The sequence below is a fragment of the Stenella coeruleoalba genome, assembly GCF_951394435.1.
Source record: "Stenella coeruleoalba genome assembly, chromosome: X".
NCBI lineage: Eukaryota > Metazoa > Chordata > Mammalia > Artiodactyla > Delphinidae > Stenella > Stenella coeruleoalba.
Genome location: NC_137152.1, coordinates 48731856 through 48803944, shown reverse-complemented (window position 1 = coordinate 48803944; position 72089 = coordinate 48731856). Strand labels below are relative to the sequence as shown.

Genomic DNA, 72089 nt, shown 5'->3' with positions numbered 1-72089 from the left:
ACATGTATACACTGATGTGTATAAAATTGATGACTAATAAGAACCTTCAGTATAAAAAAACAAACGAAAAAATACAACTAATACTAAACTTTCTTTGGGTTATTTTTATGGAAATATGTTAATATAAATGTTTCAGACATTACATGAAATTTCTAAAAATCTTATATGTTCTGGTATAATGTTATAAGTCATAATTCTAGTTATTACTTTAAAATGTATATCTCAGAAATAACTAAATTTCCTTGTCAATTGCATTATTATTAAACTTTCCTCAAATCTTTAACCATGGTCATTTTTAAGTCTTTTGTCATTTACAGACAGTTCTGGGTGTACTCTGATGCTTTTGCAAAAATGTTCCTATAGAAGGTTTTCATCTTCAAGGAATTTATGGAAAAGACTCTGACAAGTACAGGTTTCTGGTAACTGACTATACTGCTGAACTGAGTGAATAAGCATTTTCAGAACTCTAATTGAAAACTGATGAATTCATAAAAGTGCTAACAAAAGATCAAGATAAAAAAATTAATTACATGGGACTGAGTGAACTGATGAGGATGATTATAATTTTTGTGACTTTCTGTTTGAATAAAAAATAAACCCACAGGGACTCAGAGACAAAAAATATACAAATCAGTTTTCACTGCAAAGTAAAGGAGCTGTTACAATGGAGGATTACTGGACTGAATGTCAATATTATGACAGAGTATGAGTGTGTCTTGTGTTTGGTAATTGCAATCATTGTTGCTTTTGTTGTGGTCATCCATTTACAATGCTTATTTATCTCTTATAAAAATAAAATACAGTGTGTGTGTGTGTGTGTGTGTGTGTGAAAAAAATAAAAAAATAAAATAAAATATATTTTAAAAAAAGAGAAGAAAAATGCTCAGGGATGACTAAGGTTGCCTATATTTACCTGGAGAAAAACATATATGGTTGCCCATGAATGTCTGATGAGTACTTAAGAAATATGATCTGAGTTCACTTTTGCAATAGATGCTCAACAAATTGGTTTGGGGTCAGATGAGTGTTTACCAAACAGTAAGAAAAATAAAAAGGATTGGCTGCTCAAAAAAAAAAAAAAAGTTCCTGAGAAACGTAGGCATCAAGTCATGAAAAGAGTGTATCAGGGCTTCCCTGGTGGTGCAGTGGTTGGGAGTCCGCCTGCCGATGCGGGGAGCGCGAGTTCGTGCCCTGGTCCGGGAGGATCCCGTGTGCCACGGAGCGGCTGGGCCCGTGGGCCATGGCCATTGGGCCTGCGCGTCCGGAGCCTGTGCTCTGTGGTAGGAGAGGCCACAACAGTGAGAGGCCCACATACCGCAAAACAAAACAAAAACAAAGAAACAAAAAAAGAGTGTATCAGCTTAAAAGTTAGACTCCAGTTCAAAACATGACTCTACCATTTACTTATGGTGTGACCTTGAATAGTTAATGAATCTCAGTGTCTTATCTGTAACATTGGGGTAATTCTTACTTCATAAAGCTACTGTAAAAATTCAAGGCATTTGTAAAGCATTCTGTACATCATCTATGCTCCATGAATGGTAATTTCTTTAGGTGACTCTGTTAAGTCACACAGCTGGTTGATAGTAAACAAGGAAATTGGGCCTCCTCATGTCCAGTTTTCTAGTTGTTTCCTTTTATTTAGACATCTAATGTGTTTAATTCCCACGAGCATTTAAGAAAACTTTTACATCATAAACTTATTATTCCTTTTTATATGTCTTTCAAAATAAAAATAATTGATTACAGGAAAAATCATACTACTATACTTGGTTCTAACAGTTGTTATTTGATCTATACACACTTAAATATGCAGTGATATTATAACTAAAATCTGTGTTTCATTAGACATTGTGTGTTTTATGCCATAAATGTCTTATCATTGTATATCCCTCACAAATACTTGCCTACTGTGTAATCTTATCCTTTTGCCTTCAATATGCAGTAGGACCAAGTTTTATGATTATATAATTTTTAATCCAGATGTTAAATGTTCATGTACATGTTCTTTTCAAAGATTTTTGAAAACTATAATAAACAAACAAACAAAAAAATAAAAGAACAGATATGTGTACCCAGTTGTGTCATATTTTGGCACAGATTAGTTTCCCTCAAGAAGAGGACGTCTGTAATAAGGCTGCTGGATGTGCCAAGATTATTTTCTCAGGCTTGACAATGCTGACAATATTTATTTCCAGTTGAAGGTGGTTCTGCTGGGAATATGTTTCTGGTGGAGCAAGCCTGTTGTCAACACTCACTCCCAGTTTTATGCAGTAGGAACTAGAAGAAACTACACTGTTCTTATTTGTGGAAAGAACATATGCTTTGGAATCAGTCAGGGTTTTAAACCCTGGCTTAGCCGTTTCCTAGATGTGTGACCTTGGATGTAACCTACCCTCTGTGAGTCTGTTTCCTCAACTGTAACATTTGAATAAAAAGAGTGCATATGTAAAAATAAATAATAATAATAAATAAACATATGTCGAAGTGAAATATTGGATCAAGAAGAAATCATTTCTTGAATTCCTTTGTTCCTTGAATTCCTTTTCCCCGCAAGAAACCCAAATCATGCAAATCATTCCCCAATTGAGATATCTAAATTTTAAGAAAGCAAAATTATTTTAATTAAATGTTTAAATAGTGTTCAACAGAGCTAATATATTAATTTGTATCTGATTTATGATATAGTTGTGATATATTTTTATGTGCAAATGTGCTATATTTAGGATTTATATGAAATTAATTAATATGAATAGTAGATCAAGTAATCAATGTGTATAGTAAAATTATGACAATTTTATAGGAATGGGAATATTATTTTCCCATATCTAAATAATACCAAGGTTTAAATTTTTTGTATCCTGAATTTTATGACAGATTGGTGACCATATCAACAGCACACTTAATTGGTATTTCCATTCCTAAGCAGATAAGCACAATTTTTTCTTTTAATTCTTAAGTTTTAGAAGATACTGGAACCTGCCTGGTGGGGAGCGCTAGGCTGCTAATAGTGGAAAACAAGGAGGTGACAAGAAATTTTATTGAAGAATATCCATCTTAATAATAATAGCAAGTATTTCTATAGTGCTTATTATGCCAGGAACTGGATCTAATTTTAAGCTAGCTCCAAATATTAACTCAATCTAATTCTCATTGCAACCCTAAGAGGTAATTATAATTATCATCATCTCCATTTTCCAGATGAGAAGACTAAAACTCAGAGAAAGGACATGATTTGTCCATCTGTCAAACCGCTAAAAATATCAGATCCCAGACATGAACCCAGGCAGCTTGACTGCAGAGTCTGGGTGCCTCGCTATTCTGCATACTTCCACCAGTTGTAAGAAACGAAGGAATATCTGGGGCAGCCAAGCTAGGCAATTATATGGAGTCTATGCAAGGGGATTTTGAAGGCTCAGGGAATGGACATTTGCCTTCCCACTCACCTCTCTAACTATTTACTTGCTGATTCCTGATGTTTCATTTATTGTGATTCATTTATTTGACTTAAGATTTGGCCCACTGTTTATAATGCAACCAACCCCTAGGTGAGGTAACACCAAGAACTAGGAGTTATTTTTATTTTCCCAGTCTGTTTTCATTTTTATTTTATGAATGTCACTTTTCATTGTACAGGTTTGATCTTTATATATTTGAATCTCTCCATATTTTCCATACGTCACTGTGGCTTTACAACTTATCATCCCTCTAAACCTTTTCTATAATTAAAGCTGTTTTTGCCCTGGACTGAGGGGAGACAAACTCCAACCTTCACATCATAAGTTGCAATGTCCACTCTGAGATATCTAAATAAAATCTCTATCATTGTCTTCTTGAGCATAAATCAAAACAACTTATAATTTTTCATGCTCTGATGCTGTTTCTGTTCATTGAATTCTTTCCAAATTTGGGGGCACAAAATGACTGAGAATTAGGGGGAGTGGAGAGTAAGGTGAAAGGTATTAACATGAATTCCTACTATATTTCAGCCATTGTGCTAAGTGCTTTTTCACGCGTTATCTCTTTTCATCTAATACTTAAACATCTCTATGAGGGGGAGTAGGGACCTATAGGTGGTTTCAGGGTGTTCCAGACTGGGAAAGGTATGAGGGGACCCTGGCAAGATTTAGCCCTCCTGGAAGCCCAGATGCATACCCAGTCCTGGCAATATAAAGAAAGCAGTTAAAATGAGGTTCTGAAGGTTATTGGAAGCAAGACATACAGTTGGGTCATCCTCAAAGAGGTAAGAGTTGAAGGATGATGGAAGGGGTACTGTCAGTTCCCTGAGGGAGAAAGCAGAAGGAAAAAAGATTTGATGTCAGTATCTTGGTGATTACTTCTATTTTGAAGTCAGGAGAAAGAAAAGGAACTGAAGAAGGAAAAGCGCACTCAGAGAAGAAGGCGATAAGGGCAGTGCTGTGGCTAGATAGTCAAGGGAAGAAACCCCATTTCAGCATGACATCACTCTGGGAACATGGCTGTGACCATCTCCTCTGGCAACAATACAGACAGAGCCCAGAAGCTAGCCTGCTGCTCTGCTACCATAGATGCCAATGAGAACTAGGACAGATTGCAACAAAAATGAAACACAGATGAAAGCATTTGGTGAACAGTAAACATACTCACACACAGGTGAACACATGTCTTGGCAAATCCTTCTGACCATTACCAGCTTATTTTTTGGTGGAAGGGAATTATCCAAGGAGTCAGAAAAATTACAAAGATAATTAACCAGCTCCTTTTGCTGCCCAGCAGTCCTAAAGGATACTATTTACAGCATCATAGAATCCCAAAATGACTGAGCTAGAGTACCAGACCACCTAGTCCAATCTCTTTGTGTTAGAAATGTGGGAACAAAAGCCCAGAGAAAGGAACAGACCTGCACAAGGCCACACAGGGAGTTAATGGCAAAGCTGGACAGAGAATCCAGGTCTCCTGCCTCCTCTTCCTCCCATTTGAGTGATTCTGAGTAAATGAGAAATGAATGAGGAAAGGATTGATGACAAATGTTTCCAGTAAGTTGATGAATTTTTAAAAGCATATCTGGTAAAAAATAGAATCTCAAGAATGTCAGCATTACAGAAGTCCCTAGAGTTCATCATCTAGTATTATGTTATTTTATAAATGAGGAAACAGAGAAGGCTTAGCTGTTTAGTGGTGCAGCCAGTCCCTCAACATAACTCTCCTGCTTTCTTAGTCTACCTCTTCATGGAAGCTGATCAGCATAGATTTAGAAAACCTGCATAAATTTATTTAATAAAAAAATACAGCAAAAGTAATTGTTCACATGATTTCTCACCTCTCCTGATCAGAATGCAAGTGCTATGGGGACAAAAATTTCAAGGAAATGAGAGAATGACTACATCATTTAGAAGAGGATAAATAAGAAAGGACAAGGGTAGATGGGCTAAATGACTCACATCTACTGGGGGTTGGGAGGTTGGATGACACAGTGAAATAAACCAGAGAGGGCCTTAGGCTTACATCTTGCTGGGCTTAGAAAATGAGGCTTTAAGCATGTATCCTCTGTTAGGTATTTTATTTTAAGTTCCAGGGGACATTAGAGAGTTCTATCCTATTGTAAAGATGGTAAGACTAAGGCAGTGTCAGAGCTGGGATGTGAATCCAAGGTCCTGGACTTTGTAGCCAGTGTTTCTTCTCCTCCCTTGCATTCTGGATGAAGCTGGTAATGTTTATTAAGAAAATTCAGTAGAGGTATACTAGGCTACTTTTCTAATAGGGTTTTTCACAATAAGGTTTACAGACTTGGAGTGGGGCTCCCCTACTCTACCAGCTCTTCTTTATACCTTGCACTTTACAAGTGGAGGATCTAGGTCAGTGACTTTGGGTAGTTGAGAAAGGATAGAGAAGTGAGAAAGTTCAGTGACACAAAGCCATCAAAAATAGCAAAAATCTCAGCTGAAACATTGCCTGAAAATACCTAGCACAATCCATGTAGGCAGATGCAAATTATATGCTAATTATCCACAATTCCCATTTACTAGGGGAATCTTGGTTAAGGCTTCAATCACTCCCCCACCCCATTATATGAATTAATAGGCCAGAGTAATTGAAGGAATGAAGGACGTGCAAGTTTCGGGAAGAGTGAAAATGGGATTACCCATCTCTGCCCCTAACTCACTGGTTGGACCGAGGCAGGTCAATTAAAATTTCTGCTCTTCGGTTTTTCCATGTGCCACATGTGGGGTCCCTCCAATTCTAACATCCTATGGTTACCTTCCAGTCTTTCCTGTCTCAGTGAATGGCACTACCCTATTACCCAAGCTAAACATCCAGAAGTCATTTTAGATGCCTCTATCTTTCTCTCCGTACATTCGTGAGCTAATCATATCAGTTATGCATCCAATAATCTGTTTCCAATCAATATATTTTTCTTTATATTCACTGTTATAATCCAATCCAAGTCACCATCATCTATTTCCTGGATAACTGCAATAATCTCCTGGCTGGTTTTCCTGCTGCCATTACTGTCCCAATACAATCTATTTTCAGAGTAGTCACAGTGATCTTTAAAAACTAGATGATGTTACTCCCTTACTTAAAACACTCAATGGCTGCCTACTGTAAAGAGAATAAAATCCAAACTCCTCACCATGATTTACAAGATACTGTTTGTCTCTGCCTTCCTCAGTCTACTACTGTTCCCCTCAATCAGTCAGAGACGTGCCTACTTTTTTTGTTTTTTGTATCATCTTTATTTTTTTATTATTATTACTTTAACACCTTTATTGGGGTATAATTGCTTTACAATGGTGTATTAGTTTCTGCTTTATAACAAAGTGAATCAGTTATATATATACATATGTTCCCATATATTTTCCCACTTGTGTCTCCCTTCCTCCCACCCTCCCTATCCCACCTCTCTAGGTGGTCAAAAAGCACCGTCCTGATCTCCCTGTGCTATGCGGCTGCTTCCCACTAGCTATCTACCTTATGTTTGGCAGTGTATATATGTCCATGCCTCTCTCTCGCTTTGTCACAGCTCACCCTTCTCCCTCCCCATGTCCTCAAGTCTGTTCACTAGTAGGTTTGTGTCTTTATACCTGTCTTACCCCTAGGTTCTTCATGACATTTTTTTTCTTAAATTCCATATATTTGTGTTAGCATACGGTATTTGTCTTTCTCTTTCTGACTTACCTCACTCTGTATGACAGACTCTAGGTCTATCCACCTCATTACAAATAGCTCAATTTCGTTTCTTTTTATGGCTGAGTAATATTCCATTGTATATATGTGTCACATCTTCTTTATCCATTCATCCGATGACGGACACTTAGGTTGTTTCCATCTCTGGGCTATTGTAAATAGAGCTGCAATGAACATTTTGCTACATGACTCTTTTTGAATTATGGTTTACTCAGGGTATAGGCCCAGTAGTGGGATTGCTGGGTCATATGGTAGTTCTATTTGTAGTTTTCTAGGGAACATCCATACTGTTCTCCATAGTGGCTGTACCAATTCACATTCCCCCCAGCAGTGCAACAGTGTTCTCTTTTCTCCACACCCTCTCCAGCATTTATTGTTTCTAGATGTTTTGATGATGGCCATTCTGACGGGTGTGAGATGATATCTCATTGTAGTTTTGATTTGCATTTCTCTAATTATTAATGATGTTGAGCATTCTTTCATGTGTTTGTTGGCAGTCTGTATATCTTCTTTGGAGAAATGTCTATTTAGGTCTTCTGCCCATTTTTGGATTGGGTTGTCTGTTTTTCTGTTATTGAGCTGCATGAGCTGCTTATAAATTTTGGAAATTAATCCTTGTCAGTTGCTTCATTTGCAAATATTTTCTCCCACTCTGAGGGTTGTCTTTTGGACTTGTTTATGGTTTCCTTTGCTGTGCAAAAGCTTTGAAGTTTCATTAGGTCCCATTTGTTTATTTTTGTTTTCATTTCCATTTCTCTAGGAGGTGGGTCAGAAAGGATCTTGCTGTGATTTATGTCATAGAGTGTTCTGCCTATGTTTTCCTCTACGAGTTTGATAGTTTCTGTCCTTACATTTAGGTCTTTAATCCATTTTGTGCTTATTTTTGTCTATGGTGTTAGGAAGTGATATAATCTCATACTCTTACATGTACCTGTCCAGTTTTCCCAGCACCACTTATTGAAGAGGCTGTCCTTTCTCCACTGTACATTCCTGCCTCCTTTATCAAAGATAAGGTGACCATATGTGCGTAGGTCTATCTCTGGGCTTTCTATCCTGTTCCATTGATCTATCTTTCTGTTTTTGTGCCAGTACCATACTGTCTTGATTACTGTAGCTTTGTAGTATAGTCTGAAGTCAGGGAGCCTGATTCCTCCAGCTCCGTTTTGGGTTCTCAAGATTGCTTTGGCTATTCGGGGTCTTTTGTGTTTCCATATAAATTGTGAAATATTTTATTCTAGTTCTGTGAAAAATGCCAGTGGTAGATTGATAGGGATTGCATTGAATCTGTAGATTGCTTTAGGCAGTAGAGTCATTTTCACAATGTTGATTCTTCCAATCCAAGTACATGGTATATCTCTCCGTCTATTTGTATCATCTTTAATTTCTTTCATCAGTGTCTTATAATTTTCTGCATACAGGTCTTTTGTCTCCTTAGGTAGGTTTATTCCTAGGTATTTTATTCTTTTTGTTGCAATGGTAAATGGGAGTGTTTTCTTGCTTTCACTTTCAGATTTTTCATCATTAGTGTATAGGAATGCCAGAGATTTCTGTGCATTAATTTTGTATCCTGCTACTTTACCAAATTCACTGATTAGCTCTAGTAGTTTTCTGCTAGCACCTTTAGGATTCTCTGTGTATAATATCATGTCATCTGCAAACAGTGACAGCTTTACTTATTCTTTTCCGATTTGGATTCCTTTTATTTCCTTTTCTTCTCTGATTGCTGTGGCTGAAACTTCCAAAATTATGTTGATTAAGAGTGGAGAGAGTGAGCAACCTTTTCTTGTTCCTCATCTTAGTGGAAATGCTTTCAGTTTTTCACCATTGAGGATGATGTTGACTGTGGGTTTGTCATATATGGTCTTTATTATATTGAGGAACGTTCCCTCTATGCCTACTTTCTCCAGGGTTTTTATCAAAAATGGGTGTTGAATTTTGTCTAAAGCTTTCTCTGCATCTATTGAAATGATCATATGGTTTTTCTCCTTCAATTAGTTAATATGGTTTATCACATTGATTGATTTGCGTATATTGAAGAATCCTTGCATTCCTGGAATGAACCCCACTTGATCATGGTATATGATCCTTTTAATGTGCTGTTGGATTCTGTTTGCTAGTATTTTGTTGAGGATTGTTGCATCTATGTTCATCATTGATATTGGCCTGTAGTTTTCTTACTTTGTGACATCCTTGTCTGGTTTCGGTATCAAGGTGATGGTGGCCTTGTAGAATGAATTTGGGAGTGTTCCTCCCTCTGCTATATTTTGGAAGAGTTTGAGAAGGATAGCTGTTACGTCTTCTCTAATTGTTTGACAGAATTCGCCTGTGAAGCCATCTGGTCCTGGGCTCTTGTTTGTTGGAAGATGTTTAATCACAGTTTCAATTTCAGTGCTTGTGATTGGTCTGCTTATATTTTCTATTTCTTCCTGATTCAGTCTTGGCAGTTGTGCATTTCTAAGAATTTGTCCAGTTCTTCCAGGTTGTCCATTTTATTGGCATAGAGTTGCTTGTAGTAATCTCTCATGATCTTTTGTATTTCTGCAGTGTCAGTTTTTATTTCTCCTTTTCATTTCTAATTCTATTGATTTGAGTGTTCTCCCTTTTTTTCTTGATGAGTCTGGCTAATGGTTTATCAATTTTGTTTATCTTCTCAAACAACCAGCTTTTACTTTTATTGATCTTTGCTGTCATTTCCTTCATTTCTTTTTCATTTATTTCTGATCTGATCTTTATGATTTCTTTCCTTCAGCTAACTTTGGGGTTTTTTTGTTCTTCTTTCTCTAATTGCTTTAGGTGCAAGGTTAGGTTGTTTATTCGAGATGTTTCCTGTTTCTTAAGGTGGGTTTGTATTGCTATAAACTTCCCTCTTAGAACTGCTTTTGCTGCATCCCATAGGTTTTGGGTTGTCGTGTCTCCATTGTCATTTGTTTCTAGGTATTTTTTGATTTCCTCTTTGATTTCTTCAGTGATCACTTCATTATTAAGTAGTGTATTGTTTAGCCTCCATGTGTTTGTATTTTTTACAGATCTTTTCCTGTTATCGATATCTAGTCTCATAGCATTGTGGTCAGAAAAGATACTTGATACAATTTCAATTTTCTTAAATTTACCAAGACTTGATTTATGACCCAAGATATGATCTATTCTGGAGAAAGTTCCATAAGCACTTGAGAAGAATGTGTATTCTGTTGTTTTTGATGGAGTGTCCTATAAATACCAGTTAAGTCCATCTTGTTTAATGTATCATTTAAAGCTTGTGTTTCTTTCTTTATTTTCATTTTGGATGATCTGTCCATTGGTGAAAGTGGGGTGTTAATGTCCCCTACTATGAATGTGTTACTGTTGATTTCCCCTTTTATGGTTGTTAGTATTTGCCTTATGTATTGAGGTGCTCCTATGTTGGGTGAATAAATATTTACAATTTTTATATCTTCTTCTTGGATCGATCCCTTGATCATTATGTAGTGTCCTTCTTTGTCTCTTGTATTAGTCTTTTTTTAAAGTCTATTTTGTCTGATATGAGAATTGCTACTCCAGCTTTCTTTTGGTTTCCATTTGCATGGAATATCTTCTTCCATCCCCTCACTTTCAGTCTGTATGTGTCTCTAGGTCTGAAGTGGGTCTCTTGTAGACAGCATATATATGGGTCTTGTTTTTGTATCCATTCAGCCAATCTGTGTCTTTTGGTGGGAGCATTTAGTCCATTTACATTTAAGGTAATTATCGATATGTATGTTCCTATTCCCATTTTCTAAATTGTTTTGGGTTCGTTATTGTAGATCTTTCCCTTCTCTTTTGTTTCTTGCCCAGAGAATTTCCTTTAGCATTTGTTGTAAGGCTGATTTGGTGGTGCTGAACTGTCTCAACTTTTGCTTGTCTTTAAAGGTTTTAATTTCTCCATCAAACCTGAATGTGATCCTTGCTGGGTAGAGTAATCTTGGTTGCAGGTTTTTCTCCTTCATCACTTTAAATATGTCCTGCCAGTCCATTCTGGTTTGCAGAGATTCTGCTGAAAGATCAGCTGTTAACCTTATGGGGATTTCCTTGTGTGTTATTTGTTGTTTTTCCGTTGTTGCTTTTAATATGCTTTCTTTGTATTTAATTTTTGACAGTTTGATTAATATGTGTTTTGGTGTATTTCTCCTTGGATTTTTCCTGTATGGGACTCTCTGTGCTTCCTGGACTTGATTAACTATTTCCTTTCCTGTATTAGGGAAGTTTTCAACTATAATCTCTTCAAATATTTTCTCAGTCCCTTTCTTTTTCTCTTCTTCGTCTGGAAACCCTATCATTCGTATGTTGGGGTGATTAATGTTGTCCCATAGGCCTCTGAGACTGTCCCTGGTTCTTTTCACTCTTTTTTCTTTATTCTGCTCTGCAGTAATTTGCACTATTTTACCTTCCAGCTCACTTATCCGTTCTTCTGTCTCAGTTATTCTGCTATTGATTGCATCTAGAGTATTTTTCAATTCATTTATTGTGTTTTTCATTGTTGTTTGTTTCTTCTTTGGTTCTTCTAGGTCCTTGTTATATGTTTCTTGCATTTTGTCTATTCTATTTCCAAGATTTTGGATTATCTTTACTATCATTATTCTGAATTCTTTTTCAGGTAGATTGCCTATTTCCTCTTCATTTGTTAGGTCTGGTGGGATTTTATCTTGCTCCTTCATCTGCTCTGTGTTTTTCTGCCTTCTCATTTTGCTTATCTTACTGTGTTTGGGGTCACCTTTTTGCATGCTGCAGGTTCGTAGTTCCCTTTATTTTTGCTGTCTTCCCCAGTGGCTAAGGTTGGTTCAGTGTGTTGTGTAGGATTCCTGGTGGAGGGGACTAGTGCCTGTGTTCTGGTGGATGAGGCTGGATCTTGTCTATCTGGTGGGCAGGTCCATGTCTGGTGATGTGTTTTGGGGTGTCTGTGGGCTTATTATGATTTTAGACAGCCTCTCTGCTATTGGGTGGTGTTGTGTTCCTGTTTTGCTAGTTGTTTGGCAAACTAGGGTGTCCAGCACTGTACCTTGCTCGTCGTTGAGTGAAGTTGAGTGCTGGCGTTGAGATGGAGATCTCTGGGAGATTTTCGCTGTTTGATATTATGTTGAGCTGGGAGGTCTCTTGTTGACCAGTGTGCTGAAGTTGGCTCTCCCACCTCAGAGGCACAGCACTGACTCCTGCCTGCAGCACCAAGAGCCTTTCATCCACACAGAAAAAGAGGAAAAGGGAAAAAAATTATAAATCTTGCTGTCAAAGTCCACCTCCTCAATTTGGGATGATTCGTTGTCTATTCATGTATTCCACAGATGCAGGGTACATCAGGTTGATTGTGGAGCTTTAATCTGCTGCTTCTGAACCCTGCCTACTTTCTTTCACAGGCCAAGCATGTTTCTGCTTTAGGACCATTGCACTGGCTAATCCCTCTGTCTGGAATACTCTTTCTCCAGATCATTGCATGGCTGACTCCTTCTCAGGTCTCTAATCCAATGTCATCCCTGAAGAAAATCCTTCTCTGACATCCTAACTTAAACATTTCTTCTTCTGCCACCACTCTATTCGATTATCTTCCTTTTTAAAATTTTATTTATTTTTAAAAATTATTTTGGGGTGTAATTCATTTACAGTGTTGTGTTAGTTTCAGGTGTACAGCAAAATGAATCTGTTATACAAATACATATATCCACTCTTTTTTAAATTCTTTTCCAATATAGGCCATTACAGAGTATTGAATAGAGTTCCCTGTGCTATACAGTAGATCCTTACTAGTTATCTATTTTATATATAGCAGTGTGTATGTGTCAATTCCAATCTTCCAATTTATCCCTCCCCCTTCCCTTGCCCCCTGGTAACCATAAGTTTATTTTCTACATCTGCAACTCTATTTCGGCTTTGTAGATGAGTTCATTTGTAGCCTTCTTTTAGAGTCCATATATAAGTGATACCATATATTTGTCTTTCTGTGTCTGACTTACTTCACTTAGTATGAGAATCTCTAGGTCCATTCATGTTGCTGCTGGAGTAATATTCCACTGTATATATGTACCACATCTTCTTTATCCATTCCTCTGTTGATGGTCATGTGGTTTGTTTCCATGTCTTGGCTATTGTAAATAGTGCTGCAATGAACATTGGGGTGCACGTATCTTTTAAAATTACGGTTCCCTCTAGATATATGGCCACGAGTGCGATTGCAGGATCATATGGTAGCTCTATTTTCAGTTTTTTAAGGAACCTCCATACTGTTCTCCATAGTGGCTGTACCAGTTTGCATTCCCACCAACAGTGTAGGAGGGTGCCCTTGTCTCCATTATCTTCTTCTAGTTTTTTTATTGGCCTTATCTCTACCTAAATTTATCATATTTATTTGTTTGTTTTCTTTTCCATGATTATTGTCTCGCACCTCCCACTAGAAACTAAACTTCATGAGGGGAGCAATAGAACATAGTGGTTAAGAACATGGCTTCTGGAGTCGGACTGTCTAAATTCAAATCCCAGTTCTGCCACTTATTAGCTGAGTGACCCTGGGAAAGTTACTTAAATTCTCTATGTCTCAGCTTCCTCTTCTGTAACATGGGGACAGTAATAGTAATACTTCATAGGGTCGTTGCAAGGGTTAAACTGAATTAATACATGCAAAGCACTATATCCCTAGTGCCTAGAAGAGTGTCTGGCATGTAGCAGGTGCCTAAGAAGTATTTAATGGCTGATTGAATGAATGAATCCTGATGCCTCCTGCTCCTTCCCTCCTTTCCTGTCTAGTTTCCCCTCACGACTCTTCCTTCAGGAAGCTTTCCCTGACCGTTCTCTACTTTCTAGGACTAAGTTGGTTCTCCTATTTTGTGTGCTCACAGAACCCAGACTTCTTGCAATCCTTAATTGCTGCATATAGTTGTATATTTATGTGTGTGCGATCTTTTTAATAACTGGTCTCTTTAACTACAAGCTTGGTTAAGGAGGGGCCCATGTCTGTCATATCTACTATGGGATCTCTGCTGCCTAGCATAGTGCCTGACACAAAATGTACACAATAAATATTTCTTGGCTGAATGACTCAAAAACTTTGGCTCATTTTTCTCTTAGAAATGCTGATTAAGAAACATGACTTGAGAAATTCAGTATTTTGCAGCACTTTTAAAATTAATTTTTATCGGAGTATAGTTGTTTTACAACGTTGTCTTACTTTCTGCTGTTCTGCAAAGTGAATCAGTTATATATATATATATATATATATATATATATATATATATATATATATATATTCCCTCTTTTTTAGATTTCCTTCCTATTTAGGTCACGACAGAACATTGAGTAGAGTTCCTGTGCTGTACATTAGGTTCTCATTGCTTACCTATTTTATATATAATAATGTATATATGTCAATCCCGATCTCCAAATTCATCCCACCTCTCCCCTTACTGCTTGGTAACCATAAGTTTGTTCTCTACAACTGTGTTTCTATTTCTGCTTTGCAAATGAGTTCATCTGTACCATTTTTCTAGATTCTACATATAAGTGATATTATACGATATTTATTTTTCTCTTTCTGACTTACTTCACTTTGTGTGACAGTCTCTAGGTCCCTCCATGTCTCTGCAAATGGGACTATTTCATTCCTTTTTTATGGCTGAGTAAGATTCCATTGTATATATGTACCACATCTTCTTTATCCATTTCTCTGTTGATGGACATTTAGGTTGCTTCCATGTCCTGGCTATTGTAAATAGTACAGCAATGAATATTGGGGTGCATGTGTCTTTTTGAATTATGGTTTCCTCTGGGTATGTGCCAAGGAGTGGGATTGCTGGGTCATATGGTAGTTATATTTTTAGTTTTTTTTTTTTTACATCTTTATTGGAGTATAATTGCTTTACAAATGATGTGTTAGTTTCTGCTTTATAACAAAGTGAGTCAGTTATACATAAACATTTGTTCCCATATCTCTTCCCTCTTGCATCTCCTCCCTCCCACCCTCCCTATCCCACCCCTCCAGATGGTCACAAAGCACTGAGCTGATCTCTCTGTGCTATGCGGCTGCTTCCCACTAGCTATCTACCTTACATTTGGTAGTGTATATATGTCCATGTCTCTCTTTTGCTTTGTCACAGCTTACCCTTCCCCCTCCCCATATCCTCAAGTCCATTCTCTAGTAGGTCTGTGTCTTTATTCCTGTCTTACCCCTAGGTTCTTCATGACATTTTTTTGAGCTATTTGTAATGAGGTGGATAGACATAGAGTCTGTCATACAGAGTGAAGTAAGTCAGAAAGAGAAAGACAAATACCGTATGTTAACACATATATATGGAATTTAAGAAAAAATATTTTTAGTTTTTTGAAGAACTTCCATACTCTTCTCCATAGTGGCTGTATCAATTTACATTCCCACCAACAGTGCAAGCATGTTCCTTTTTCTCCACACCCTCTCCAGCATTTATTGTTTATAGATTGTTTGTTGATGGCCATTCTGACCGGTGTGAGGTGACACCTCATTGTAGTTTTGATTTGCATTTCTCCAATAATTAGTGATGTTGAGCATCTTTTCATGTATTTGTTGGCTATCAGTATGTCTTCCTTGGAAAAATGTTTATTTAGGTCTTCTGCCCATTTTTGGATTGTGTTGTTTGTTTTTTTGATATTGAGCCGAATAAACTGTTTGTATATTTTGGAGATTAATCCCTTGTCAGTTGCTTTGTTTGCAAATATTTTCTCCCATTCTGACTGTTGTCTTTTCCTTTTGTTTATGGTTTCCTTTGCTGTGCAAAAGCTTTTAAGTTTAATCAGGTCCCATTTGTTTATTTTTATTTTCATTACTCTAGGAAGTGGGTCAAAAAGGATCTTGTCATGATTTATGTCATAGAGTGGTGTGCCTATGTTTTCCTGTAAGAGTTGTATAGTATCCAGCCTTACATTTAGTTCTTTAATCCATTTTGAGTTTATTTTTGTGTATGCTGTTAGGGTGTATTCTGATTTCATTCCTTTACATGTAGCTGTCAAGTTTTCCCAGCACCACTTATTGAAGAGACGGTTCTTTCTCCATTGTATATTCTTGACTCCTTCGTCATAGGTTAGGTGACCATAGATGCGTGGGTTTATCTCTGGGCTTTCTATCCTGTTCCACTGAGCTATACTTCTGTTTTTTGCTAGTACCATACTGTCTTGATTACTGTAGCTTTGTAGTATAGTCTGAAGTCAGGGAGCCTGATTCTTCCTGCTCTGTTTTTCTTTCTCAAGGTTGCTTTGGCTATTCAGGGTCTTTTATGTTTCCATACAAATTGTAAATTTTCTTATTCTAATTCTGTGAAAAATGCCATTGGTAATTTGATAGGGATTGCATTGAATCTGTAGATTGCTTTGGGTAGTATAGTCATTTTCACAACATTGATTCTTCCAATCCAAGAACATGGTATATCTCTCTACCTGTTGGTATCATCTTTAATTTCTTTCATCAGTGTCTTATAATTTTCTGCATACAGGTCTTTTGTCTCCTTAGGTAGGTTTATTCCTAGGTATTTTATTCTTTTTGCTGTGATGGTAAATGGGATTGTTTCTTTAATTTTTTTTATATCTTTCATTGTTATTGTATAGGAATGCAAGAGATTTCTGTGTATTAATTTTGTGTCCTGCAAATTTACTAAGTTCATTGATTAGCTCTAGTAGTTTCCTGGAGGCATCTTTAGGATTTTCTATATATAGTATCATATCATCTGCAAACAGTGACAGTTTTACATCTTCTATTCCAATTTAGATTCCTTTTATTTCTTTTTCTTCTCTTATTGCCATGGCTAGGACTTCCAAAACTATGTTGAATAATAGTGGCAAGAGTTGCCATCCTTGTCTTGTTCCTGATCTTAGAGGAAATGGTTTCAGTTTTTCACCATTGAGAATGACATTTTCTATGGGTTTGTCATATATAGCCTTTATTATGTTGAGGTAGGTTTCCTCTATGCCCACTCCCTGGAGAGTTTTTTCATAAACGTGTGTGAATTTTTTTTGAAAGATTTTTCTGCATCTATCGAGATTTTCATATGGTTTTTATCCTTCAGTTTCTTAATATGGTGTATCACATTGATTGATTTGCGTACGTTGAAGAATCCTTGCATCTGTGAGATAAATCCCACTTGATCATGGTGTATTATTCTTTTAATGTGTTGTTGGATTCTGTTTGCTAGTATTTTGTTGGAGATTTTTGTGTCTATGTTTATCATTGATATTGGCCTGTAATTTTTTTTTTCTGTGACATCTTTGTCTGGTTTTGGTGTCAGGGTGATGGTGGCCTTATAAAATGAGCTTGGGAGTGTTCCTCCCTCTGTATTTTTTTTTCATCACATTTTGAAAGGCAATTCAGATTGAAAGCTATTGTTGCATCTCTGCCTCCTGTCTTAATTCAGTTCATTATTGAAACAGAGGGAAAGATGTATGAATTCAAACATTCTGGCCTCCACTCTTTAAATTTTGATCTGTTCCCTGAAAGTATCAAGAAGAAACTGGCTCACTTCCCCTTTGCTAACTCCTTACATTTTAATGGTATTCATCCCAATATATCCTGCCTCCTTACCTGTTTCTTAGTAATACGGAGAATATTGATCCTGATAGGACTAAGCTATTTTATTCCCACCACCTCAAATCAATGAACTTTTTCTAATAAAATAACACATTATAACTCAGTGCTAGCACAACTCCAAAATATTCTCTCATCTGTTACAGCCTTCTGATCAATCGAGAGTCACTGAACACCTCTTACTATATGACTACCAGCTTGGCTGGAAGATACTGTTTGAAGTACTGTTTCAGGAGCAAGAGCAGAAGGTATGGTTTCTTTCTATTCCCCTCTCTTTACCTGTAACATTTACCTTCCTCTCACTGCTAGCCTGATTTCTTACAACTCAGCAAGGTGCAGGTGAGACACCTGTTATTAAAGATGTCAAGAAGCCAAGACAAATCCATGAAAGCTACAAGGAATGGACCATTTTCTTAATTGGATACTTTAACTGTTACAAATAGCACAAAACTTACTCCAAGCTCCAGATGTTTCCAGGGCCCCTTCACCTAGATTAACTGTCATCTACCTTTAATGTCCTTGGATTGGGAGCATGGAACACACTTGGCCCTCTACAGGCTCCCTTTATTGGGTGTAATTTCTGGCCCAAGTAACAGAGGAGTTTGTATTCCATTGGGGTAGCAGCAGCTTGATACGGGTAATGTGGGGCTATGGGAAGAGCACAAGTCCCTGAGTACAGGGCTCTGTTTCTGCATCAGACAGTCTGGGTTTACCTTGGATAAGTCCATTGCCTCTCTTGGCCTTGTTCCTCATCTGTGAAATAGAGTTTTGGTGAGGCTTGTTAGACATTTGCCAAATTACTTTGAAAAATCGTATTGTAAACCTATTAACACATTTAACTGAAACAGATACAAAGCTATCTCTAGACCCTTACCAGACATGTGAACACAGCATGAGGTAAAGATTCTAAGAGGAAGTGGATGGCAGAAGAAGAGAAATTAGTTTTAAAACCTCAGAGGCCATTCCTAAATTTTTCCCTCCACATCCCCATGCACACCTTCCATTTCTCTTCAAACAAGAGTTAACTTATAAAGTGATATTTTGACATAAATGTATACATTTAAGATGCCATTTTACTTTTGTTCTTCATATTTTTTCATAGATATTCGCAAGTCCCTTGGTCCAACCTGAGCCCAGGCTCTAGCTTTGTAACTTACTTTGTGGCCTTGGCCAAGCCAGTTTTCCAGAGTCAGTTTTCTTCCTTGTAAAAACAGATAAATCTACTTATCCCCTTCACAGAGATTGAGAGAATGAAATGAGGGACTGTACATACAGCTCTCAGCACAGTAGCTGATACATACCAGGTACTTACATGGATCTGTTCCCTTCCCCCTCCTCTTATAGAACAGGGCTGCAGCAAATTCTTGGCTCTGGACTCTAAGGTAGAGTAGCTCAGACCCACAGTCTTTCTGACCAACCAACTCAATAGTCTTCAAATGCCTGCTAGTGACACTACAAAACAAGGATCTTCAAGATCACAAGGAAACTGTTAGGCTGGACACCATGGAGACTTTCCTGGTTGTGAAAGTTATTATGTCTGGGATCCAAAGAAGAGAAGGGCTTCAGCTCCTTCCCTAGAAGACTCTTAAAATCAGTGTGGATATCCAGAATGTCATGAGACTCATGTTCTACTATTGTCCCACTCCCCAAAATATCAAGCCCTGTATTTAGCACTATCTTGGAAAGATCTCACTGACTACTTACAATGGGCCTTTGAGGTGGGGCTAAGTAGGTCTATTTTTCAGATTAGGAAACTGAGGCCTAGAAAAAGAAAGGACAAGATCAATCAGAGAGAGCTCCAGCTTACTTTTAGTTGAGTGAGTCAAAGTCCTCTATGTGTCCAAAACCCAGCTCTCTGGGCCTCTCCATTCTCTCTGAGCAATTACCTCTTCTTACATGCTCTCATCTCCTCCCAGTCATTCTCCGCTTTGCCTCTAGAGTTACCTCCCTAAGACATCCTTCCAACCTTATCACTCCCGTGCTTTGAAACATAAAATAACTTGGCATTATTTAGCACACTTAATAAATGTGTATTGGATGAATGTGTGCCTATAGGATTAAATCCAAACTCTATTTTGGATTAAGTTAAAGGTCTTTCACATTCTGGTTCCAACCTAGCTTTTCTAGGTACATCTCCCATTTCTCTTTCCCACCTCCCCACTCCATATATGAACCTTATGTTCCAGACACCTTGGCTCACTTGTTCTTTCCTTTCTATATGTGTTGTGCCCTGTCCTGGAAAGTCAGTCCTCCCCAGTGGACTGGAAAATTCTCAGTTATATTTTGAAACCTATTTACATCTTCTCTGCTCAGATGACACTTTATCCATTTCTGTATTATGACAGCACAATGCACTGTAATTAATGGGTTACTTTTCTTTCTCTCCTGCTCCTCAAAGGCAAGGACTTGCTTTTATTTATCTTTGCTTCACCCAGTGCCTCCCCCAGTACTTCCTTCGTTGACTGACAAAATTTGAACTCAGTAACTAGAATGGATGGAGAGCTGGAAGGAACGTGGTCAACCTCTCCCCATCCTTCAGCCTTTGCAGCTGCTCCCTCCTCCCTTCCACCTCTTCTCCACCTCCATCTGAATGCCAAAGCCACGAGTTCCCAGACAGCTGCCAGAACACTCAACCTCTCGCTCGCACGGGCCAAACGAATATCACTATTCCCTTGTACTCCTCACGACCTTTGACACAATTATCTGTGACAAATTGACTTAAAGTGCAGCTGCAGGAAGAGAAACAGGAATGTCTCGCTTGGCCTTCTGGGAGTTGTAGTCCTGCAGACCCCCGGGCTGCCTGGCTGGTCCTGGAGCTGCGGACTACAGCTCCCAGGCCTTCTCCATGTCCCTACCGCACAGGCTCAGAGCCCCATGCCGGGAGGAGGTGGTTACATTGTGTCTATTGTATCCCTGGGCTTGTGTGTTTGTACATTTCTCAGGACGTGAAAGTGAGAGTGAAAAGCATGGCAGATGAACAAGAAATCATGTGCAAATTGGAAAGCATTAAAGAGATCAGGTAAGTGGAACTTTGCAGCGCCCTCCCAGTCCCCTCCGAAGCTACCTAAATCCCTGACTGCGGGAGAGGGCTGCTAGCTACGGAAAGTGTCTATTGTTGGGCTACTTGCGGAGGGGGACTGAAAAGGATCCCATTCACCACGGAATTCAAGGATGGGAATGAGGCAGGGGAGAATCGGAACTGAGACTATCAGAGAGAGAGAGAGAGGCAGACAGAGAAACAGACCTACCGAGAGGAATCTCTTGCCAGATGTGTCTGAGAAAGCCAGATGCAGACACACGGTGTAAGTGTGTTTGTGTTGGGGGGGGGGACGGGAGTGGGTGGGTGTTGGTCCAAAGACAGCTTTTTGCTTCTTGGGTGGGAGTTGGGGGAATGGCATTCTTGGACACATTATTTTTTAAAGTGTTTGTAAGATGCAAGGTGTATTTGGCTCCTTGCTCTTTAGGTGTCTAGATTTGTTTCTTTCAGTCTTCTGTTCAACTTCAGGACCTCGAGCTCCGGCGAGCCTTTTGAGAGCAGAGTCTAACACATTGGGGCTGGTGGCGGCTGCTGGGGGCTGCAGACTGGGGATGCGGAGGAATCCCTTGCAGGCCAGGACAGGGAGGACAGAGAGCACTCGCTCTTATGTATTTTTTGCTTTCACTTACCACTTTCTACCTCTCCTACCCGGTGCTTGGGAAGGGGGATGGGAGTGATGGAGACTGGGGAGGCAGTTGCCACCTGCAACAGTTGCTCTCAGGCCCCAGAGGTGATGGGCGAATGGGCGGGATGCAAAGTGCGTGTTGCCTGCGTCCCCTACCCCTTTTCTCCAGGAGTGGCATTGGCTAGGCAATGATGCTGTCCTTGCTCAGAGCACAATAACGCCAGTTGAGTGGACTGCCTGGGCCAATACCAGGCCTTCCTTCACCCACTCTTCTCTGCCAGAACCCCCTCCCCGCCACTGACCCGACTCTGCCTCGGCTTCCACCCTCCTTCTGAGGGTGCCCTGGGTTGGGCCGTTCCCTTTAGTGTTTTCCAGGAACCTGAAGAAAAATGAGGGAGGATATCAAGTGTGTCCCTTTAAGAAATAAGAGTTTGACCAAGAGATTTAACTCTTGGAGTGAATGCCTTGGGTGAGACTCACACAAGATGGTGGTGGTGGGGAAGCACCTTGGCTTTTTTGTCCTTTGCAGGGGTTATATTTCTACTTCTGCTGGAGAATAAAAGGAAGGGACTATTATTTATTGAGCCCCTAGTGTGCCAAGCCGCTTGACCTACTATTGCGCATTTGGCTATCTGAGAACTTCCTACACTTCCTTTACAACTGGGAAAATGGAGGCTCAGAAAATTTAAATAATTTCTCCAGAGCCAAACAGTTTGAAAATGCCAGATTTTGACAAGAACCCAGTCAATTTGTGTGCAGAGGCTCTGTTCTTCCCACTCTATCCCTTCAGGGCCTAGGAAAAGGTAGACAGGGTTTATATTGCAATTTTTTTTCTGCAAAAGAATCAGGATATAGGGAGTGAGACACCTTGGTGCAGGAAAATGTCAGCTGTCATAATAACAGTGCAGCTAATAAGAAACTTATGCCTGCAAGTGAAGAGCCTAGACTTATTTTTACCAGATTTTAAAGGAATCCCTACCCAACCCCAAGGGAAGGAACAGTTGGGAACAAGGAAAAGTGACCCCTTCTAGTATAGACCAAATGGGGGGCCATGGCTTCGACCCTCACCAGTGTTAAACCTGGCATTCCTACCACTACTAGCTGGGATGGGATCCTAAGAGGCCTAAGAGAGGCCAGAACTCTCACCCTCAACCAGCAATAACAAAGATCCTCTCCCCAACTTGGATGTCAATCAGAGACCCAGTGGAGAACCTGGACTTGTACTGCCCCTCTTCCCTGCAAAAGTAGCACATCAGAGGAGGCCTGCAAAGACAAAAGTGTTAAGAGAGATCCAGAGTGTCCAAATTTAATTGAAAAAAAATTACTTGCCATACCAAGATTATCAGTTTCAGTGGCAAGAGGAAGTAAACAGATGCCAGGGTTGAGAGGACACAGAGGTTGGAATTATCTGACAAGGATTTTAAAGCAGCCATCATAAAAATGCTTCAGGGAGCAATCACAACGCACTTGCAACAAATGATACAATATAAAATCTCAGCATTTAAATAGAAAGTCTCAAAAAGAAATATAAAACACAAGGAAGAACCAAGTGGAAGTTTGAAAACTGGAAAAAAATCTCTAAAAACTCAATGGATGGGATCAACAGCAAGATGGAGAAGACAGAGGAAAGAATCAGACAACTTAAACATAAAACAATAGAAATAACGCAGTGTAAAAACACAGAGGGAAATTAAATGAAAAAAGAAGAAAGAAAGAAAGAAAGAAAGAAAAGAAAAGAAAAGAAGGAATTGAGCAGAGCCAGATCCTCCAGACTTGTGAGACTATAACAAAAAATCTAACAGTCATGTCAACAGAATCTCAGAAAGAGAGGAGAAATAAGGCAGGACCAGAAGTACCTGAAGAAGTAGTGGCTTAAAACTTTCCAAACTGAGCAAAGGGCATAAATTTCTAGATCCAAGTAGCTAAGCAAACACCATCAAAAAGACCCAAAGAAATTCATACCAAGACACATCATAGTCAACCTTCTGAAATCAGAAGCAGAGAAAAGATGTAGGAAACAGCCAAAGAGGAAAAACATCTTACCTGTACCTTCAGGGAAAAGAAATAGAAAGTCAGCAGATTCCTCATCAGAAACTGATGAGGCCCTAGCAGGAAGTAGCACAACATTTTTCAAGTGCTGAAGGAAAAGAACCGTCAACCCAGAATCCTATGTGCAGTGGTAATATCCTTCAGGAATAAAGGGATAATCAAGACATTCTCAGATGAAAGGAAACAGGGAATTTATCAGTAGGAGGTCTACCCTATAAGAATGAAAAAAGTAAGTCTTAAAACAGAAAAGAAACAATAAAAGTAGGAACCTTGGAAGAAAGAGTACAGTTGGCAAAAACATGGGTACATACAACAGAATTTCTTTTCCTCTTGAGTTGTATGAATCCTGTTTGATGATTGGATCAAAATTTATTACATTGTCTCATGTGGTTCTGAATGTATGTAGAGGAAATAGTTAAGACATTTATGTTAAAGCAGGGAGTATAAAAGAATGTAAAAGGGAGGTAAATTTCCATCTTACTTATCCATTTATCTGTTGAAGGACACTAAGAATTCTTCCATATCTTGGCTATTGTAAATTATGCTGCTATGAACACTGGGGTGCATGTAACTTTTCGAATTAGTGTTTTCATTTTCTTTGGATTATATACACAGGAGTAGTATTACTGGATCATATGGTAGTTCTATTTTTAGTTTTTTGAGGAGATAAATTCTGTATGTTGTCATTTATATGTGGAATCTAAAAAATAAAACAAATGAATGAACATAGCAAAATACAGAAACAGACTCACAGATATAGAGAACAAACTAGTGGTTACCAGCAGGGAGAGGAAAGTGGGTGAGGGGCAAGATAAGGGGTAGGGGATTAAGAGAAACAAAATACTATATATAAAATAAATAAGATACAAGTATTGTAAAACACAGGGAAATAGTGCCAATATTTTATAATTTCAAATGGAGTATAATCTATAAAAATATTGAATCACTATGCTATACATTTGAACCTAATATAATATTGCATGTCAACTATGCTTTAGTTAAAAAAATTATAGATATATCAAAATGAAATTTGAAGAAAATGTTCAAGTCACCCACAGGAAGGCAGGGCAAAGAAAAGAGAAAAAACTAAATCAGAGAGAAAAAACAGGTAACAGAAAATAAAATGACAGACTTAGCCTTAACATATCAATAATTATGTTGAATATAAATGGTCTAAATACACCAATGAAATGACAGTCGATTTAAAAACATGACTGAACTATATGAGAAAGGGTCAATCCATGAAGAAGACATAATTCTAGATGTGTATGCACCAAAAGTGATTTAAATTAGCCTTCTTTTGATAATTTTACAGTAATATGCAAACGTTATATCACTTGGTTTAAGAACTGAAAATAGGAAAAGTATTACAAACACAACTCGATTTTCACACGTGGACCAGTAAAACATGTATGAGAGGTGGAGAGAAGGAAGGGGTAGAAGGAACTGGAGAAAGGAACTAACATTAGTTGAACACCTACTGATTTAAAAGCTCTTAGCTCATTTAGTGTTCAACTCTTGCTAATGGAAATCTGTGGTAGGAATTATTATCCCCATTTTACAGATAAGGATACTAAGGCTCAGGGAGGTTAGGTAACCTATCTATGGTCACACAGCTAGGAAAGGAAGAGAGAATGTATCCTCTTATTCACATGGCATATGCATTTCAACAAATGCTGATAATCTAATTAAGCATTATTCACAGTTCTTCAACTGCTCTAATCCTAAATCCCTCAAAGTTATAAACAAAGCAGCCTATTTCTGTTAAAAAAATAATTTTACTTCTGTACTGAAGTAGCAGTGATGAGGATAATATCACCCAAAAACCTGATTAAGTCAAGCTAAGAGTCAGACACACCCCCAGGCACAAGCACAGAAATATACACATTCATAGTGACACACATTCATGTACATACACACTGATGGCAGAATTTGAAGTGGAAAATGTCTCAGGAATGGATTCTTCCACCACAAATCATTCCCCACTTCTGACTCTGACCACATGCTCACAGCCCTGTCTTTCCTCCTAACCCCAACCACACTCCAACACTATGCTGCAGACCTTGGGCCCCAAGTCCCACACTGGTCTATTTTGCCCATCAATTTCTTGGGCTTCCAAGTGGTGATGAAGGAGCATGTGGATATGTGGAAAGGAGAAGGAAAGAATGGAACAAAAGAGGAGAGATGGAAAAGAGAGAAGGAAAGGAGAAGAAGCCATGAGGTAAAGAAAGTGAGTGTAGCCACTGCTAGAGCAACCAGAGGCCTTCACCAGCTCCCCAAATACATACTAATATTTCCTTAACATGCACATGCCATTCATACACACACATTGCACACATCCATGCCCTAGTGCACACATATCCATACACAATAAACTTTCCTCACTTAAGAAAGGAAAAACTCATTTTGGAAGTAAATATTGTAGCATTAAGTAGGTCCTCTTAAGTCTTTTCCTTAAGTCTTCTCTTTTTCTCTCTCTACACATTCTCCTGAGTTACCTCTTATACTCCTACAGCTTCAAATATTATCTTCATATCTCCAGTCTCTACCCTCTAACTTCCTTCCAAGCTTCAATCTGATATATCCCACAGTCTACTGGGCTTGTCCACCTGGTTGTTCCACAGACACAGCTGAAGTCAATCAACTCTTAAGACTTTGTCTCTTCCTGCCCCAATCCAGCTCCTCCCACTAAACCACTTGTTTAATGCCATCATTCTCTGCACAGTTACCTCAGATTGAAACCTGGATATTGATGCTGATTACCCTTGCTTTGTTATAACTCACATTTGATCAGTTAGCAAGTCCTACCTTCAACATCTGGCTCATATTCATGCCCCACTCTCAACCTCCACACTCACTGTCCTGTTTTAGGCCTTCATCATGACCAACCTGGATAATTATAATATTGTATCGCTTTCTACCTATAGAATTGCTTTCTTGTCTTCAGTCTGCCCCCTATTTTTAATTCCATCTACACTGCTATGAGAACTACCTTCCTAAAGCACTGGGGTTACTATGTTATTCCTCAAACACATTCACCGATTTCCCATTGCCTGTAGCAGTATTTTTCAAAACACAGATCATGAGCCATTAGTAGGTCATGAAATGAAGTAGCTGCTAGTTGGATTTGTAAAAAAAAAAAATTAAACAAAATAAGATAGAAAATATCAGCATACATTGCATAAGAAATGGTAGGTGTTCTCTGTGGGAACTTTTGTTTCAGTTTTCTATCTGTGTTTGTGTGTATTGGGTCACAATATAAGATTCATTTATCATTGTAAGTCATTTCCTACTGTATGTCCATAAACATTTGCCTATAATTGTTGCCATGGCATTCATGTCCCTCTCCCCCACAAGTCTGTCCCAGACCTACCTTTCCAATCTTATCTACTACCTCTGATTTTCATTCACCTTATTCTTTATCCACACAGAAGTTCCTCACTGTTTTATATATTTCCATTTTTCCATGCCTTTGCTAATGTCGGTCCTTCATTCTTTTTTTTAATTGGGGTATTTTTTTTTTAATTGGGGTATTTTTTAATTTAATTTTAATTTAATTTAATTTTAATTTAATTTAATTGGGGTATTGTTGCTTTACACTGTTGTGTCAGTTTCTGCTGTACAGCAAAGTGAATCAGCTATAAATATACATATATCCCCTCTTTTTTTGGTTTCCTTCCCATTTAGGTCACCACAGAGCATTGAGTAGAGTTCCTTGTGCTATACAATAGGTTCTCATTAGTTATCTATTTTATACATATTAGTGTATATGTCAATCCCTATCTCCCAATTCATCCCACATCCTCTTTCCCCCCTTGGTGTTCATACATTTGTTCTCCACGTCTGTGTCTCTACTGCTGCCTTGCAGACAGGTTCATCGGTACCATTTTTGTAGATTCCACATATATGCATTAGTATACGATATTTGTTTTTCTCTTTCTGACTTATTGGGTTGGCCAAAAAGTTCATTCAGGTTTTTCTGTAAGATGTTATGGAAAAATCCGAATGAACTTTTTGGCCAAAACAATACTTCACTCTGTATGGCAGTCTCTAGGTCCATCCACATCTCTACAAATGATCCCATTTCATTCCTTTTTATGTCTGCATAATATTCCATTGTATATATGTACCACATCTTCTTTATCCATTCATCTATCAATGGCCATTTAGGTTGCTTTCATGACCTGGCTATTGTAAATAGTGCTGCAATGAACATTGGGGTGCATGTGTCTTTTTGAATTATGATTTTCTCAGGGTATAAGCCCAGTAGTGGGATTGCTGTGTCATATGGTAATTCTATTTTTAGTTTTTTAAGGAACGTCCATACTGTTCTCCATAGTGGCTGTATCAATTTACGTTCCCACCAACAGTGCAACAGGGTTCCCTTTTCTCCACACCCTTTCCAGCATTTATTGTTTGTAGACTTTTTGATGATGGCCATTCTGACCAGCATGAGGTGATACCTCATTGTAGTTTTGATTTGCATTTCTTTAATAATTAGTGATGTTGAGCATCTTTTCATGTGCCTCTTGGCCATCTGTATGTATTCTTTGGAGAAATGCCTATTTAGGTCTTCCACCCATTTTTTGATTGGGTTGTTTGTTTTTCTGGTATTGAGCTCCATGAGCTGTTTGTATATTTGGGAGATTAATCCCTTGTCCATTGCTTCATTTGCAAATATTTTCTCCCATTCTGAGGGTTGTCTTTTCGTTAAGTTTATGGTTTCCTTTGCTGTGCAAAGGCTTTTAAGTTTCATTAGGTCCCATTTTAAAATTTTTGTTTTTATTTTCATTACTCTAGGAGGTGGACAAAAAAGATCTTGCTGTGATTTATGTCAGAAAGTGTTCTTCCCATGTTTTCCTCTAAGAATTTTATACTGTCAATTCTTATATTTAGGTCTTTAATCCATTTTGAGTTTATTTATCTGTATGGTGTTAGGGAGTGTTCTAATTTCATTCTTTTACATGTAGCTGGCAGATCCCTCTTTCTTAATGCCCTTCCCTTATTCCAAGCCTGTAAATCCTACTTATTCTCCAAGGAAGATCCAGAGCAAACACCATCTCTTTTTCAAAACCTCAAATTCTCTAGTCCAAATGAATCACTTACCCCTTTGGGCTCTCACAGGGAGATTTATTATAGCACTCAAGTTATTCTGCCTTATGGTAAAGTTTTTCTCTTTTTTTTTTTGCAGTACACGAGCCTCTCACTGTTGTGGCCTCTCCCGTTGTGGAGCACAGGCTCCGGACACGCAGGCTCAGCAGCCATGGCTCACGGGCCCAGCCGCTCTGCGGCATGTGGGATCTTCCCGGACCGGGGCACAAACCCATGTCCCCTGCATTGGCAGGCAGACTCTCAACCATTACGCCACCAGGGAAGCCCCCTATGGTAAAGTTCTGAATTGACATGAGTCTGTCTTCCTTCCTTCCTTCCTTCCTTCCTTCCTTCCTTCCTTCCCTCTGTCATTGTTGTGGCAGCTTCAGCAGGCTCCACTATCACCTCGCTTGAAAACTAAGTCAGCTTTGGCCCCAGTGCTCACTCAACAACAAGTCACAGAACAGCTGGCAACTCTGGGACTTAGGAATGGGCAAGTCAAGCCAATTCTGACTACAGGAGAGAGAATGCAAGGGAGTTGACATTTGGTGCTAAGCTATAAGAAAGTCTTCAAGGTGAACTTTTCAAAGAAAACTTCTTTTCCAACAGTAGCTGCTTTTCCAGATGCACAAATAGATATTAAATGGAAGAACACTTGGTACTTAGGCAATGTTCTCATCAGACTAGAGTAGGCAGGAAAAGCTGGCTCCTTTTTTTTCATTCAGTTACATTTACCAAGCACCTGTTCTAGGTCATACACAGGGCTGGGATATTCTCAGAGTCTAAGATGAATTAGACCTCTTCTCAAGGATCTTAGAATCAAGGTGAATAGCTCTGATCTCTCCCCTGAGTTCTGTACTGACATATCCAACTTCCCACTTAACCAACCCCACTGGATATATCACTGGCACCTTAAACAGACCCCAACAGAACTGTCAACTTTACCCGCATCCCCACCCCCACTCTCCTTTCCTAGTCTCCCCCATCACTAGTAAATGTCACCCCCATCCCCAAATCTGGAATCATTCTTCATTCTTCCCTCTATTACTCCATGTATCCAAAACACTAGCACAGTGGTTGTCAAACTTGGGCGTGCATTAGGCTCCACCTGGCGGGTGGTTGAAACCTAGATTGCTGGGTCCCATCTTCAGAGTCTCTTATTCGGAAGGCCTGAGAATTTGCATTTCTAACAAGTTCCCAGGCAATGCTGTTGCTGCTGGTCCAGGGAACACACTTGGAAAAACCACTGCATTAGTAAGACCTGGCGGATTATGCCTATATAATATATTCTGGATCTGTCCACTTTCCACCATTCCCTTAGCTCATCAACAAATCTGGGCAGTTTTCCATCCAACTCTGCTAGCCAGTGTCTTCACTTTGTCTGCCCATCCTCAAGTCCTACAGGTCCCAGCTTTCCTACTCTGCTTGTTGAGTGAGTGTTGGGGCTAAGTCACTCCTTAAGCTGGGTGACAGTTGAGCCCGCCAAGTTTGTCCCAGGAATAGATGATCCATTGCCCTAGAACCTCTCCTGCTCTCTATCCTTCCTTCTCCACATTAGTCAGCAAAGAGCCATTGGAAAGAAGTTAGCCAGCTGAATATTTTTGTCTTGGTCCAGGACTCTGTCTGGAGAGGCTGTGGCCTAGGGAGGTCAGGAATCTTCATTCAAGATTTAAGTAAGACTGTAGCCCCAGTGATTGTGGAAAACCCTAAGGAAGTATTCTGTGGATTTCCTGGGATTCCGTGGCCATACCAGCTGCGCCTTAGCCTCTTGGGAGGATTTCATTAGGACATTTTCCATATAAAATTGGGTCTTTAATGACTTGGATGCTTTCCTCACTTGTAGGGCCAAACATTCCACAGATTCCATCTCGTGGAGGCATCCAACAACTCTTTGCAGGGCTACACTGAGTCCTACTTCTCAGGTAGATAGAATTTCCAAGCTTCCAAGAGGTTCCATGATGTGCCCTATTTCACCCTTAAAATTGGTGACTGACTGATCCAGGACAAGATTCACCCCATTGGCTTGTTTTCCATGCCTTGAAATAAATCATATGAGGAAAGTTCCTTGGTATGGTGAAAAGGTCATCAGGTTCAGCACACTGGATTCTGCACTTCCTGGCTTTGTGATGTTGGGCAGGTCACTTTACTTCTCGCAGCCTCAAATTCTTCATCTGTAAAAATGAAGCTAAACACACCTAATTATGTGGTCATGATGAAGATTAAATTAGATAGCGTATCAAGTGCCCAGCACAGTTGCTGGAACATAGTAGACACCAAAAATAGATAGATAGATAGATAGATAGATAGATAGATATTTTTATTAAATAAATCCTTTCTTAACACCCAATTCCTTCCCAGTTTCTGGAACTTATACACTCTTAGTAAATGTTAACTGAATGAATTAAAGCCCCCCACCCATGGTAATATCTTTCTTTCTCTGAGACTACTGAGATTACAGTCAGTACCCTGGACTTACCACTTATTTGCATTCATTATTGTCACTCCAAATGTAATTGTTGAGCCAAAGCAGTGTGCTAGATGACATGGAGTTTACAGACAGAAATATGGCATGGTGTCAGTTTCTAGAAGGCTCTTATATATATAATTATCCAGATTTCAAATTGCTTCATTTGAAAGTCTGTACATGTAGAGGACTCAGAGGACCATAGCTGCATGCTCTTGGGCTAGTTCCTTTCCCATTCTGGACATTTGTTTCTTCATTTCTGAAATGAAGAGGATAGATTTTATTGGTGGCTTTGAAGTAATGTTCTGAGGAGCCCTGGGAGTTGCAGGGAGGTGTATCAAGGGCCACTCTGGTAGAGTCAGGCAGGGTTGGATTTGAGGAGAGAATAAAGACTCTGGGACCCACTTCCACTTGAACCATAATAGTTATGATTTGATCTATTTTCTATATTGGACCACAATCAATAATTTTACTTGAAGGAAGGGGTCTTCTCTTCAGTCACCCCCAGGATCCAGCACACTGTTGGGTAAGTGGCACTTGCTTAATACATTTTTTTTGTCTGCAAGATTGATAGAAAATGAAAAGAGAAGGAAGCTGTTATGTGTGTATGCATTTAAGCAGTGGCTGGCATAATGCCCACTCTGTAGATCTGTGAAAGAAACAACCTTTTACTTACATTTAATCTTAGCCCAAACTACCCAGTTGCTGGATAGAGCATGGAAGGCTGGGCATTAAATCCTAAGCCTGAACAGCATGGTGTAGACAATCAACCACAAGGGTAACAAGTCCCCATTTCTTTTTTTCATCACTAACCCACTTCCCATTCCTCCCGGGTACCTCATTTGTCCAAATCCATTTAAAATCTGTTTTATTTACACAAGACTTTTGACGAATCACTCATTTTCCTGGGAAAACAGGAGCAGAGGGGTACAAAGAGCTTAGAATTTGTGTGTTTAGATTTAATTCTGGGTACAGTAAGAAGACATTGGAGGATATATTTTTAACAGCTTTATTGAGTTGTGATTTACATACCATAGAAACCATCCATTTTTGGTATACAGTAAGTTCCCTACACGTTGTGAACTTTCAAAGATGCAAACCTGTGTTCACATGTCCAATCATGTAAATTAGTTCACGTGTCTGACGTGCATTGTTATGTGGGCGCATCTTCTACAAGTGGTTGTACTTTTGTGTACTTTACTGTACAGTACTGTATAGAGCACAGTAGTAAGTATCTTTATTTCAAGCCCAGGATGTCCAGAAGCGTAAAAGCAGCAGTGATGCAGCTGATACTGCTAAGAAGCACCAAACGTTGTACTGTACTACTGTACTTTTCAAGGTACTGTACTGTAAGATTAAAAATGTTTATTTTTTGTGTTTGTTTTCTATGTATTATTTGTGTGAACAGTATTATAAACCTATTACAGTACTTTTCTATATAGCCAATTGTGTTAGTTGGGTACCTAGGCTAACTTTGTTGGACTTACGAACAGATTGAACTTACAAACGTGCTCTTGAAATGGAACTTGTTCATATGTAGGGGACTTACTGTACAATTCAATGACTCTTAGTAAATGTACAGAGTTGTGCAACTATCACCACAATACAATTTTAGAACATCCCCAGCATCCCCAAAAGAGCCCTTATGCCCAGTATCAGTCCATCTCTCTTCCCACACACTGGCCTAGGCAACCAGTAATATATATTCTGTCTCTATAGATTTGCCTTTTCAGGACATTGCACATAATTTAGCATATTGTCTTTTAGGCTCATACACATTGTACCATATATCAGTATTTCTTTCCTTTTTATTGGCAAACAGTATTCCATTGTATGGATATACTGCATTTTGTTTATTCACTCACCACATGAACATTGGGGTTGTTTCCACCTTTTGGCTCTTATGAATGCTGCTCTGAACCTTTACATATAAGTCGTTGTGTGGAAATATGTTTTCATTTCTCCTGGTTAGATTCCTAGAGTGAAATTTCTGGGTCATATGACAAGCATGTGTATAACTTTTTAAAATAATGCAAAACTGTTCTCCAAGTTGGTTGTGCCAATTTCCATCCCCAGAAGCAGGGTATGAAGGTTCCAATTTCTAATCCTGTTGAACATCTTCTTCATGCATTTAGTTGCCATCCATCTGTCTTCTTTGGTGAAGTGTTTATTCAAACCTTTTGCTCATTTTTCAGTTGGGTTATATATTTACTTATTGTGAATTTTGAGTGTTCCTTATATATTCAGGATACAAGGCCTTCAACAGATACATGCTTTGCAAAGATGTTCTCCCAGTTTGCAACTTGTCTTTTCATTTTCTTAAGAGTGTCTTTTGAATTGCAGAAGTTTTTAATGTTGATAAAGAAGTCTTACTCATCAGTATTCTTTTTTTATGGATTGTGATTTTTATATCACATAAAGAAAAACCTTGCCTAAGCCAAAGTCACAAAGATTTTCTTCCAGAAATTTTAAGTTTTACATGTAGGCCTATAATCCATTTTCACTTAATTTCTGTATATGATGCAAAGTATAGGTTGAAGCCTTTTGCTTGTTTTTGCATGTAGATATCCAGTTGTTTCAGGACCATTTGGTGAAAAAGCCATTCTTTCTCCACAGCATTGCCTTTGTATCACTGTAAAAAAAATCAGCTTTCCATATTTGTGGGTTTATTACAGGACTCTCTGTTCTGCTCCATAGGTCTATTTGTGTATCTTTATGCCTATACTTCACTGTTTTGATTACTACAGCTTTAAAATAATTATTTAAACAGGGATTGTAAGTTCTCCAACTTTGCAATTCTTCTTGAGAGTTGTTTTGGCTACTCTAGGCCCTTTGCATTTCTATGTGAATTTTAGGTTTCACTTATCAATTTCTACAAAAATGCCTGCTGAGATTTTGATAGGATTTCCAAGGTACCACACTGCATTTAGACAGCTTTCTTTTGAATAGTGTTAGCATAGTGTATCTTTTCACCTTTACTTGTTCCCTTATATTTAAAGTGGGATTCTTATAGGCAGTCCGCAGTTTGGTTTGTTTGTTTGTTTGCTTGTTTTTTCCAATCTGGCAATCTGCTTTTTAATTGAGGGTGTTTAGACTATTTATATTTAATATGCTTGTTGATATGGTTAGGTTGAGATCTACCACCTTTTTGTTTTCCATTTATCTCATCTGTTTTTTGTTCCCATTCCCCTCCCTTTATGCCTTCTTTTGGATTAAGTATATTTTATGGTCCCATTTGATCTGTTTTTCTGACTTATTAGATATTATTCTGGTTTTTATTATTTTAGTAGTTGCTTTAGAGTCTATAATATACATCTTTACTTGTCACAGTTTATCTTCAAGTGATCTCATACTACTGCAGATATAGTATAAGAAACTTACAGCACTGTAGTTTTATTTCTCCCTTTCTGCCCTCTGTGCTATGACATTGATGCACTTCTTGGTTTAAACTGTTGGTTATCTTTTTAATGAATTTAAATAATAAGAAAAAGAGTCATTATATTTTTCCGTGTTTGATGCTCTGTATTCCTCTGCTACTATTTTCTTTCTGCGTGAAGAGCATACTGTAACATTTATCATAGAGCAGGTTTGCTGGTGATGTAGCATCCCAACTTTTCTATGTCTCAGAAAGTCTTTATTTCACCTTTGTTTTTAAAAGTTATTTTCAATGTGTAAAGAATTCTATATTGGCAGAGGTTTTTTCTTTTTTTTTTCCCAGTACTTTAAAAATAATATGCCACTGTCATCTTGCTTCGATCCTACTTCTTTCCTCTTGGGTAGCATGCCTTTTTTCCTTGGGCTGCTGTTAAGATTTTCTCTTTATCTTTGGTTTTGAGCAATTTCATTGTGATATGACTTGGTGTAGTTTTCTTCCTGCTTCCCATGCTTGAGACTTGTTGAACATTTTGGATCAGTGCATGTATAGTTTTCATCAAATTTGAAACATTTTCAGTTATTAATTTTTCAAATATTTTTCTTTTCTTCCTCCTTCTTCATCTCCAGTTACATGTACTTTTAGCCACTTGAAGTTGTCCCACAGTTTGCTGATGCTGTTTATTTTTTTGACCATTTTTATCTATATATTTCATTTGGGAAACTTTCTATTGGTATGTCTTCATGTTCATTAATCTTTTCTCCTTTATTGTCTAAATTGACTAATGTAGTTTTCACCTCAGACATTGTAGTTTTCATCTCTAGATATTTTATTTGGGTATTTTTCATCTCTCCCACAACTTTACTTAATGTGGCCAGTATTTCCTCAAGCTTTCTGAACATATGAAATGCATTTATAATAACTACTTGTATCCTTGGCTACTAGTTCTATCAACCATGTCATTTCTTGGTTAGTTTTGATTTTTATTCTCAACATTGTGGATTGCATTTTTCCTGCTTCAAATTGCACACCTGGCAAGGTTTGGTTGGATGCCAGACATTTTCAAATTTACCTTGTTGACTGCATATTTTTGCATTCCTATAAATATTCTTGAGCTTCCTTATGGCATGCCATTAAGACACTTGGAATCTGTTTTATCCTTCTGGGCCTTGCTTTTCAGCTTAGTTAAGTGGGACCATATCAGCATTTAGTGTAGAGCTCATTTTCCTCATTACTGAGGCAGAACTTGTCTTTGTACTCTAATGCTATACAAATTGTGAATATTTTCTACCTTTGTTGTTTGGAACAGTCACTATACTCAGCCCTTTGTGGACTCTGATCACTGTTTCCTCTAATCCTTTGAGGTCTTTCTTTCCTTGGCTTCAGGTAGTTACTTTCCTTACACACATGTGCTGATCAATAATTCAGTGAGTACTTGAGGGGGAGCCTCTGAAAATTGTAAGCATTCTATCTCTACACAGGTCTCCCCTCTCCAAAACTCTTTCCTGTGAACTCGAGTTTCCTTGGATTCTCCAGACTCATATCTCCATTTCCTCAATTGAGGGAGATGGCCAGGCTCTGTCTGAGTTCCCCATCCCTGTCTTGCAGTCTAGAATATTTCTCTAGGCAGTAGGATGGGGCAATCTTCAGGCTCATCTGAGCTTTTCCATCTCTCAGAGATCACTGACCTTACTTGCCTGATATCCAATGACTTGAGCACCACTTTTTTTTCATATATTTTGTCTTGGTGTTTTTGTTTGTTTTGCTTTTAGTTATTTTGCATAGGTGGGTAAATCTGGTCCCTGTTACTCTATCTTGACTAGAGTGGAAGTGAAAGTTATTCCCCAAATTTGGTTTTAAAGGACCAGATTTCACCATTTAATACACACATATTTTATATTTTAAAAATCTAAAGTCAGGATGTGTCTTAAATACAATTCTACCTTACAACTGCCATTGGCCAAGAGGGAATTGTGTTATTGTTCATGCATTGGCACATGCGAACTTGGCCATGGCTGTTCATATTATCATCCCTTCAATTGAATTATGTGCATGATTATCACTGTATGTGTTGAGTTTAATTGACATTTAAAGTATCTTCAAAACGAGTTCATCATGGTTTTCCCTTGAAATAAAAAGTTATTGTGTATGAGAAATGACTCAGACTAGAAGAGTCTGATTAAAATAGTGTCTTAAGTCAGTCTACCAGAGCTCTTTCAAAAACTATTAAATGAACATTTAAATTAAAAGAAAACATTTTGTCATAATATAATAGGTAGCATTTTTCTCTTAGTAGTCCATAAGATAATGTGTACCCTATGTCCAATGGCATTTTAGATTCAATTAAATACAGTAGCCAATTAACTGGGATGTTTATTGGTAAAGCTAATCCAACTTGCTTCCAAATTAACAGTGGTTAAAACAAGACAGAAGTTCATTTCCCTCTCACATTATCAGTCTGGGAACAAGTGACCTGTGGTTTGTGTGGTTATTCCATGTTGGGGACTCAGGCCCTTTTTATATTGTTGCTTCACCATGTGCAGGGTGTAGCCTTCATCTACAGGGTTGAAGATGACTTGATGTTGTGTATACATGTTAGGCAGTGGGAAGAGGGCAAAGGAGAAGTGAATGGCACACTCCTTCCCTTTAGGGTCACAGCCTAGATGTTGCACATATCACATGTGTTTTCATCCCACTGGCCAGAACATTGTCACATGGCCACAAACAGCTGCAAAGGAGAGAGGGAAATACAGCCCTTAGTCAAGGTGTCACATGCCCAGATGAAAATCAGAGGTTCTATTATTATGGACGGGGGGAAAATGAATAAGGTGGGGGGGACAAGGAGCATCTGATCTGTGTTCTGTGTGACCCTAGGGTTTTCAAATTGTTGGAGCTGCCTATAGAAGGAATGGATTGTCTAGAGAAATAGTGAGAGCTCTGTGACTACGTTGTTCAAGGAAGGCCTAATTGAACACTTGGAAGTGATGTTATAGAAAGCACTTAAGCAGTGGTTGGCAAAGGGACGATAGATGCCTTTGAAGGTCCCTCCCAGCCTGGAGAGTCACATGTGCTCAGGTCCTACCCACATTGGTCTGTGAGTCCCACTGGCTGTATGTGAATCACTTGTCTGCCGTCTGTGCCAAGGGCTTGGCTTCACTGAAAATGCCCAAATACATACAGAGAGCTCCAGATAAAATTCTATTTAACCCCCAGAGATCAGGGATGGGGCATGGGGGTGGGCAGAGCAGCAATAACTAGTCAAAGCTCTTAATCAGATCTTGATGGTGGTAAGATAGAGCTGCTGGGTGAGTCAGGCAGAGGTTGTTTAAGAGAGAAATGAGACCAGCTCAGGGTGCATTCTGTTACAGGTCTCCAGTTGGGGCATCCCCTAAGCTTCCCCATTGTTCCTCCTTTCTGAGTACAAGCACAGATAACAGGTGCCCTCATGCACTACTGGTGGGAGTGTGAAATGGTGTAGCCATCTTGCACAGCAAATTGGCACTGCTTACATGAAATAAGAATACACGTTACCTGTGCGCCAGATTTCCCACTCCTGGGATATAGCCCCCTAAATTTACTCAGACAGGTACAAGAAAATTCATCAAAGTATTGTTTGTGGAGGGGGGATATAGAAACAAAGTGAGAGTTTATCCTTGGAAGGGTGGACAGGTAAAATGTGGTGGATGACCACACTTAGAAGCAAGGAATCCTGTATCTTAACATCAGAGTGCCATGTGAAAACTATATGTTATCATTAGTCTATACCGTGTGTGTGCGTGCGTGTGTGTGTGTGTGTGTGCACGCACGCGTGTGCCCAGGCACACGTGTATTAGTCAGCTTATTCTGCCACAAAGCAATAACACATTCTGGGTGGCTTAAATAGCAGACATTTATTTTCTCACAATTCTGGAGGCTAGAGATTCACGATATAGATACCAGAAATTTTGATTTCTGGTAAGGGCTCTCTTCCTGTCTTGTAGATGGCTGCTTCCTCCCCATGTCCTCATTTGGCCATTCCTCTGGTCTTGTGTGGAGACAGAAAGAGCTCATGCGTCCCTTCCTCTACTTATAAGGACGTCAATACAACCAGATTAAGGCTCTACTGTGATGACCTCATTTAACCTTACACCTCCCTAAAATTCTCTCTCCAAATATTTTGGAGATTAACCTTATACCTCCCTGAAAGTTCCCTCAAAGTACTTTGCGGGTTAGGGCTTGAACATATGTATATTAGGGGACTCAATGCATTCCATAACATTCCTCCCTATGCCTCCCACCAAATGCATGTCTTTCTCACATGCAAAATTCATTCATCCCTTCCCAACAGCCCCAAATGTCTTAATGTGCTCCAGAACCTATGTCCAGTCAAAAGTCTCATCTAAATATCACCTAATTTAGGTTTGGATGAGACGTGAGTTATGATTCATCCAAAGGGCGAAATTCCCCTCCAGCTGTGAAACCAGACAAATGATCTGCTTCCCAAGTATAGTAATAGGACAAGCATAGGATAGGCATTCCCTTTTGAAAAGGGAGAAACCAGAAAGAAGAGAGGGATGATAGATCCCAAGAAAGTGCAAAACTTAGCAAGGCAAATTTCATTAGATTTTTCAGACTGGAGAATAATCTTTGGCTGGATGCTTTGGGCAGTATCACCCCCACCCTCACAGCCCCTTGCTGTTGCCTTTCTCCTGAGGCAGTAGTCAGGGGAAGCCTGTCCTACTGAAACTGAGGAGGCAACAGCCTTGCCCCCAGGGCCTGTTAGGTCTAGACCCAATGGTGGGAATGGCAGCCCTGATGATCTCTTAATCACCTTTGGTGTCATTCTTTCCTTTACTTGAAGGATGAAGCATGTTTGCAGCTAAGTAACTCTATTGTCCTGCCTTGTAGATTCCAAAAACTTTCCTTTATTTCATCCTCCCTCTGCTCCCCTTGGTCCATGCTGACAGTGCCTGTGCTTGTATAATCCCATCTCTGTTCCTGACTTCTGCTGAGATACCTAATTAAAATAATGAGTAATCTCCTCAAGGAGTGGTTTTCTAGCCACATCCTTGGTGTTCTCTCCAGAAGATGCTTTATATTTTTTGCAATATGGATAGAACGAGAATTTTTCAAATCTTCAAGTTCTGGTTCACCTTGCTTAATGATTCTGCTGATTTCTCTCTCTCCTCTTGCATTTTACTATAAGCAGCTGAGCTTCACATTCACCACTTTGCGTAAAAATCTCCTCAGCTAGATATCTAATTTCATTGCTCACAGGCTCTACCTTCCACAGAAGACTAGAACAAAATTCAGCCAAATTCTTTGCCACTTTATAATAAGGATCACCTTTTCTCCAGTTTCTAATGACACGTTCCTCTTTTCTCTTTGAGACCTCACCAGGAGCATCGTTAATGTCCATGTTTCTACCAACAGTCACTTCAATGCAATATAGGCTTTTTCTAGCATGCGCCTGAAACCTCTCCCAGCCTCTACTCCTCATCTAGTTCCAAATACACTTCCACATTTTTAGGTTTTTATTAAAGTAGTACCCCACTTCATGGTACCAAAATCTGTGTTAATCTGCTCAGTCTTCCACAACAAAATACCACAGACTGGGTGGCTTAAACAACAGACATTTCTTTTCTCACAGTTCTGGAGGCTAGAAGTCCATGGTCAAAGTGCAAGAAAATTTGCTTTCTTGTGAGAGCTCTCTTCCTGGCTTATAGTCAGCTGCCTTCTTGCTATGTCTTCACATGGCCTTTCCTCTGTGCATGTAGAGACAGAGAGGAGGCAACCTCTGGTGTGTCTTCTTCTTCTTCAAAGGGCACCAGTCCAATTGGATTAGGGTCCCACATTTATGACCTCATTTAACCTTAATTACCTCTCTAAAGGCCCCGCTCTAAACACACTCACATTGGGGATTAGGGCTTCAACATATGAATTTTGGAGGGACACGATTCAGTCCATAACGCTCACACTCTCTAGATCTCTCTCTCTCTCTCTCTCTCACACACACACACACACACACACACACACTCTCTTTCCCTCTCCCTCTCCTCCTTCCTCTCCTTTTCTCTCCTTAATATACATCAATAATTTACCATTGAGAAGAGCACATGCAACACAATAAATAGGCATTAAGTAGTTTTGAATGGTTGCCTATGTGGGGCGTAAATGGTGTAGGAAATGGGGATAAAAGGGAAGGAAGGCATAAGGAAGGAAGGAAGAGGAATTACACAACAGAGAGGCCTTATCTACAGAGAAAAAAGAGGGTGAAATTTAAAAATATTTGAAATAATGGCTGAAGACTCTCCAGATTCGTCAAGAGATATACGCCAAGTGATTCAGAGAGGATAGACTCATAGAAATCCACACCAAGACACATCATGGTTAATGTCTGAAAACTAGGGACAAAGAATGCCTTAAACAAGTCAAAGAGAAATTACACCTTACCTATAGGTGAAAATAGTTTGAATGACAGTGAATTTCTCATCAGAAAATATAGAGGCCAGAAGGAAGTGGCACAAGATTTTTCAAGTCCTGAAAGAAGAGAACTATCAACCGCAAATACTACATGTAGCAAAAATATCCATCAAGAATGAGGAATAAATTAAGACATTCTCAGATGAAGAAAACTAAGGGAATCTGTCACCAGCAGATCTACCCTAAAATAATAATAGCTAAAGGAATCTTTCCTAAAAGAAGACAACATGGAATATCAGGAAGGAAGAAAAACCAAGAGAAAGAGTAAAAATATAATTAAAATACATTACATTTTCCTTCTCCTGTTTAGTTTTCTAAATCATTTCTGATGGTGGAAGCAGTAATATGGTTCTCTACAAACATAACTCTTATGTAGGAGAAATATTTCAGATAGTTATATTATAAATGGTGGAGGGTAAAGGGGGCAAAAAGGGAGGTAATGTTTCTACTCTTCACTCACCCTAATAAAAAGATGACACAGAAGACTATGATAAATTATGAAATATAATACCTAGAGCAACCACTGAAAAAACTATAGAAAGAGATACACTTAAAAACAGTATAGGTAAAATGTAATTCCAAAACACATTCAATTAAAGATAGGAAGGCAGCAAAAAGGAAACAGAGAATCGAATAAGAGAGAGATCAAATAGTAAACAAAAATTAAATGATACACTTAAGTTCTAACTTATCAATAAGTACACCGGATATAAATGGCCTAAATATTGCAATCCAAATACTGGTCAGCCAAGATGATTAAAAAATATGACCCGTCTATGTGCTGTCTACAAGAATCTCACTTCAAATATAAAGATATAGGTATGTTGAAATAATGAAAGAAGATATACCATGGAAACATTAATCCAAGGAAAGCAGGAATGGATATATTAATATCAGATAAAGTAGACTTCAGAGCAAAGAAAATTACTAGGTACAGAGAGGTACATTAGATAATGACAAAAGTGTCAGTCTGCCAAGAAGACCTAGCAGTCCTAAATGGGTATACACCAACAACAGAACTGTAAAATATGAGAGGCAAATCTGACAGAACCAAAGGAAGAAATAGACAAAGCCACAATTATAGCTGGGGTCTTTAACATACGTCTGTCATTTGATGGAACTAGACAGAAAATCAGCAAGGGTATAGAGCTCCACAACACCATCAATGACAGGATCTAATTAACATTTATAGAACATTCCACCCAACAACAGGATATACATACTTTTCAAGTGTCCATGGAACATATACCAATATAGATAGACCATATTCTGGGATACAAAAAAAAATTCTTAACAAATTTAAAAGACAGGGAATACAGTGTGTTCTCTGGCATTAATAAAGTCAAACTAGAAATCAAGAAGTCAGAAAAAATACCAGGAAAAAGGTAATAATAAAAAAAATCTAAAATAACGCATGTTTCAAAGATGAAGTCTCAAGTGAAATAAAAATACATTGAACTGAGTGAAAATGAAACATATCAAAATGAAAAATGAACATATCAAAATGGGATGATGCAGAAGCAGTGGTGAAAGGGAAATTTTTAGCACCAATGTTTACTTTAGAACAGAGGAAATGCCTCTAATTAATAATCTAAGCTCCTACCTCAAGAAACTAGAAAAGAAGAGCAAAATAACACCGAGGCAAGCAGAAAACAGGAAATAATACAGATAAGAGCAGATATTGATGATTAAAAACAGAAAGAAAAGTAGGGAAATCAATGAAACAGAAAGCTTAATGTTTGAAAAAATACATAAAATTGAAAAACCTCTAGCAACCCTAACCAAGAAAAAAGAGAGAAGACACAAATTACAGACATCAGGAATGAAACAGAAAATGTCACTACCAACCCCACAGACTTCAAAAGAATAGCAAAGGAATACTATGAACAATTCTACTCGTGTAAATTAAACAAGTTACATGAAATGGACCGATTCTCAAAAAACACTACCACAACTCACCTGATATAAAATAGATAATTTGAATAACCCTGAAACTATTTAGAAAATTAAATTTGTAAAGTAACAACCCCCAAAACCAGAACCTCCATGCCCATTTGGTTTCACTGGAGAATTCTAACAAATGGTTAAAGAGAATTAACCCTATTTCTTAACAGTCTCTCCAAAAAGCAGAAGTGGAAAGAACACATCTCCATTTATTTTATGAAGCCCTTAATACCCTGAAACAATTTCAGGCAAAGACAATACAAGAAAATTATAAATTAATATCCTTCATGATTGCAGATGTAAAAATCGTTATCAAAGTATTAGCAAATAGAATTCGGCAATATATTAAAAAAGAATTGACACCATGACCAAGAGGGGTTTATTCCAGAGATGCAAGGCTAGTTTGTTATTCAAAAATCAATCAATATTATTTATCATATCAAAAGGCTAAAGAAGAGAAATCGCATGACTATGTCAATTGATACAGATAAAGCACTTGACAAAAGTCGGCACATATTTATGATAAAATCTCTTTTAAAAACTAGGAATGGGGGTGGGGGGACTTTCTCAACTTGATAAAGTACATCTACAAATACCCTTCAGCTAGCTAACAATACACTTACTTGTCAAAGAATGAATGCTGTCCTACGTAGATCACGAGCAAGGCAAGGATGTCCACTCTCAGCACCGCTAGTCCATATAGCACTAGAGGTTTTAGGCAGGACAATTAGGCAGGAAAGTAAATAAAAGGCGTACAAGATGGAAAGGAAGAAATAAAACTGTTTTCGTTTGCAGATAACATGATTTGTCTATGTAGGGAATCCTGATAAGTCAAAAACAAAACAAAAAACCAAAAAACTCCTACATCTAATACGTGAGTCAGCAAGATTGCAGAATGTAAGATCAGCATTAAAAACAAATAGCAAATATGCATGTGGAAACTATAATTACAAAACATGAAACCACTTACAAGCACTCAGAAACATGAAATACCTAAGTGAAACAAAGATTTAACAAAAGATGCATAGGACTTTTATGCTGAAAACTACAAAATGCTAATAAAACAAATCAAAGGAGATCTAAATAGAGAGAGACACTGTATCCAGGGTTTGGAAGATGAGTCAATATAGTAAAGATGCCAATCCTCCCAAACTGACGTACAAATTTAATAAAATTCCCATCAAAATGCCAGAAAGATTTTTGGTAGATATAGACAAAATTATTCTAAAATTTATATGGCAAGGCAAAAGAACTAGAATGGCCAAAAGTATTTTGAGATATAAAAATAAATGGGAGAAATCACTCTTCCTGATTTCAAAGCTTATTATATAGCTACAGTGATTAAGATTGTGTGATACTGGGCTTCCCTGGTGGCGCAGTGGTTGAGAGTCCGCCTGCCGATGCAGGAGACACGGGTTCGTGCCTCGGTCCGGGAAGATCCCACATGCCGCGGAGCGACTAGGCCCGTGAGCCATGGCCGCTGAGCCTGCGCGTCCCGCAACGGGAGAGGCCACAACAGTGAGAGGCCCGCGTACCACAAAAAAAAAAAAAAAAAAAAAAAAAAAAAAGATTGTGTGATACTGACAAAGGGACAGACACATAGGTAATTGGAACAAAATTGAGAATCCAGAAATTGACCCACACAGTATGGCCAACTGATTTTTGACAGAGGTGCAAAAGTAATCCGACAAAGGAAGGACAGTCTTTATAGCAAACGGTACTGAAGCAATTGCATATCCATAAGCAAAAAAAAAAAAAAAAAAAAGAATCTCAACCTAAACCTCAAACTCTGTACCAAAGTTAACTCAGAGTGGATTGTAGACATAAATGTAACTATAAAACTTTCTGAAGATAACATAGGAGAAAATTTGCAGACCCTAGAGCTTAGTGAAGACTCTTAGACATGACACCAGAGCATTATCCATAATATATATATATATATATTATGAAGTCCTATATATATATATATATATAGGACTTCATCAAAAAAACAGTTTTAAGTGTTCTGCTAAGGACCTGGTTAAGAGGATGAAAAGGCAAGCTAATAAATGGGAGAAAATATTTGCAAACCTCATATCTGACAAAGCACTCATATCTAGGACACATAAAGAGTTCTCAATACTCAGCCCTGAGTAAACAAACAGTCCAATGGGCCAAAGACATGCACAGACATTTTTTGGAAAAGGACATACAGATGGCAAATAAGTACATGAGAAGATGTTCAGTATCACTAGCCACTAGGGAAATGCAAATTAAGATCACTTTGAGGTATCACCATATACCTTTTAAAACAGTTCAAGCAAAATGGCTGGCTGCATAGAGGAACTAGATCACTCATATATTGTTGGCGGGCATGTGAAACGGTACAGCCGCTCTGGGAAACAGTTTGGCAGTTTCTCAAAAAACTAAGCATGGGGCTTCCCTGGTGGCGCAGTAGTTGGGAGTCCGCCTGCCGATGCAGCGGACGCGGGTTCGTGCCCCGGTCCGGGAGGATCCCGCATGCCGCGGGGCGGCTGGGCCCGTGAGTCATGGCCACTGGGCCTGCGCGTCCGGAGCCTGTGCTCCGCGGCGGGAGAGGCCACAGCAGTGACAGGCCCGCGTACCGAAAAAAAAAAAAAAAAAAACCACTAAGCATGCAATTACCACACAAACCAGCAATTGCAGTCTTGGTCATTTATCCTAGAGAAATGAAAACTTACGGTCACACTAAAACTCGTAGTTGCATATTCATAGCAGCTTTATTCATAATCGCCAAAAAGTGGAATCAGTCCAGATGTCCTTCAGTGGACATTGTTTAGACTTGTCAGTGCATGGTGATAATAAAGAGCAGACCAACTTTAATTGGTTCTTTTTTTTTTTTATTTCTCTGCACACAATGCACCTCTTTATTTTCCGCACCTGAGGTGGACTGCTCTCACTGCCCGGCCCTTGGTAAACTACTGCTGAGAGGTAACAGTGGTACCGTCAAAGGCTGCAGTGACACCGCTGTCCCTCCACTAAAGCATGGGCCGGGCTCCCCGCCAGCCCCTGAGAAACTGACTTTAGAAATAGCAGTAAATAGAGGCTATTTCTGAACTCCATCTTCATAACCCTGCTTCTTTCTCATAACGAGGAGTCTTAGCCCTTCTGCCCCTTAGTCAGGGTCCCTAGTCCTTGCCATTTCTTGCCACAGTGGACAATAGGAAAAGGCTCCACCTGCTACTCCACCTGCTACCTACCTGCTACCCACCATCTACCTCCGACCCATTCTCCAGGTCTTAGCTTAGATGTCACATTCTCAGTTTCTCAGGGGAGCTTCCTGTGACAGCCCCCTTGACTACAGTGCCCCTCAGACTATGTTAGAACCCTTTGGTGTGTCCTTCCATTGCATTCTGCATTTCAACCATATTACTTATCACTTAGTTTTACATGTGTTCAGGGTCTATTTTCCTCATTAGATGAAGATTCCTGTCCACAGGCTGTCCTGTTCTCTGCTCTATCTCTAGCACCTAGTACAGTGGCTGGCACGTGATAAATGTTCCATAAGTATTTGTTGAATGAATGTATCTTCAAGCCTTCTATAATTGGTGCATAATCGGTGCTCAATGAATATAATTAAACTATAAATATAGTTGTTATTCTTATTGTCCAAGGGCAAATAGCTAGTCAGGGGCAGAACCAGGAATCATACCCACGTCTGAATCTAAAGCCCATGTTCCTTTCAAATTATGGCTCTGCCTGCAGAAATGGGTTCTAGGCCTAGCAGTGCCACAAACTGGCTGTATGAGTCAGGGTGAGACACTATATCACTCTGAATCTCAGTTTTCCCATCTGTAAATTGGGGTAGGGCTAGGTGAAGTTTAGACTGCACTGTATGCAATCTAGAGGAAGAGAATAGAAGTCTAGATGGGAGGGGGCTCTAAGTAGTGGATTAACTGACCAGTACAAATCACTATCATCCCTCTGCAAGGCAGTTGAACAGGTATACCGAGAACCCTCAATATGTTTACGCCCCTTAGTCTGGGTAACCCCAGTCAGGCAGTGTGGAGTAGTGGGTGGTGTTAGAGAGCCCTGGGTTCAAATCACAACATCCCATTTACTGCAACTTACCATCCTGAACTCCCAATTTCCTTCTTTACAGATGGGATAATAACACCCATCCTTTTAACCTTTTCTAAGGTAAAAGCAATATAATAACTTGAAAAGAAAATTTTGAATATTGAAAGAAAAATTTCGCCTGTCATCCTACCCACCTTACATAATTCTTTCTGTGGTTCTGTGCCATTGAGGGCCACCTCTTGAGGCAGGAGCCACAGGCAATGCTGAAGAAAGGAGAGAGAATGAACACAGAAGCAGGCTGAGGTCAGAGGCCGGAGGCCAGGGTGTGGAGCAAGAGTAACCATGGGATGGGCTGGGGCAGAGGAGAAAGCCAGCTACTGAGGCAGAATAAAGGAGATGCCTAATCTGAGTAATGGATGATGGCTAGACAGAACCTGAGAACCAGAGAGTAGAGAGTGAGTGGGAGGGCATCAGTGTGCCCTAGAGGGGCTTCCTTCCAAAGTTTTGTGGCTCTTTCACTTAGGCAGGCTTCAGTGGTCTCAAAGATCCTTGAAACTGTACTCTTGCCAATTCCTTTTGTTTAGTCACATGCACGTGTATTTTGAAATTGCAATCCTAGTGTATATACCTTTTCATGGAGTATCTTCAACATTTTCCATGTCACAAGTCTTCATAATGATGCCTTTTAGTGGCTGCCAAATATTCCAATTTTGCCCATAGACCAGAAAGCATATCCCTGTGTATTAACTTTTTGCTTCCTTGACTTATTTCCTTATAATAAATTGCTAGGTGTGGGATTACTGAGCCAGAGGGTATGCAATTGGGATTTAACAACCAGAAATAGGTTTTATGCTTTCTAGGAAAAGAAATGAGCTGCAGTTCTTCCCGTCTCCTGCCTCTTCTGGAACTGATGAGGGGACCCTATAGAGCTGTGTGGTCCAATATGAGAGCCATTATCCCCATGTGGCTGTTTAAACTTAATTTTAATCAACTGAGTAAAATTAAATAAAATTCAAAATTCAGTTCCTCGGTTGCACTAGCCATATTTTGAATGCTCAGTCGCTTCATGTGCCTAGTGGCTACTGTATTAGAAAGCATAGATACAGAAAATTTCCATCATTGTAGAAAATTTATTGGATAGTGCTGCTCTAGAGTTTCTCAAGAGGTCATGGTTGGCATCTTGGGTGGGAGTTATTTGTGATGTGGGACTTTCCTGTGCATTGAGAGGCTGTTTAGCATTTCTGGCCCATATCCACTAAATGCCAGTAGTGCTCTCCCTTGAATAAATCTAACAGCTAAAACCTGCCCCATGTTTTCAAATGCTCCATCAAGGAACAAAATCATCCCCATTCAAGACCCACTGAGCTTTTAGCTTAGAAGAAAGAATCTCCTGCCTTTGTGGGGACGGCTTCAGGCTGCCTCTGCCTGAAGAGAGGGAAGCTTAGAAAGATGGCTTAACAAGATAGCCCTGGCTCAGAGCCTAACTCTGTACTCCATTTCTCTAACTCTGTACTCCATTTCCCTAACTCTGTACTCCATTTCCCTTTTCCTGCCTTCTCCTGCTGGTCTGTTTCCTCCTTTGGGGGAATGGCAGGAACAAGACCCTGCAGATGGAAAAGATCAAGACCCGTTTGAAGGCTGAGTTTGAGGCCCTTGAATCAGAGGAGAGGCACCTGAAGGAATACAAGCAGGAGATGGACCTCCTGCTACAGGAGAAAATGGCCCATGTGGAGGAACTCCGACTGATCCACGCTGATATCAATGTGGTATGTGGCTGGCTGCCTGAAGCCTATTTCTGGGCCCTTTGAGGAGGAATAGGCAGTGGTGAGTGCTGTGGACTCTCCTTGAGATATGGCTGTGGCCGATTTGGGGGAGTAGGCATCAGGCTATGGTGAAATGGAAGAATCCAGGAGTTCTGAGATCCAGCCCTGGCTCTGTCACTGATCGACTGTATATCACTGGACAAGTTCCTTCTTCTCTCGGGGCCTCATTTTCCTTTTCTGTACCATGAGAGGAATTCAGTCACCTCTGAGGTCTCACTCAGCACTGATGTGCTCTCATTCTGGGAGTCTAGAAGTTGAGAGCTAGCCTTGGGGAAAAGCAGAGCAGGCAGGTGCCTTGGGGATCTAACTTAAATTTAGGGCTCCAAAGCTTCCAACTAAGCCAAACAAACCATCTCTGCCAGCCTACCCAACTGGGGCTCCCTCATTACAGTCTCTCTTTTGGAGACCCTTGGAATGTGGGGAATGAACTGCCTGCTATGGTGATAAGCCCCCCACTTTATAGAGTTATTAAAGCAGAGTCTGAATGATCACCTGTCTGGGCTGCAGTATTGGTGATTCCTTCACCAGGAGGGAGGTTGGAGGTGCTGACCTGTAAGGCCCTTTCCAACCCTTAGAGCCTATGATAATGAGAATTTTTTTTTTAAATCACGTTTGAAGGAGCTAAGTTTCTATTCTTGGGAGACTCATTTCTGTGGCAATATCTACTTCCTGTTATTGCCAGGCCTAGGGTCTTAAAGGAAATATGAATGCAATTTGGACAGTAGTTACCTGGGATTGTCTGTGTCACAAGATCACAGGATATCAGGGTCTCATGAGGAGTTGGCAGTTCTGCTGCCAGCTAACTAAGGATAGAGAAATAAACAAGGTATTAGTCACAGAGGGGCTGAAAATCTGGGCCAGTGGATCTCCAACTTGAACATGCCTCCTGAGTCACCTAGAGGGCCTGTTAAAACACAGATTGTTGGACTTCACCGCAGAATTTCTGATTGCTTATATCTGGGGTGGTGCCTGAGAATTTACATTCCTAATGAGTTCCCAGTTGACGCTGATGCTGCTGATCTGGTAACTGCATTTTGGGAACCACTGATCTAGGAGAAAAGCCACTGGTCTGGGAGGCAGAAGCCCTGAGTCTTTATGTAGTCTTTGCTCCTAGGAAGCATTTCTCTGAGGAAGTTACTTCTCTCTGAGTCTCAATTCTCTGATCTGTAAAATGGTGGTGGGGTGCACTACATGAACTCTAAGGGCCATTCCAGCTCTAAGATGCTATATTTGAATAATAACTACCACTAATTGAGCCTTTACTCTGTGTTAGCCCCTGTACTGAGCGCTTATATGAATTCAATCGTTGAATCTTCACCAAGATTATATGAGGTAGGTATGAATGTTACCACCATTATACAGATGAAAAAACTGAGGCTTGACAAGAGTCACATAGAATACATAGTGGGTTGAGGACTTGATCACAGATTGGTTTGGCTCTGGAGCCTGTGCTATTATCCACTCAGCTGTACAGCCTCGCTGAGAATCTTGGAGTCTTTTCTCTGTGCTTGCCTCACTCTGTGTTCCAGATGGAAAACACCATCAAACAGTCTGAGAATGACCTAAACAAGCTGCTAGAGTCTACCCGGCGGCTACATGATGAGTATAAGCCGCTGAAGGAACATGTGGATGCCCTGCGCATGACTCTGGGCCTGCAGAGGCTCCCTGACCTATGTGAAGAGGAGGAGAAGCTCTCCTTGGAGTAAGCTGCCTGCCTCCTGTCCCTGCAACATACACCACAGACACACACACACACACACACACACACACATGTATATATACACACACGTATATATACACACATAAAGCCTGGTCTGAAAGTCAGGGTACCCAGTCCTAGCCCCAGGCCTGTCAGTGGCCGACTCATTGCATGACCTTGGGTAAGTCTCTGTGTTGGGCTGTTAGATGATTAGACTAGAATTACTAGATGGCTTTTAAAGTTCCTTGTGCAATTTTGACAATACAAGACTATGTCTATGACTCTTTGTGTGTGTATGTGTCTGTGACTCTTAAGAGGTCACTTTCCAAGTCAAGGTCTAGAAGGGGTGTCCAGAAACCTTGAACACACAGAAGGGTGAGCTTTCATGGCCTCCAGGGGCTAGCCTGGAACTTTTATCTTAAGACCCAGAGTTAAGAACTAGGCTTACTTTACAGAGACACAGAGCTCATTTCAGTAGAAGGAATACAAGGGAACATACTTCCTTAAGGTAGAGCAGGCTGCCTGTGGAAGTGGTGAGCTTCTTATTCCTAGAGGTATGCCAGCAGAGGCCTGAGAACACTTAATAGGAATACTGCGAAGGAACATGGGATGGAGGGCAGACAAATGCCCTTTGAGGACTTGGCTAGCTTTGGGATTTTTTAAATTTTTCTGGGCCTGTCAGAGCCAAGGAGCAGGAGGAGTACCCTTCCCAACACACAGTGGGCCTGGTACCCAGGGAAAAGAGCCTTGGGCTGGAGAGGGTGCAGGAACTTCCTACAGTGAGCCACAGCCTAACCCCCTTCGTTCTGTAGCATGGAGTCCTTAAGAGGGGCAAGGTTCTCCTTGCTTTCAGAATGATCCAGCTAATGTCTCTCATCTCCAAAGTTACTTTGAGAAGCAGAAAGCAGAGTGGCAGACGGAGCCTCAGGAGCCCCCAATCCCTGAATCCTTGGCCGCCGCAGCCGCTGCCGCCCAACAACTCCAAGTGGCTAGGAAGCAGGACACTCGGCAGACAGCCACCTTCAGGCAGCAGCCCCCACCTATGAAGGTGAGTGAGCTGGGTATGGACTGTGGAGGAAGCAAGGTATCCTCAAGCCGCCCCATGGAAGGTTGGGTCTGGGGCTTTGGCCTTACTTATTTGGGGTCTTCCTAAAACAGCCTTCGCTTGGGACACAGAGGAAGGGGTGGTGTGTATGTGTGCTATAGTAGAGCCACTGGTCTTGTTGCCTCATATTCCCAGAGAGGTTAGAATGCAGGGAGATTGGCAGGCTCTGCTAAAGTATAATTTTCAGAAAGTTAGAAACGTGACTCGGACAAATATATAGTGAATGTGTGTCATTAACAAGGGAGCCAGCAGCATCACAAAGCTGGTTCCAGAAGCATTAGAGGAACGGATAATTATATAGTCAAGAAAAGAAAGGAATGCCAAAATAAGTTTGCAATGTTAAATCCAGAACTGGTTAATGTCCTACAGGAAAATAATGTCCTACAGGAAAATAAAACTGTAATCTTTAGGATTACCTTTTCTTTGTAACAAAAATAATTTGCATCTCTACTGGGCAAAAGCCATTTGTGCCTTATCAACATTAAGTCACAGCATCTGGGCCCTGATCAATAGTAAATAGTCAAATAGTATACTATTTAATGGAAAAGTATTTATAGCCAGTGGAACAGAATAGAGAGCCCAGAAATAAACCCACTCACCTACGTTCAATTAATCTTCGACAAAGGAGGCAAGAATATACAGTGGAGACAAGAAAGTCTCTTCAGCAAGTGGTATTGGGAAAGCTGGACAGCTGCATGTAAATCAATGAAGTTAGAACACTCCCTCACACCATACTCAAAAGTAAGCTCAAAACAGCTTAAAGACTTAAATGTAAGACATGATACCATACAACTCCTAGAAGAGAACACAGGCAAAACATTCTCTGACATAAATTGTACCAGTGTTTTCTTAGGTCAGTCTCCCAAGGCAATAGAAATAAAAGCAAAAGTAAACAAATGGGACTTATTCAAATTTATAAGCTTTTGCACAGCAAAGGAAACCATAAACAAAAATGAAAAGCCAGCCTAAGGAATGGGAGGAAATATTTGCAAATGATGCGACCAACAGGGACTTAGTTCCCAAAATATAAACACAGCTCATACAACTCAATAACACAAAAACAAACAATCCCATCAAAGAATGGGCAGAGGACCTCAATAGACATTTCTCCAAAGAAGACATACAGATGGCCAATAGGCACATGAACAGATGCTCAGCATCACTAATTGTTGGAGAAATGCAAATCAAAACTACAATGAGGTATCACCTCACACCGGTCAGAATGGCCATCATTAAAAATTCTACAAATAACAAATGCTGGAGAGGGTGTGGAGAAAAGGGAACCCTCCTACACTGTTGGCAGGAATGTAAATTGGTGCAGCCACTACGGAGAACAGTATGGAAGTTACCATATGATCCTGCAATCCCACTCCTAGGCACATATCCAAGGGAAAACTCTAATTCAAAAAGGTACATGCACCCCAATGTTCATAGCAGTACTATTTACAATAGCCAAGACGTGGAAGCAACCTAAATGTCCATCGACAGATGAACGGATAAAGATGATGTGGTACATATATACAATGGAATACTACTCAGCCATTAAAAAGAATGAAATAATGCCATTTGCAGCAACATGCATGGACCTAGAGATTATCATACTAAGTGAAGTAAGTCAGACCGAGAAAGACAAATACCATATGATATCATTTATATGTGAAATATAAAATATGATACAAATGAACTTATTTACAAAACAGAAACAGACTCACAGACATAGAAAACAAACTTATGGTTACCAAAGGGGAAAGGGGGTGGGACAGGGGTAAATTAGGCTTTTGGGATTAGCAGATACAGACTACTATGTATAAAATAGATAAACAACAGGGTCCTACTGTATAGCACAGGGAACTATATTCAATATCCTGTAATAAACCATAACAGAAAAGAATATCTATCTATCTATCTATCTATCTATCTATCTATCTATCATCTATATCATTTTGCTGTATACCAGAAGCTAACACAACATTTTAAATCAACTATACTTCAATTTTTTAAATAAGTAGTAAATAGTCAAACAAAGAGACATTCTCCTAGGGCAAGGGTCAGCAAACCAGAACCCATAGGCCAAGTGTGACCTGCTCCCTGTTTTTGTAAATAAAGTTTTATTGGCCCCCGCACATGCCTGCTTGTTTATGTATTGTCTATAGCTTCTTTTATGTAAGGCAGTTAGAGCTGAGTAGTTGCAACTAAAATCATATGACCTGAAAAGAAAGTCCAAAATATTTACTATCTTGGCCTTTACAGAAAAAGTTTATTGATACCTGTTCTAGAGAATTAAATAATCCTTGAGTGAGTGAGCCTGTTAGACCATGCTCCAGTATAATGCTTAATGAATATGCAATTCACATTTTGCCTTATTGCCAAATTTTGGATATTTTTCTTCAGTACCCCTCTTTGACTCTCACTCCCTTATATCCTTTGCATCCCTTACATCCAGCACAGATCTTGCTACTTGGGACTCACTGCTTGGGTCTTGCTCCTTCCTGTTGGGAAATCGCAATTGCTTGTGGGGGCCCCTGGGAAAGATGAGCCATGGCCTAGAAGAATCTGACCACTAACTTGCTTTGTCTTGTGCCCCCCACCAGGCCTGCTTGTCATGTCACCAACAAATTCACCGGAATGCACCTATATGCCCTCTGTGCAAAGCCAAGAGTCGGTCCAGGAACCCCAAAAAGCCAAAACGGAAGCAGGATGAATGAAAAGAGGGAGAACACTTAGAGCTCTGCTGCTCATAACCCCTCCCCTTGGCCAGAGTGATTGATGTCTCCATGTGAAACAACCCTTCCCCACCTCTACAAAGTCTCCTATTTAATGTGATGGAAGCACAACCCCTCTCTCACTTTGCTCTTATTTCTTTTTGCTCTTGGAGTTTCTGGTTTAGGAAGAGATGTGGTTCAGGTGCTAATGACAGTTGTGTCTAAAGATCCCTTCTCTCTCACCCACATTTCAACCCCTGCCCTTGTTTGGAGCTAAGGGAAGGGCGGAAGTCCCAGATGTGATTCTCTGTCTCTTGTGCCTGAGGCCTGGGGCCTAAGGCCTGAGGGCCTGGGGAGACCCATATCTTGTTTCAGGTGAAGGCTCCAGTGTGCCCCCTCCCTGTACCTTTGCCTTAGGCTCTGAAGGGACAACAAGTCTTCTTGCTGGACTTTTCAATAGGCTTGGTGCATTTATCTGCCCCACCCGCAACCTCATCTCATCCTCAAGGCCCGGAGGTAGCTTGGACAAGCTCTCCTTTTTCATATTCATTTGGGAGGCCTGGCTGTTATTATTGAGCTCACCACCCCACCACCTGGCAGTTTCCCAGATATATTAAAGTTCTCAGGTACCAGGCTATGTGTCTGGGGATCCTAAAATCTGTGGGCTTTTCTCCCATAATAAACCCTAGCTTTTGAAAATCAGTAGCAGATGTTCCCCACAGTGAAATCAGGGAGCCAGACCCACTCCACAAGTCCTGCCTAACTCGTTGCCTAAGTCATTGGTCTGAGGGTTCTGCTATCGGGGCTGCCTTAGGCTGGAGAGGCCCCAGGCTGACATTTGTGTCGACTTTTGTTCAAAACCATTACTCTGGCACTTACTCAAATGGTATATCTTAGAGGTCAGAGTAGTGGGTTGAGATTCAAGTGAATGCCAATCACTTTACACATGCAGGTAGGTGGGATTTCTACTCCAGTCTCTCTTCTCTAAGGCAGCCTCAGCTCAGGCCAGCTTTTGGCCACCCCTTTTTCTGTGGATTGTGTAGGTGGATTTCCCTCTCAAAAGAAAAGGCACCAGGCTCCCCAAGCCCTACAGCTCTTCCCTCCTCCAAAGCCACATCTCTAGTCAAGTCACTCTCAAACTTAAGGGACAGGGATTGGGGCTGGCTGACTGAAAAAGTGTTAGCTCCTGGCTGGGGAGGGGGGATATTTTTCCTTCCTTTCTTAGCTGTAGTTTTAAGTTGCCACAGCGTCTGTGTGTTCATAATATATAAAAGGTTCCTCTTCTCTTTGAAAGTAAGAGCGTTATGTCTGTACAAATCCTTTTAAATAAACATTTGTTCATTGGAGTAAATGCTGACTCAGTGCCTACAAGTACCAGGTAACAGAAAAGATGTAATGCCCTTTCCCCTTCTGGGTAGCTCTTCTTTACTCTTATTCACTCCACCCTACAAGTGAGAAAACCAGGCACACCACCGCATAATAATTTACCCTATTTTTATAATAATTTCCATGTACTCAGTGCCTACTCTGTGTCAAGTCTCTATGTAAGATGCTTTATATAGATGATTGTATTTGGTTTTCAAAACAACCTTTCAAGCTAAGTATTCTTATTGCCATTTTCCAAAAATGTAAACTGAAGCTCAGAGAAGTTAAATAACTTGTGCAGAGTTAAACAGACAGATAGTAAGAGAAGTATAAGGATTTGAACACAGATTTGTCTGGTACCAGAGTCCATTTTTTTTCCTACTTTTTCTCCATGATCACTTTTTTAAGCTTTTCTCCCATTTGGGATGGCTTGGTCACAGGAGTAGGTGAAATAACTCTGAACTAGAAATCAGGGACTAGGAATTCAGTGACTGATGCAGGAATGTAAAGGCCTGTTCCCCTATGAGGATACAATAGGGAACAACTCCAAAGGGTCATCCCAGCTTCAGAGCTCCCTATGGGTGGACTGTGGTTTCCGTTAAGACTGAGTTGCAGTTCAATAGCTCCCTCTGTCCAATCCTGCCTCCTTCTCTTCCCTTTTCTTCTACAAGTGTTGATCCCAAGGGCACCCTAATTAATATCCTGAACATTAAACTGTCCCAATGCTTTCCAGAAACACAACAGTTGACAGAAACTTCTCTGTGCTTCAGTGTCCTCATCTGGGAAAATAACAGTACCTACTTCTGGCACTGTTGTGAGCAATGCCAGGCATATAGTAAGCACTCAATGCCAGGCATGTAGTAAGTACTTCTACCCCTTGTGCCTCTGGCACCAGGTAGATTGGATGAGCGGTCAAAAGAAACACTATTTGTCTTAGCTGACATTACTCTACCACCCCAGATTTTGTTCAGCTACAAGTCTGCTTTTAAGGTGGCCTAGACTCACTCTGGGCAAAGGGAGGACACTCAGCTGTGTAACTTGGAGTACACCTTAACCTGTATAGCTCTCAGCAGGTCCCCGTAAAGTATAGGAGAAGTGGTCATTGCTTTGCATCTTTGGCACACTGGAGGTCAGATCTGTCAATTCAGTTGCAGCACAACTAGCCAGGTCAGCTGTTTCCCAGGGAACACCTCTGAATGGGAAGGGAACAATCAAATGTTGAGTACCTATACCTGCCAGCCACTGGGTGGGGTGCTACCATCTCATTTAATTTTTCTGGTTCAGCTATCTGTTGTGAAACAAACCACCCAAAAACTTAGTGGCTTAAAACAGCCACCATTTGTTTGCTCGTGATTCTGCAATTTGAGCAGGACTTGCTGGGAATGGCTTATTTCTATTCCATGTGGTGTTGCCTCAGACAGCTTGGCTGGGGCTGAAGGACCCAAGATGTGTGCTCCCTCATATCTGATACCTCAGCTGTGGTGGCTGAAACAGCTGTGGGCTGGCTGGGCCTCCCACCTCCCTTTGTAGTATTTTACTCTCCAGGGCCTTTCTTTCTCCATTGGGCCTCTCTCTCCAAGTAGAATAGTGAGACATTTTTTTTTATGTGGCAGCAGTCTTCCCAGAGGGTGAAAACAAAAGCTGCAAGGCCTTTTGTGGCATAAGACCAGATGTCATACAGCAAAACTGCTGCTGTACTCTATTGGTCAAAGCAAGTCACAGAGCCAGCCCAGATTTAAGGAGTGGGGAAAAGAGACTCCGCCTCTTGATGGGAGGAGCTGCATGTATGCCAGAGATGGGGGCAATTCTTGGTCGTATTTGCAGACAACCTACCACATCATCCAACAGAAACCTTACAAGGAAGGCATTATGCGTGTCCATTTTTACAGATGATAAAACTGAGGCTCAAAAAGGGTAAAATAGTTGCCCAACAAAGCACTAGGAAGGGGCAGAGCCAGGAGGCAAAGCTAGGTCTGTCTGCCTTTAAAGCCTGTGTTTCTTCTGCCTAAGAGCAGTTCTTCAGATAAGTCTGAGACCTGGTTAGAGGAGACTAAAGAAAGGAAGAGAAGGAACAAAATAGAGTAAAAGACGAAGACGAGGCAGGTGAAGGAGAGAGAGATGAAGGAGGAGGAGGAGAGTAAGGGAAGTTATTTGTTATATTGGTAAGATGCTGTAAAGCACCTTCTTCAACATTCTCATTTAATGCTCACATTAATAGCCCTGTACTGTTAGTAGTATTACATTTTATAAATGAGACCCAGAGAGGGGAACTGACTTACCCAAGGTCATTTAGCAGGTTAAGAGCAAAGCCACAACTAGAACCCAGGCCTTCCAATCTGGGAATAACCCGGTTTGGGGCTCTCTTTACACGTTTGACACAGTGGGGATGATTGTATACCTGCTTTGTGACAGATGGGTCGCTTTTACACTGAGGATAGGTGCTCACTCCACAGGGGAAGGCCAGGCAATTTTAGCAATTCTGCTCTTAAGTCCAGTTCCCTGTTACTATTATGCCCCCAGCTTTCCCATAGCGATTATCAGCATCTTTGCAATGATCAACATCTCCCAAGGTGAACTCTGGGAAGGCTGTTAACTCAGGGCCAGGTGCCCTTAGGTTAGGTACTTAACCTCTCTGGGGCTCCAATATCTCATATGTGAGGTAGGAATAGTAGTAGTCCTCTCCTCATGGCATTGTTGTGAAGATTAAATGAGCTAATAATATATGTAAAGTGCCTAGAACAACACTTGAGAAGCATTCTGTAAATGATAGCTATGAGGAAGAAAATGATAATGATTATGACTGGCTTCCTGAGAGGCCAAAGATGATGATGAGGAGGAGGAGGAGGAGGGGGAGGAGGAGGAGGAGGAGGAAGAAGAGAAAGGGAAGGGAAGGGGAGGAGAAGAGTGGGGGAGAAAAGGGAAGAGGAGGCAGGGTACAATAGGGAAGGGATTGCCCCCATGTAAGGCCTCCCTCAGAGGGAGAGTTGATAGCTAAGAGTCATGGTTCCTTTCCTGGAGCTTGATGAGATTCCGAGGCTCTGCTGCCACTTGCCACTGAGTCTGTTTCATAGCTATAAAAAGACACGGGCCCCTCATGGTAACTAGGCAGAAGCCCCTCTTTTCACCACATTCTTTTCTGCTATGGCTGAGGAAAGACCATCCCTAAACAAGAATCCCCCATAAGTGGTCTAGGCTCATGTGCACTTCAGTGGTTTCTGTACTGTGCAGTACAGGGAAATGACACTGACCCAGGAATGAGTCGTTCCTGGGTTCAAATCCCCAATCCTTTATTTATTAGCAGTGCATTCTTGAGGAAGTTATCAAACTTTTCCAACCTCCAGTTTCCTCATCTGTAAACTGGAGATAATACCTACTGTGTGGGGTTGCAGTGAAAGATTTAAAAACAAAGAAGGTGAGGGTGACCATTCACTGGATGTCCAGAATTTAGTGGGCGCTGTGGGAGGCAGCATAGTGTAGTGGCTAAGAGCGTGGATACCAAAGCCAGAGAGTCTGGATTCAACTCTCAGCAATGCCATTTGCTGACCGTGTGACCTTCAGGGAGCTCATTAACTTCTTGAAACCTCATCTGTACAATGAGGGTAATAACAGAATTTACCTCATTGGATTGTTACTAGGATTAAATGAGATAAGATTTATGAGTTGCACATAGAAAGCATTATCTGAGTGTTTCATAAAGTAAACAAATCAAATCTTCCTACCAACACTCAGTGTCATCAACTTAGAGATGAGAAAATTTAAGCTGGTAGAAGTCAACTGCCTTCAAATTTGGGTCTATCTGACTCCACTAAACCTCAAAAATGCTTGGAAGAGTGTAGTGATGTCTACAATTTATTTTGAAATGCATCAAAACTTAGGTGGATTGGTGGATGGATAGAAGAATAGACATGTGATAAAAGAAGTCCAGTAAAATGCTAATTGTAGGATCTAGGTGCGGGCATATGGGTGCTACCTGTAAAATTTGCTGTATATGTAATTTTTTTTCATAATAAAATATCGGGGCCATAATACATCTACCTGATAATGTTATTTCTCTGCCTAGAAGCCTTGGTTTGTTCCCCAGCACTCCCACTTTCTAATTTGACCTCTTGTATAATCAGCATAGCTCTCACTGACCACCCACCCCCGCCCCCACCATGTGGAATTGGCAGAGCACCGAGCACCGGGTAGAACAGATGATAATGGAGAGAGAGGGAGAGACAGCTCTGCGTTCCTACTTAGGGTGACCAACTTGTCCCAGTTTGCCCAGGACTGCTCTGGTTTTAAAACTGAAAGTCCTACATCCTGGGAAATCCCTCAGTCCTAGGCCCAGCTGTACTGTGAGCCTTCTTTCTTTCTGGTAGTGTTAAGGGCAGCTGTCACCTGTTGTTTCTAATCCACGTCATAGCATGCTCAGGGGCTCTGGGCAGACAGTTTCAGATCTGGCCCTGACCCACTTACCCTGCCATCTGGGCAGATGCTGCCCCCTGCTGGTGATGGGGTGAACCTGTTACGGAACCTCCCACCACATTGCTGTGCACACCCAGTGCAGAGGCAGTCAGTGCCTCCGCCGTTCTCCTCCACACATCACCTTAGTCCTAGCCGTCTGAGCTTGAAATTCCATAACCCTGACAACTCCAAGGGCCTGAGACACTGTCCGTGATCTCTGGGTCCTACTGCCAACCCTGACTCCAGACATTCTTCCACATCCTGACCAAGTAACCACATTGCCCACCAGGAGACCTCTGGGTTCCATCCAGAAAGCAGAGGGGATGCCTCCACAGCAGGAAGGTGGTTATATTCATCCAAAAGGAGCAAGGAACAGATGTCCATACATGGCAGCACCAGGAAAAAGTGAAGAGTCAGCATAGGGGGTCCCCAAGAATACAAATGGCTGTTTATGGGTTCCCAAGAGAAAAGTGCAGAGAAGTGCACTCCTTCTGCCTAATGCTACTCTGGCAGGGCACCATATCCCTTAAAAAACATGGATTGCCAGGACCCTTGATGGCTCTGCTTTTGGTCCGATGCCTTCTAATATATGTCCCTCTGTGACACATGCATTGGAGTGAAGACAGACCTGAAAGAGACACAGTATAATAGCTTCTCTTTATTGAGTGAGCATTTACTATGGTCTAGGCATTGAACTGTGTGCTTCACATAATGCTCACATTTAACCTTCACAGAAGTCCTAAAAGATACGTGCGATTATTTATCCCCATTTTACAAAAATCGGAGGCACCAAGTGTGTTAGGTTTCTTGCCCAAGGTCGTGCAGTGAGTCGCAGAGCTGGGACTCAAACCTGAGAAATCAGGCACCAAAACTCAAGTGCGTAACCAGTCTCCCAAAGAGATCCGCAATCTGATTTTCAATGGAAGTGCTCCTGGACACAATCACCATGAACTTCATAACTGACGTGAGTGTCCTCCTAAAGCCACAGCAGGACTGGGCGATGATACATTGGAAAGTATTGTTCAGTGCCCTCTCCACCTCTGTCTTTCTAGCCTATCATCCGCAACCCAGGAATAATCAGAGCCTAGCAAGAGAGTACCTCAGCTGTTACACTTCTTACTGACACTAAGCTTAGATTCACTGCTGCTGAATCTATGGGTATAACTGGCTGCTGTTCTCCATTCTACCCCAATGGTGGCATTTACTTCTGCTACTACTCCACCCCTCAGCGCACCACCAGCAGCCCTCAGCCACTTGCATGAGCAGCATAGCTTCAAAAATTTCTATAGGACCCACTGGAGTTTACAGAGGAATAATGTGAAGCCAACACTCATCCCTGAGCACCAGAGAAGACAATCTCCATACAGAGGCCATCTTTATCACCCTTACCCCTGAGAAGATCTGGAAACAGTTACTAAGGAAACAAACCCCATGGCATTCTGTTTCCAGCTGTCAACGTCTATGAAGATTCACTTATCAGCTACTGCCACTGCTCCACCTGCCCTGCCTGGAGCACATTCCCCATCTTCTAGCCCTGTGTCCAGCCCCAGCTAGTTGAGATGGGGAACTGGAGAGCAAAATGGAGGAAGTCTGAACTTCCACTAGCACCACAGTCAGCCCCAGTTTCTGGTGCAGTAAAGGGTTTGGGGCCAGGCGAAAGCTTGTGAAAAGCCACCTTCCATCTCAGGAACGCCCATGAACCCATTAGATTCCTTCACCAATAAAGTGAAGTCCAGGGCCAACCCTTACCAGGGAATAGCATGTATGTGTTGGAGATAGGGGTGCTCCATCTTTGCTCTGGCCATTTAAGCCAACTGGAGAAATGCACAAACTAGGTACCCCATGCCTCATAAATGCCACAAGGCTGTTTATGACAAGCCTCTGAGGTACCCCCTTGCATGTTCCTGGCCTGCATTTGCTCCAATTTCATCCTTTTGCAATGCACACTCTTGGCTCTTGACCTTGATTATACCATTGGTCCTCCTTGGGTCTTGGCGTTTGGGGTTGATTGAGCAGTGCTGGAACCTCAGCTCATCCACTGGCATGCTGTCTTGGGGCTTATGCTCTGGTTGTGGCCTCTCTGCATACAACTTTGACCTCAGTCGGTAAACTTTTTAGACTAGCTGGCCCAGTCCTGGCCCTGTCTTATGAGGAAAATGGTAATCAGACACTTGCTCCATTCCCCTTCCCCTGTCCTGCCTCCCATCATGCTAAGCACTGCCCAAGCCAAACAGTGGTACAGCTCTGGCTGGAATTGCCCAGTGTCTCTCAATGCTTCCCTTCCCCTCTCTGACTCTCTCTTTTGTGGCAATTAGTGACAGGGGGATAGATGCTGGTAGACATCCATATTGTTTCCTGTAGGCAACTCTAGAAGCCTTCTAAACTCCCTTTTTAGTTTCCCCCAAAGCATTCTGCAGGATGGGTCATGATCAACCACAGCATGGAGAAGGTGTTGAGTGAGATGGGATGACCTAAGGCTATGCTGCAATGCCAGCTGATGGGTGACTACTGGAAGATTAATGAGGTTTCCTGATGTGTCTATTTAGTCCATCTTCTAAATGTTAATTTAGACACACTCCTTCTCTTCCTTAAGTTCAGGATTGGAGGAGGGAAGGAAGGAGAAAACCCAGTTTCAGTTTTGCCTCAGAGCCCAATAATATGATAGGTATTCAACCAGCCTACGGCTCTTAGCAGCCTCTGCTCTGTTATGCAACCAGCTTGATCAACTTCGGTATGAAGAAACTCAGCAATTGTCCCTAGACAAGCAGAGGAGTAAACGGCAGCACACCTTAAAGCTTCAAAAATAAATTCAATAATCCCTGTGTGATCCCATTAAAATCCCTTCAATAACTTGCCATACATTAGTTCCCATTCCTTACACAGCTGATCCCTTGTTAGATTTGAGCCTAGGAATTTAGAGCTGGAAAGGTACGTAGAGTCATTTAGTCCAACTCGTCCTCATGCTAACGGGTACATTAAGCCCAGAGAAAGGAAGGGACTGGCACAAGGTCACAAATCAGTCTACTGCGGAGGAAGAGCTAGAACCAAGGTCTCCTTCTGAGTTCCAGCCTATTCTAGGTTCCTGATGCCACCTTTGCCCTGATTCATCAAAGTAGCTAGATGTCCTTCTACTGGATACCCTCTTCTCTGAGGCATCCTTAAGTGACGTTGTCTTCAACGTGACCAAAGGTAGCCTCTGGCCATTGTTGCTGCATGGCAGTGAGCTGTGATGGAGGGGAAGGGGCATAAAGGAGCTCAGTCCAATGGGACAAGCCAACTGTGTTTGGGGAAAAATCCAGCTCCATATACCATCTAGGAAGACTGAGGCTGAACCCCTTCCAGGGACAGGATGGTCTTTACTGCCTGAGGCTCATCTCAAGAGAAGGCATTTGTTCCCTCCAGTTACAGATCAAAGCTTGTTGGACCTTCATCTCTGCTCCTTCTCAACTCCCAATTCCAAGATCTGTCCACATCCAAAAGGGATAACCTCATAACCTCTAAAATGTTATGACACCATGTCCCCTTTCTGCCCCTCACACCCCTACCATGTTTCCCAGTCTCCTTCCCCTTTCTGTCAGTTCCTTATGCCTACCTAATCTTGGACCCCACAGAGACCTCAGGCCTGGGATCCAACCTGCCTTTCTCCTCCAGCCTGGACCACCTGGTCCATTGCTTCAGCGTTTCATTTGCCAATACCTTCAGCTCTCCTTGTCCCCATCCTTCCTCCATCTTACCCGGAGAACCTCAAATCAAAGATCATTGCTGATGTTCTCCCGGGCAGCCAAGTGCTGCTGGGAACACCTCCCAGTCCTGGGTAGCTTGGCCCTGCTTAGCATTCATGGTCCCTAACCTCATCTGAGCCTTTAGCACCGTGCAGTTAGACCCTGATCACGATCCTTTCCTGTTCCTTCAGTGAAGAGGAGTGAGGGCTGCCACCCAGAGGCCACATGGGTGCTCAGAATTGCATGTGTTACGGCAGCATGGGTAGGGGAGAAGGGCAGTCTACAGTTAGACTGGTTCGAATTTGAATCTTGTATCTTCCACTTATTGGCTGTGTGATCTTGGGCAAGTCAATAATCTCTCTTAAGCCTCATTTTCCTCTCCCATAAAGTGTGGAAAATAGTGTGGTGGGGAATCCATCTAAGGGCTTAGAAGAATACTTAGCAGGTGGTAGGTACTCAATAAATGGTGGCTGTTATTCCCTAGTGACCTGGGTAGCAATACATCTTAATTCCAAGTCTTATTGCTTAGTACAAAGAAGGTGCTGACCAAGTTGTTACTCTGATGGGGACTGGATCAGGGTCTGTGATGGGCCTGAGCCTGCAGGTGGACACATGAGGGGCTTAGTTTGGGAAGAAGACATGGGTGGGGGACCCAAGGATGTAGAGGCTGGGGTCAGACAGATCTGAAATCTTTGTGACCTGGAGTAAGTCACTTTACCTTTCTGAGCCTCAGTTTGCTCATGTGTAAAATGGGGGTAATAGTTATTGCTCAGAACACCTCCCAGGACTTTGGGGAGGATCAAATAGCATAATGGATGATAAAGTGATTTTACAAATTATAACAAACAAACTCTCCTCATGTTAGTTGCACACACGCATGCGTGTGTGTGTGTGTGCGCACGCGCGCGCGTGTTTGTGAGCGTATTCTCTCACAAGGGCTATCTATGTTCTTGAACCCTGACTCAGAAGGTGGCAAGAAGCAACATTGGGGTGGCCACCCTAGGATGTCACTCTGAGGAAGAGCTTCCCCAGAAGAACAAACCGCAAGGTTAGCCAGGGTCCAGTTAACTTGACTCTTCTTTTTTCCATTCTGGCAGCAGTTTAGGGTGAAAGACTTGAAATCTTTTTCTAAGATTGAGGCTACCCTATGAGCTAAATGTTGAATCATCTAAAAAACTGATTATGTGAGCTCTGCCTCAATGACCTTTTGAGGATCCATCTAGCCCCAGGATCTGGTGGTATTATGAATTTCAAATCAGAATTATAGTCTCATCTCTGCCACTAACTTCCTGTGTGATCTTGTGTGCGTCCCATCTTCTCTCTGGGCTTCAATATTCCTAGGAGTCAGACAAGATCGGTGGTTTCCGAATGCTGATCCATGGACTGGATGCCTCAGAATCACCTGGGAAAGGAAGACCACTCAATGCCTATGAAGTAGCTATGTTGATGAGTTGACATGAATCTGATCAAGTCTCTAGATGTAATTACCATATTACAGGATATACAAGGGACAGAGGAACATGTTGAATGACACCACGGGAATGCAATCAACTAAATTCAGAATGTAGGAGATTCTGTAGGACAAATGTGGTTTCACCAAGAAATAAATGGAGAGAGAGAAAAGAGGGTAAGAGAATGAATTAGTTTTCAATGTGATGTTTTAACAAATTACCACAAACTTGGTGGGTTAAAACAACACAAACTTATTATCTTACAGTTCTGTAAGTCAAAGGTCCAACACGGGTATCACTGGGACAAAACCAAAGTGTTGACAGAGCTCTTTTCCTTTCTGGAGGCTCTAGGGTATAATCCATTTCCTTGTGCTTTCCAGCTTCTAGAGACTGCCCACATTTCTTGGCTCATGGCCGCCTTCCTCCATCATCAAAGCCAGCAATGTTGAATCTCTCTGACATTCTTCTGTACTCGCATCTCCCTCTGATTCTTCTCTCCTGTCTACCTCTTCCACTTTTCAGGGCCCTTGTGATTACACTGGATCCACCCAGATAATACGGGATAATCGCCTTATTGTAAGATCAGCTAATTAGCAAACTTAATTCTACCTGCAACCTTAATTTCCCTTTGCCATGTAACCTAATGCATTCATTACTTTCAGCATTTAGGATGTGGACATGTTGGGGGGGGGCATTAATCTGCCTATCACTGATAATTTGTAAGTTAAAAGAGAATTTAGATATGAATCAACAGAATGCAATTTCTAGATCTTGGATTGGATCCCAATTCAAACAAACTAACTGTAAAGTATAAGAAAAGTCAGGGAAATTTGAGCACTGATGGACTATTTGATGACATTAGGAATTGTGAAGTCTTTAAGCTGTGATAATGATACAGCAGTAATATTGGGAGGAAAAAAATGGGTCCTTATCTTTTAGAAATACATACTGAAGTATTTTAGGATGAAATGAAATGATGTTTGGGATTTGCTACAGACTACTCCAATAAGGAGGTGAGAGAGTAAAGAGGGATATAGAGTGGCCATGTGCAGACAAATGTTAAAACTGGGAGGTGGGCGCTTGAGGTTTGATCACACTATGCTCTGTTTGTGTATACGCTTGAAATTTTTCATTATAAAATAATCTGGGGAAAAAATGGGCCACAAATTAATAGTAACATTTTTTTTTTCTAGCTCTACCCAGACTCCCTCAGTGGGAAGTCAAGGACATTGAAACGCCTCCTAAGGAAACCTGGGAATCCTCAGGAGGTTCTCATGTATTCTGCTAATATATTCCTTCTGATTACTACCTGGTGTCAGTCATTTCACTTCATTTTCCTTTTGCTCCCTGGTGTGATGCCCCCTTTCTCTGCTTGATTCCTGAGCCACTTGGTCTGTTTTATGAGGAAAAGCAGACTCTACTTTAACTAGTTCCATGTAACACAGGCAAAGTTGCCAGTGAAATCTCTAAGTCCTACTTTCATGAGACTTAGGAATGGGTTCTCAGAGACCGGGCAAATGTTAGTGGCAGACCCTATACTGTACTCAGAATCTTTCCACTGAACACTGAGCCATTATTCTTGACTCTCCCACCCTTTAGGGTAACTGTTTCCCCAGAAGGCTCCTTGGTTTCATATGCAAACATACTCCTGTGGAGTTGAAGGGGCCATCCTATTGGCATTTCAGTTCTATCTGACTTCTGAAGTGAACATAGTTGGAATCTCTGTTATACTCCAAACCATCATTCTAACTAGGCATTAATAGATCCACATTACTGATGAAGGAACTAAAGCTCAGAGGTTAAGTAATTTGCCTAAAGTCACAATATTAGTGCCATCCGGAGGAAGCGAGACTATGCTTGCTCGGGCAGTAGGAGGAAACAGAATGGGACCGATGGGCAGGCAGACTCCTGCCCGGCCGCAGGTGCCCCTGGATGAGGCCACCCCATGCACCCTGAGCAGGGGAGAGCAGCCAAGATGGCAGAGTAGAAAGACCCTAAGCTCACCTCCTATCATGAGCACACCAAAATCACAACAATCTGCAGAACAGCCATCGTTGGAAAGGACTGAAACCTACCAGGAAAGATCGTCCACAACTAAAGACATAAAGACGGAACCACAACGAGACTAGTAGGAGGGGAAGACTCATGATATAAGCAAATCCCATACCCTCAAGGGTGGGTGACCCACAAACTAGAGAATAATTACATTACAGAGGTTCTCCCACAGGAGTGAGAGTTCTGAGCCCCATGTCAGGCCCCCCCATCCCAGGTGTCCGGCACCAGGAAGAGGAGCCCCCGGAGCATTTGGCTTTGAAGGCCACCAGGGCTTGATTGCAGGAGCTCCACAGGACTGGGGGAAATAGAGACTTCACTCTTAAAGGGCACACACAAATTCTCATGTGCACTGGGACCAAGAGCAAAAGCAGTACTTTGATAGGACCCCAAACCAGACCTAACTGCTGGTTTTGGAGGGCCTCCTGGGGAGGCAGGGGGTGGCTGTGGCCCACCCTGGGGACACAGACACTGGTGGCAGGTATATCGGAGAGCATTCATGTGTGTGAACTCTCCTACAGGCTGACATTTTGGCACCAAGACCTGGCTCCATCCAACAGCCTGAAGGCTCCAGTGCTGGGATGCCTCAGGCCAAGCAGCCAACCGGGTGGGGACACAGCCCCACCCATCAGCAGACAGGCTGCCTAAAGACTTCCTGATCCCACAGCCGCCTCTAGACATACCCCTAGACACAGCCCCTGCCCACCAGAGGACCAAGACCCAGCTCCACCCACCAGGGGCAGGGACCAGCCCCTCCCACCAGGAAGCCTACACAAACCTCTAGACCAGCCTCACCCAGCAGGAGGCAGACACAAGCAGCAAGAAAACTACTGTCTCACAGCCTGCAGATCAAGTCTGCAAACACAGGCCAGACACTACCCTGGGACCAGCTGGCCCCTGGCCCTTGGGGGGATGAGAGGGGAGCGCACTGCAGGGACAGATAGGATGTCTCCTACAGAGGGCCACTTCTCCAAGATCGAGAAATGTAACCAAACTACCACATACATAAAAATACAAGTATCAATTTAGGCAAAATGAGGTGACAGAGGAAAATGTTTCAGACGAAGGAACAAGATAAAACCCCAGAAGAAGAACTAGGTGAGGTGGAGACAGGCAATCTACTCGGGAAAGGGTTCAGAGTACTGATTGTAAAGACGATCAAAGAACTTGGGAGGAGAATGAATGCACAGAGTGAGAAACTGGACGTTTTTAACAAATAATTAGGAAATACAAAGAAAAATCAAACAGAATTAAAGAATGCGATAACTGAAATGAAAAATACACTAGAAGAAATCAATCGTAGACTAAGTGAGGCAGAAGGACGGATCAGTGAGCTGGAAGACAGAGTAGTGGAAATCACTGCTGCCAAACAGAAACAAGAAAAAAGAATGAAAAGAATGAGAACAGTTTAAGAGACCACAGGGACGACACCAAGGGCACTAATATTCGCATTATAGGGGTCCCAGCAGGAGAAGAGAGAGAGAAAGGCCCGGAGAAAGTATTTGAAGGGATAATAGCTGAAAACTGTTTTAACCTGGGGAAAGAAACGGTCACCCAAGTCCAGGAAGCACAGACAGTCCCATACAGGATTAACCCACAGAGGAATAAACCACAACACATTGTAATCAAAATGACAAAAAATAAAGACAAAGAGAGAGTATTAAAAGCAATGAGGGAAAAGCAACAAATAACATAAAAGGGAACTCCCATAAGGCTATCAGCTGATTTTTCCCCAGAAACTCTGCAGGCCAGAAAGGAGTGGCACAATATATTTTAAATGATGAAAGAGAAAATCCTACAACCAAGAATACTCTACCCAGCAAGGCTCTCATTCAGATTTGATGGAGAGAGGGGAGAGAGGCAGGCCTGGAGAGAGCATGGAAGATCCACGCCATTCCCACATACCTTGTCTTATGCATCTCATCTATATGGCTGTTCCTGAGTTATATCCTTTTATAACACACTGATGATCTATATCAGAAAGATTCTGTTCCATTATCTCCAGTTGTCTATGGATTCTGTTGAAAAGGCAGCCATCTTTTAAACTGTCGTTCCTGGGGAGCTTTGGAAAGATTCTCCATTTTCTCTGGTCCTCCATGGAGTCTGCTGAAAAGGCAGCAGCCATCTTTTAAATCGTTGTTCTGGGATAGGTTCTCTGGGGGCAAGGACACTGGTGGCAGAGGCTCCAGAGAATATTGATCAGCGTGAGCTCTCCCAGAGGTCCCCATCTTGGCACCAAGACCCGATCCCACCCAACAGCCTACAGGCTCCAGAGCTGGAATGCCTCAGACCAAACAACCAGCAAGACAGGAATGCAGCCCCACCCATCAGCAGACAGGCTGCCTAAAGTTGTACTGAGCTCACAGCTACCTCAAAACACACCCCTTGACACGGCCCTGCCCATCAGAGGGACAAGACCCAGCTCCACCCACCAGAGGGCAGGCACCAGTCCCTGCCACCAGGAAGCCTGCACAAGCCCTTGCAACAACTTCATGCACCAGGGGTGGACACAAGAAGCAAGAGGAACTATGATCCTGCAGCTTGTGGAAAGGAGACCACAAACACAGAAAGTTAGACAAAATGGGATGACAGAGAAATATGTCACAAACGAAGGAACAAGATAAAAACCCTCAAGAACAACTAAATGAAGAGGAGATAGGCAATCTACCTGAAAATGAATTCAGTGTAATGATAGTAAAGATGATCCAAAATCTCGGGAAAAGAACGGAGACACAGATTGAGAAGATACAGGAAATGTTTAACAAGGAGCTAGAAGATTTAAAGAACAAACAAACAGAAATGAGCAATACAATAACTGGCATGAAAAATACACTAGAAGGAATCAAGAGCAGAATAACTGAGATAGAAAAACGAAAAAGTGAGGTGGAAGACAGAGAGGTGGAAATCATTGCCACAGAATAGAATAAAGAAAAAAGAATGAAAATAAATGAGGACAGTCTCAGAGACCTCTGGGACAACATTAAACACACCAGCATTCACATTATAGGGTCCCAGAAGGAGAAGAGAAAGAGAAAGGGCCTGAGAAAATATTTGAAGATATTATAGCCAAAAACATCCCTAACATGAGAAAGGAAACACTCACTCGAGTGCAGGAAGCACAGAGTCCCATACGGGACGAACCCAAGGAGGAACACGCCGAGACACATATTAATCAAACCGACAAAAATTAAAGACAAAGAAAAAAATATTAAAAGCAACCAAGGAAAAGCAACAAATAACATACAAGGAAATCCCCATAAGGTTTTCAGCTGATTTTTTTTAGCAAAACTCTGCCAGTCAGAAGGGAAGAGTGGCATGATGTATTTAAAGTGATGAAAGGGAGGAACCTACAACCAAGAATACTCTATCCAGCTAGGCTCTCATTCAGATTCAACAGAGAAATCAAAAGCTTCACAGACAAGCAAAATCTAAGAGAATTCAGCACCACCTAACCATCTTTACAACAAATGCTAAAGGAACTTCTCTAGGCGGGAAAGAGACCAGCAACTTAAAACAACATCGTACCTATACACACTGCTATATCGAAACCTCATGGGAACAGCAAACCCCAAAACTACAATAGACACACACACACAAAAGAAAAAGCAACCCAAACACAACACCAGAGATAGTCATCAAATCACAAGAGAAGAGAACAAAAGAGGAAGGGAAGAAAAAAGACCTACAAAAAAAATCCAAAACAATTAAGAAAATGTCAATAGGAGCATGCATAATGATAAGTACTTTAAGGTAAATGGATTAAATGCTCCAACCAAAGGACATAGACTGGCTGAATGGATACGAAAACGAGACCCGTGTGTATGCTGTCTACGAGAGACTCACCTCAGATCTAGGGGCATGTACAGACTGAAAATGAGGGGATGGAAAGAAGTATTCCATGCAAATGGAAATCAAAAGAAAGCTGGAGTAACAATACTCATATCAGAGGAAATAGACATTAAAATAAAGACTGTTGCAAGAGACAAGGAAGGACACTATATAATGATCAAGGGATCAATCCAAGAAGAAGATATAACAATTGTAAATATACATGCACCCAACATAGGAGCAGCTCAATATATAAGCCAAATGCTAACAGCCATAAAAGGGGAAACTGACAGTAACACAATGATAGTGTGGGACTTTAACACCCCATTTACACCAGTGGACAGATCAGCCAGACAGAAAATCAATAAGGAGTTCATTGCAGCATATGGAAGCAACCTAAATGTCCATCGACAGAGGAATGGATAATGATGATATGGTACATGTACACAAAGGAAAACTACTCTGCCTTAAGAAAAGAATGAAATAATGCCTTTGCATCAACACAGATGGACCTACAGATTGTCATATTGGGTGAAGTAAGTCAGACAGAGAAAGACAAATATCATATGATATCATTTACATTAGAATCTAAAAAAGAACGATACAAATGAACTTTTTTAGAAAAACGAAATAGACTCACAGACTTGGAAACAATCTTATGGGTACCAAAGTGGATAGTTTGGTCACGGGAGATAGATAAATTTGAAATATGGGGCTAAGATATACACATAACTCTATAACTATATATAAAATAGGTAAACATAAAGGACTTACTGTATAGCATACGGAACTCTACTCAATATCTTGTAATAACCTATAATGAAAAAGAATCTGAAATAGTATATATATATATATATGTGTGTGTGTGTGTGTGTGTGTGTAACTGAATCGCTTTGCTCTACACTTGAAACTAACACAACAGTGTAAATTAACTAATCTTCAATTAAAAAATAAAAGAAAAATATTAACATCTGTGTTCTTCCTCTTTCCCCACACTACCATATAGCAACATTGGGCTTTATTTCCTCTGCTAATTACTTACTTTTTCATGATACAAATGTTGATGTGCTGAGGAGAGTGAGGAGAATAACGTGAGGCTAGTGGAA

General features: G+C 40.9%; 1 protein-coding gene across 3 annotated transcripts; it reads left to right on the top strand.

Moving 5' to 3' along the window:
• The first annotated feature begins 20580 nt into the window (after nt 1-20580).
• On the top strand, nt 20581-54685 carry ZC4H2 (zinc finger C4H2-type containing). Of its 3 annotated transcripts, none has more exons than XM_079911419.1 (5): nt 20581-20726; nt 48385-48556; nt 50143-50315; nt 51198-51360; nt 54009-54685. In XM_079911419.1, the coding sequence occupies exons 1-5, from the start codon at nt 20674-20676 to the stop codon at nt 54120-54122; spliced, it is 675 nt and encodes a 224-aa protein (XP_079767545.1). In that variant the 5' UTR covers nt 20581-20673; the 3' UTR covers nt 54123-54685. The 3 variants fall into 3 exon arrangements, with proteins under 3 accessions (XP_079767545.1, XP_079767546.1, XP_079767544.1); XM_079911420.1 differs by having other exon boundaries at nt 53965-54685; XM_079911418.1 differs by having other exon boundaries at nt 20688-21009.
• Nucleotides 54686-72089: the final 17404 nt, after the last annotated feature.

What these genes read in the sequence shown, in the direction of transcription:
- ZC4H2 (XM_079911418.1), top strand. Translation starts at nt 20,879, where the DNA reads ATGGGAATGAGGCAGGGGAGAATCGGAACTGAGACTATCAGAGAGAGA. An exon ending in GAGGAGAAGCTCTCCTTGGA is followed by an intron (nt 50,316 to 51,197) that starts GTAAGCTGCCTG and finishes TCATCTCCAAAG; the next exon opens with TTACTTTGAGAAGCAGAAAG. An exon ending in AGCAGCCCCCACCTATGAAG is followed by an intron (nt 51,361 to 54,008) that starts GTGAGTGAGCTG and finishes GCCCCCCACCAG; the next exon opens with GCCTGCTTGTCATGTCACCA.